At 41.4% G+C, this 72,089-nt stretch overlaps 1 protein-coding gene and 1 long non-coding RNA gene across 2 annotated transcripts; one reads left to right on the forward strand and one right to left on the reverse strand.

Annotated features, from left to right (window-relative positions):
• Positions 1–15,001: 15,001 nt before the first annotated feature.
• Zbtb10 (zinc finger and BTB domain containing 10) lies at positions 15,002–52,087 on the reverse strand. Its single transcript, XM_005066785.4, has 6 exons — positions 51,072–52,087; positions 37,024–37,906; positions 25,419–25,517; positions 20,305–20,481; positions 19,955–20,127; positions 15,002–19,716 (listed from the first exon to the last, which is right to left on the reverse strand). The coding sequence occupies exons 1-6, from the start codon at positions 52,032–52,034 to the stop codon at positions 19,411–19,413; spliced, it is 2,601 nt and encodes an 866-aa protein (XP_005066842.1). The 5' UTR covers positions 52,035–52,087; the 3' UTR covers positions 15,002–19,410.
• A 134-nt stretch (positions 52,088–52,221) lies between these two features.
• LOC121138751 lies at positions 52,222–57,348 on the forward strand. Its single transcript, XR_005875610.1, has 2 exons — positions 52,222–52,626; positions 56,604–57,348. It is a non-coding gene; the product is annotated as an uncharacterized LOC121138751 (long non-coding RNA).
• The last annotated feature ends 14,741 nt before the right edge of the window (positions 57,349–72,089 follow it).

Here is a 72,089-nt window from a genome sequence, read left to right on the forward strand (position 1 = left end):
TAAAAAGGATGTGGATGTGAGCAGTCCTCGGAACACATCTCCCCACCACTTGTGGGTCACCTGTTAGCTTCCTGTCCATCTCCCTAGCTATCTTACAGTAGTACAGAGGACGCAAATGGCTTGGTGATTCTTTTGACTATTTGGCTGTCATTTCATTACTACTTTTTTACTCAGAAATAAAATCACTATACACACAGAAAGCAATGTCCCCTCTCCTAAGTGTCAGGAATGGAGAATAAGTGAATACTACCCGCCCCCATGTTTATTTTGTAATATGAAAGTAATGTATGCTACTGCTAACAATCCTCAAAACCTAAGCTGGAAATTGTCCATGGCCCCACCACACAGGGGTTATTGCTGTCAACATTATCTGCCCAGGGTTTCCCCTTCAATATTTGCTTTGCCTCTTTTTCAAAAAACTCACAACAGCTGGCATTTGAATACGCCTCTTGGCCTCCTTATCGGCCTATAAAACCACGTGAGTCTGCATTTCCCACAGGAAGTGTGGGTGGAATTAAATGTTTTTAACTAGCTACTTAGGAGCGCTTCACCTTGAGCCAAAAGGGAAGGCTGTGGACCAAAGTACCTTTGGATCACACAGGGAAAAACATTTCGAAGACGTGATGAAGCTTTCCTGGCCAACACGCAGCTGTAAAGCAACAGAGCTCATTTGGTGGAGTGCACAAACTATAAATCTCAGTCACACGAGCAGATAACCAACTTAGTGGGCCTTCGGAGACTGAAGTCTCAGCCTGCGGGTCATCCATTAGTGGGTCACAATACAGAAAGGCCATGCAACAGGCCATTTCTGTATTACATTACATCTCTCATGGGGTGTTCATAAGAGATCGGTTAAGACACTGTCTGCAGGGTTAGCTAGTTGTTTAGATAGTGATTTGAGATTAATGTCTAGCAGTGGGAACTCCTTTCCCTGCCCATGGCTTCTCTGCAGTTAATAAACATGAAACAGCTTCCCAGGCAACTGAGTCTGTTGAAAAGCATAATTAAAGTTGAACACAATCAATTCATGTCAAGACTCATAATGGAGAAGAGACTGTCATGACAAAATTGTCATCTAACCTCTTGAATTCACATGAAGGCAGGAGCAAATTAAGCATTGCCTTCAGATAAGCTACCAAAGCATCGCACAACTGCCTCCCAGAGTCATCTAAACGGAAATAATGAAAAGAAAACGATGGCCATTCCAATAATTTTAGATTGAGGAATATACTTTCTGTGAGGCATTGGGAGCATAAGCCCTAAAGAAACAAAATGATTTGATTATATAAAAATATCCATACCTCAAAAGACCATGAAACAATACTAAAAGGTTTTTGTGCATGTTTTATATTCCAGGGAAATACAACCCTATCTATTTGAAGGTTTCATGAGTGTAATTGGTTGGCTGAGTTTCATTCATTCTGAGCCTTTGTTTGTTCTGGATGGGCACGGACATTGCAAGACAAGGCTTTGCAATGACATGAAAATAACCTCTGAGGAGGTCTCCACTGAGTACCAGAAACTGTGTCAGCCAGAAGGCAGATAGGCCACAGGTGTGGAGGGTTCACTGCTTCACAGCAGTGCCCAGGACAACTTCAACCTAGGTCTAAATCCAGGTCCTGCAGCTACTAGCTGAGTGACCTCAGGTTGGCGCCAAGCTCCCGACATAGCTCAGGCGTGCCCGGAACTCCTCCCGATCTTCTTGTCTTTCACTCCTGAGGGCTGGGATTACAGGTGTGCCTCACAGTACCCAGACATTCTCACAAGTTTATTATCATAAAAGGATGTGACTGAGCTAGGCATGGTGATGTGTATATACCTGTAATCCTGGTATTCAGGAGGCAGAGACAGGAGGGTCAGAGTTCAAGGCTATCCCCAGCTACTTATTGGATCAGAGGCAACCTCATGCCACTCACAACCCTTGGTGCCTCCTGTTTCAGGTGAGCTGTCATTCCTCTGGTCTCTCCCTAGGCACCATGTCTATGTGGCACCTAGACATACATGCAGACAAAACACACATACCCATGAAATAAAAAATACTTTCTCTCATAAATAATACTTTGAAGAGTGCTTTCATATAGAATCATCTACCCTGGGAAATCTCTGGCTACACATTTGAAGAACTTGAGCGATATTACCAATTGTTTTCCCGGGCCTCTGCCAACTGTCTCTATTTTCCCTTCACTCCACATTTGCCAGTTTAGAGTATTAGAACCTCATTTCCTAGCTTTGATTTCTGAGAATATTCACCCTGCATTTTTGGTACTTGCATGTAAATCACATTTTGACGGCAAGTGCTATAGTTTCATTTTGCTGATAAATTTTATGAAACATGTGATGGACTCTAGTTAAGTTTAACATTTTAAAACAGGTGTTCAAGGAAGAGCACTATTATTGCTTTCACACACAACCCACCATGGTGTTTTATCAGTCTGTAAGATGGGATCATTTTTTTTCCAGATAGCTATTTGTTTGTAATAGGGACTCAACCTGCTGTCTATCCAGACAGGCCTTGGACTCTCCCTCCTGCTGAAGGCAGCGATGGCATCGTGTATCACCAAGCCCAAGGTCTTTCTCTTCCTTTCATTTTTTATGGTTTCTCCTCCCTCCATCCCTCTCTTCCTTCTTTCTTCCTTTCTGTCTTCCTTCCTTCCTTCCTTCCTTCCTTCCTTCCTTTCTTTCTTTCTTTCTTTCTTTCTTTCTTTCTGTCTTCCTTCCTTCCTTTCTCTCTCTCTCTTTCTTTCTGTCTTCCTTCCTTCCTTTCTTTCTTTCTTTCTTTCTTTCTTTCTTTCTTTCTTTCTTTCTTTCTGTCTTCCTTTCTTCTTCCTTCCTCTCTCTCTCTCTCTCTCTCTCTCTCTCTCTCTCTCTCTCTCTCTCTCTCTCTCTCTCTCTCTCTCTCTCTCTCTCTCTCTCTCTCTCTCTCTCTCTCTCTCTCTCTCTCTCTCTCTCTCTCTCTCTCTCTCTCTCTCTCTCTCTCTCTCTCTCTCTCTCTCTCTCTCTCTCTCTCTCTCTCTCTCTCTCTCTCTCTCTCTCTCTCTCTCTCTCTCTCTCTCTCTCTCTCTCTCTCTCTCTCTCTCTCTCTCTCTCTCTCTCTCTCTCTCTCTCTCTCTCTCTCTCTCTCTCTCTCTCTCTCTCTCTCTCTCTCTCTCTCTCTCTCTCTCTCTCGTAGCATGAATAATAAAAACCCAGAGACAGATATTGGGATTAAAGCTGAAGATCAGAGAAGCAAATCAGCCAGTCACTAGAGAGCTCTCACCTCTACCGATGCTCAGACCGAAGGGGAGATCCACCGAACCTCAGACTGCTCCCGACTGCACTGTTCCTCAGACTCACTCAGCTCCTGTCTTCTCCCTCCTTATATTCCTCTCTAGTGCTGGGGTTAAAGGCATGAGATTCCAAGGGCTGAGACCACCTGTGTGGGAATGCTGTTTCTCTTTTAGACTGGATTAATTTCATGTAGCCCTGGGTGGCCTTGAACTAACAAAGATCCATCTGACTCTGTTTCCTGAGTGCTGGGATTAAAGGTGTGGCCACCACAGCATGACCTCTATGACTAAGAGTTTTGCACTCTGATATTGAGGCTAGCTTTATTTGTTAGATCATAAACAAAATATCATCTCTCTCTCTCTCTCTCTCTCTCTCTCTCTCTCTCTCTCTCTCTCTCTCTCTCTCTCTCTCTGTTTTTTGAGACAGTTTCCCTATGTAGCCCTGGCTGTCCTGGAGCTTACTTTGTAGATCAGGCTGGCCTCAAACTCAGAGATCCTCCTGCCTCTGCACCCCAAGTGCTGGGATTAAAGGCCTGCGTCACCACCCCACTGAAGTTATTAATTTGTTCAGTTTGCCTGGTCTGGTTCTGGAATTTTCATGCACACGTGTCATTCCGCATTGCTCTAAGTCACCTCTCTGTCATCATGTTAGGTTGCCTGGGATGCTCTAAGTCACCTCTCTGTCATCATGTTAGGTTGCCTGGTCCACCCTCCCCCCTTAGACAGTGTTTTGCATCTTTTGCTTTCACACCCATTGTGCCCTGCTACCTTACTTTTGATAGTGGTGTTTTAATCTCAGTTGGAGAACATGGTGTTCATTTTGCTCAAATCAGTACCATACAGTGACTCACTGAGAAAAAAAGAGCTATGTTCTATAAACAGATTCTGATATTTGCCACTGCTATTCAGTTGTAAGTTTATTTTCAAAAGGATATTTTTGTTTCTATGAACTATCTTTTTTACAGTTACTATATGGTAGTACCAGGGAAATACACAGTCCATATTTTCATGTGTTTTTTTTTTAAATTGAGGACTTTTTGGCCAGTGTGCAGTGCATTCTACCCCAGCACTTGGGAGGCTGAGCCAATAGATCTCTGTGAGTTTGAGGCCTGGTCTAGGTGAGTTCTAGGACAGCCTACATAATGAGAACTTGTCTCAAATCAAAACCACTAGCAGAACTTTCAATCTTTAGGTTTGGATGCTTCAAGGAACTGTGACTTAGCAATATCAAGGGTAAAGCCAGTCAGGCAGTGATGGGCACGCCTTTAATCCCAGCACTTGGGAGGCAGAAGCAAGAGGATCTCTGAGTTCAAGATCAACCTGGTCTACAAAGTAAGTTCCAGGATAGCCAGGTCTTCTATAAAAACAATAACAACAAACCAACATTAAAAGACCAAGTCTGGTGGTCCAGGTGGATCTATGTCCTTGTACTCTGAAGGCCAAGTCAGCAGGATCCCAAGTTCAAGGCCTCCCTGGATGGTAGAGTCAGTTTAAAAGCAGACTAGGTAATCTAGCAAGACACCATCTCACAACAAAAACCTGCATGCAGCTCAGTGGCAAAGCATTTGTCTACCATTACAGAGGCCGTGGGTTTAATCAGCAGTACCTCAATAAAGAAAAAAAAAGGCGTGTGATAGTCCATGTCGTTATTAAAAAAGAGAGATGTGTTTATTTTATTTTATGTGTATGAGTGTCTTGTCCATATATGTATATGAACACACGCACACACGAATGTACGTCTGTATATCAGGTGCATCCTGGAACCGCAGTTACAAATGGCTATGAGCTACCATGTGGGTTCTGGGAGTCGAACCCTGGTCTGTTCCAAGAACAAGTGGTCCTAACCACAAAACCATCTCTCCAGCCACTGGAGCATGCCTTTAATTTGAGACCTTGGAATGATGAGACAGGCCTGCTAAGGTAGTTGTGGTGTGAATCTGAGGCCATCTTGGTAACATAGTGAGTTCCAGGCTAGCTAAACCAACATAATGAGACCCTGTCTCAACAGGGAAAAATAAAATAAAATCTAGGTTTATGCTTCTAAAAGAAGCAGATGCAATCATATATTTCTCACCAAACTTTTGCTGCCTCCAGTGACCGCTGTTGTAACCCTGGCCTCATGTTTACTGTTTGTGTCTACATTCATGGAAATCTTACTTTAGGATCTCCCCACTGACCTTTCTATCTCTACTTAACATGAGTCCCAATTACAACTCCATGTGTAATTGAAAGAATGGCTCTCATCATTTTCCACAGTAAGATAAGAACAAGATAGTACTGCTTTCTCTTATGTGACAAAAGTAAAACCAAGTAGAAAAAATGCCTAGGCACTTACCTTACCTAGCAACCACAGGGCTGCCCTTGGTTGGCAGGAGGGGCTCTTAAGAAGGGCACAGCTTGAGAACTGTCCAAGGGTCATTGCGTTCTCACTATGATCCATTCATTCCTGGTAGTGCTGACCAGACATTCCTAATTTTACAAAAAAAAAATTAGAGAGAGAATTCATCAGAAATAGCTTTTAGGAAGAAGCATTTTATTCACAGAGAACATTTTAAGGCACATTTCAACATTTTTATGAACAAGAATTTAAAGGATTCCATGGCAACGGTCACATGAGGTAATGTGTATACCCATGGGTACCTCAGAAGAGAAGGCAGTCATGTATTTAAGGAAACCTAGACTTTAATGCCAATCTTCAACAATTAAAAAACATGACACGGTTTTAAAAAATGGTTTTAAAATGATGAACTTCTTGCTAGCACTCCACATGTATTAGATTGGAAAAACTGGGTGGAGCTGACAGGCGGTTTCATAGCAAGTTCCTAAATACAGCCTTGGGCCTCTTGGAGCGTCTGGAGAGTAGCTGTCATGAGTCATGCAGAGTCTTGCACCTAACAGGAAAAACTTTAGATGGCCCCAGCTTTCCCTGGTAAGAACAAGCAAAGCCCAGGAACTGCTGGCAAGAGCAGCTGAAAATCAGCTGGGGGTTGGGTGTGTTCCTTTTCAAAATATTTGGGCATTTACCCAACCCCAGGGCTATGTCATTCTTGGGCACAGAACCCTGGTAGAGGAAATCATGACAGTTAATTCAACCACCGAAGTCTGGATGGTGGACCTGGCTGGCTTACCCAAGAGGAAGTTCCTTTGCCTCCATGCCCTCACTCCTCCCTGCCATGTCTAAAATATTAGGTCTCAGCATATATATATATATATATATATATATATATTACTGTAGGGTGTTCACCCACAAGGAATAAACAAACACTTGCAAACAACTATTCTCCTGATACTGTATTTACAGCTACCAGCATACAAATGTATATGTTACAAACAGAGAAATATAAAAACTCCTGTACTGAAGGGTTGCCAGAATGAGGATGACACAGGGAGTTTGATTTTGGGGCCAACAAAGAACATCACCATGAAAAACTTCATGGAGTAGTCGAGGGTGGCCGTGGTGGTTTTCTGTAGTCAACACTAAACCCAGCGTGTGGCAACACTGGAATCGATGGCACATCACAGACTGAGCGCCCCACCCCGTTTGGGTATTCAGGCTAAGCCGGTGAGGGGCGGGCATGCTGTGCTGTTTCTGTTCAGTAGCCTGGCCTGCCTCAGATGAGGGGTGCACCTGTCTTTCCTGGCTTCTCTTAGATGCTGATTGGAACTACAGACTCAAATCCCAAACCTCTCATGCAAGTTATCGAGCTGATTTTTAAGTCTAACTTTAATCATTTGTAAAACAGGCATAGAAGAAATATTAATCGTATTGAGTCCTTTAAGAATTTATGTTCAGCCGAACAGTGGTGGTGGACGCCTTCAAACCCAGCTCTTGGGAGTCAGAGACAGGCAGATCTCTGTGAGTTTAAGGCCAGTCTGGTCTACAGAGCAAGTTCCAGGACAGGTTCCAAAGGTACAAAAACAAAGCAAAAAAGAATTAATGTTCAAAAACATGAAAAGTAGAAGCGGGAGCATGGATACCAAAAGACCACTATGATATTACTTCTATTACTAAATGACACATCAGTGCTCTTAAATTAGTTACTTTTGTTTTTTGAGCTACAGAGCTCAGCATAGCCTCGAACTCACGGTAACCTTCCTGCCATGAGCTGGGATTACAGGCATGAGTCATTGTGCCTAGCTTTAAAGAAAGAAAGAAAGAAAGAAAATAAAAACCCAAACTCAAAAAAAAAAAAACAAAAAACAAACCCAAAACAAAACAAAAACAGTAAGCGCTGGAGTCTGAAACCCTAACAAGAGAGATAAAAAGCCCGGCTGTAGCCAAGACGCTTGGCTGAAGGCCAGGCCCCACCTGCTCCGCTCCAGCTAGCCCCACTCCCAGCCAGGCCAGAGGCATCTTCAAAGACCCACTTGGACCCCACAGCAGTATGGAAATCCCTGCGGAAGGCTATTTAGAGTAGAAACACGCTCCTCTTTTTAGGCTTGCTCTGGGTTTGTTAGCCAGTTTCACTTAAACGAGAAGGTCGGGGCAGGGTAAGACAGCCGAGGGAGGGCAAGGCTGAGAAAATGTGCCACAGAGGCTGTTCCTGGAAGAGCTGGCAATTCACGGCAAACACTAGAATAAAACGCAAACTTCCAGCTAAGTTGTGTCCAGTAAGTTTGAATTAAAGTTCACTTGAGAATCTGGGAGATCCTTTGCTATACCTTTACACTCAAGTCTGGTTAGATGGACCAAAAGAATTGGGCTGGGTGGGAGGCAGAGACCACTGGGTCTCTGAGAGTTTCAGGATAGCCTGATTGACAAAGTAATTATGTAAACAAATGAGTAAACAAATAACCACCAACATTTCCAAGAGTTAGTTAGAGAACTAAAGTAGGAATTCTAAAGTGAAGGCAGAAAAGGTGTGGACTATATGCCACGCTCTAAAACGAAGAGGGGACAGGAGATCTGAAACAACCAATAAACTTTACAAATTCAGGTGTGGTGCCACTGGCTTGTAATCTTGGGAGGTGGAAGCAAGAAAGTCAAGAGTTCGAGGTCATCTTTGGCTAGTTTGAGGCCTGTCTAAGATTAAGATTATACGACTCTGTCTTAAAAACAAAAACAAGACCAACAAAACAAACAAAAATCAACCCCTCCCCACAAACTGCCAGACTTGATATCTCTTGCTGGAAAGTCAGTACTACCGAGACAGGAGGGCTGCCCACAGTTCCAGGCCAGCCATGGCTACAGCGTGAGATCCTGTTCAATCAAAAGCCACATTATAAAATCATTTTTGTAGATTATTTACAAAAACTATTTGTATAGACACAACATAAGACAATGTACATACATATAAATTTAGACCAATATTTACCTATGAAAAGTAAAATGTTTCTATAAGGGCTAAAGAAATACAATGGTTAGCAATAGTATTCTCATAATATACCAAGTGGTCTGGACAGTGAAAGAAACATTCTTCAACTAGTCACCAAATTTACCTGCTCAACAGGGTAAAGCTAGCTCATATCTAACTGTGGTTTAATTTTTAAATCTTCCAGATCACATTTTTAAGTAAGAAACTTTGGCTTCCAATCTTCTTTTCATGTGTACCTCAATAGATTTCCACATATTCTTTTCCAGTGAATGAGAGAACAACATTCATGAAACTATTGCTTCTTAGAAATCTTTGCTAGTCTTCAGCCCTGAAATATTAAGGCCTTAAACATATGCTACATCCTAATTATTAATCCCAGGGTGACATATTTTTAAATCACTATGATAAGGCTCAGTTACATGGTAGATTAATTTTTAGTTTCAATTGCTTAAAAATGTTTTAGTTTAAATGTTTCTTTAGTATACAGGTAAGCTTTGCTCCCCGTGAGTGCTTGTGGTTAAAAATAAAACTGATGATCTTGTTAGGATATCTAAAATGCCAGACACTGGTTCTGGAGAGGCGGTTTCGTAAGTAAGAACACTGGTCGCTCTTTCAAAGGACCTGGTTTGGTTTCCAGCACCCATAGGGTGGCTTGCAACTGCTTGTAACTCCAGTTCCAGGGCATCTGACGCCCTCTGCTGGTCTTTGTGAGCACTGAATGCACACATTCAGACAAACCATCATAAAATAAAATAAATAACCCCTAAATGTTTTTAAATGCTAGATACTCCCAAAATGAATTATGTCAATAAATGCAGTAAGAAATATATTTTCTAGAAATAGTGTATCAAGACAGGATAGGATCTAGGTGGGTATTGGTTATTCAATGGGTTATGAATATTTGTCATTGTTTAAGAAGTTGGTTGCAGGCTGTTAATGATCATAGCTCACACAAAAAAAGACTAAACAAGAGTTAAATTCAAAGATCTCTTTCTAAAGGAAAAACGGGGGATGTAGTATAGGAATGATAGGGAAAAAGGATAGATTATTGAAGCTACTTTAATCTAAAAATCAACTATTAATCTAAACATATTTTACATTGGCAGGGATTTTGGTATATTAATTTAAAGTTAATTTTGTTATACTGTATGTATGTTTCTACTCTCATTTGGGGTATTGTGTTTATGCAGTTCATTTAAAATGTAATGTATAATTAAGAAATACAGGTTAATAGCTAGCCATCTATAATACTCAAACTTGTATTCACAATAGTTATGTTTTCAAGGTTAAACAGATATATTTAGATATAGACAGTCAGATATATAGCCATCAAATACTTCAAAGGCCTAAAATATGGCATTAAATATGTTTAATAACCTAAGGCTTTTCATGACAGTGAGACACATCTGTTCCTGGCAGCACCAATCTACTTGAGAGAAGATGATAGGAATCAAAGAAACTCCTTATGGAGTTTACCTTCTTTGTGGAAAAAGTAAGCCACTGGGCAAGAAACTGCCTTTGCCTCAATTACTGACAGTATACTGTCCAAACTGGACTAGCAGGATGCAAACAAAAAAAAAAGTGACTGCCAAACTTTGCCAAGACAAGGTAGGAAAGTCCTTCAAAATCCTCTGCCTCTCAAAAAATGTCTGTCAGATGTAGGCCTGTAGCCAAAGTTACCAAAAAACTTTGGGTGACTGTTCAGGTAGCCAGATATTCCTGTCATTAGGTAACATTACACCATCCTGGGGTCTTTGATGGAGTTAAAGATTAAATAACTTAAAAGTTTTCCTAAACTATGATTAAAAAGGTAAATTAGGTATAAAATTTTAGAGTCACAAAGATGATAATAGAATATTTTCTCTAAATTTGCCAAATACAAATGGACTGTAATTCTTACTTGATAACTTTTTGTTGTATAAAATTTTACTATGTTAAAGTTAAAACCTTTCTTTTTATTTAGGCAAAAAGGGGGAAATGCTGTGGAATAATCCTTCTTTATACTGTGAAAATGTGTTGCTCTCATTGTTAATAAAAAGCTGTTTGGCTGATGGCTAGGCAGGATTTTCAGGGCAGAGAGAATGCTGGGAAGAAAGGCTGATTCTTGGGAGTCCACAAAGAGAAGCAAGATGAAAAAGGAGTGTTGAAAGAAGATATGGACATGTGGCAAAGGGTAGACAAGAAATATGGGTTAACTTATAATGTAAGAGTTAGCTAGTAACCAGCTTGAGCTAGCAGCTGAGCATTTATAACTAGGAATAAGTCTCAGTGTCGTCATTTGGGAAGTAGCTGGCAAAACAGTGCTGATTGAGGTCCTGACAAAAAAACTCTACCTACACAAGCCTGAGCTCTATGACATCCTGTCTAAAACCAAAAACAAACCGGAGGTTAGAGAGATGCCAATTGGGTGAATTCATGCTGCGCAAACACAAGGACCTGATTCGAATCCCCACATAAAAAGCTAGGCATTAGGCTTTGTACATGAACCCTCACACTGTTAGGGAGAGGGAGAGGGAGAGGGAGAGGGAGAGGGAGAGGGAGAGGGAGAGGGAGAGGGAGAGGGAGAGGGAGAGGGAGGGAGAGGGAGAGAGAGAGAGAGAGAGAGAGAGAGAGAGAGAGAGAGAGAGAGAGAGAGAGAGAGAGAGAGAGAGAGAGCAGGACACAGATGCTACATGCAGCAGGCACTTACAGGCATACTGTCAGGCACATGTCACACCGCCCCCAACACACACAGTATAAAAATAGCAAGAGAAACATGATTAGAAATGGCATGAGACCCAGGCATGCATGGTGACTTTTAATACCTGTGTACTTGGAAGGCAGAGGCAGGCAGATCTTTGTGAGTTTGAGGCCAGCTTAGTTGACATAGTGAGTTCCAGGGATAGTTACATAGAGACAACCTGTCTTGAAAAGAAGAGAAGAGAAAAGAGAGGGAGGGAGGGAGGGAGGGAGGGAGGGAGGGAGGGAGGGAGGGAGGGAAGAGAAAAGGCTTGAGACTTTGAGATTCGGTTTCAAAGAATTTAATGAGAAAAATGAAAATATTTCTCATTTCTTTTAGAATATGATCTTAAATTCAATTAAAGGAAAAACCGTCTCATTTGTAATATATATTCTAGAAAGGATTTAATAATCAAATTTGTATTAGAATTACACTACATTAAACCATTTATTAAATTATTAAGGCACATATACATTCTGATTTCAAGGTACATGTTTAACACGAAACTAAGCTTGCTTTTTACAAATGCTAACCTAGTACAGCAAACTAAAATGCTGTTTTATGTGAGATCATTCTAGATGTTTTTCTGTAAACTTTCTTGAGCGTATTAGTTTTGTTTTTCTTCTTCTTCCTCCTCCTCCTCCTCCTTCCCTTCCTCCCTCTCTAACATGGTTTCTCTGTGTAGTCCTGGAACTCACTCAGTAGACCAGGCTGTTCCCGAACTCATAAAGATCCGCCTGCTTCTGCCTCCTGAGTGCTGGGATTAAAGGCGAGCGCCACCATCCAGTCTAGTTTTTCAAATTAACTATTCAATTCTCAGGCTCAAAGTGAAGCCTGGACAAGGACAGACAAGCATGGGTTTCCTACACAGAGCAGGATCGTTTCCCAGGTGCTATGAACTAAGGCCCCCAGCATGCCTCAAATTGTACCTTCTTCCTCCTTTCTGATCCTCTTACACACGTGACAACCTGCTTCTGGAAAGGGAGGAAGGGATACTGTGTGGGTTCTAAGAAGGCAGATATCTGCTTGACTGGGTTTGAGGAAGAATTACTGAAGACTTCAGCTAAAATGACGATGCATGAGGCAGTCATGGAGAGGCAAGCACTTGAGTTTCAGCAGAGGCTGGCTACTGGTTTACAGGAGCTGTCCAGTGTCTTCTCCATGATAGCTACAGAGACACATGTGATGAATTCAGCTAGGCACATCAGAGTAGCTTTGAATCTGCTGCACTGCCCCTTGGATGTTATGGCCTCCTGCTTCCAGTTTTAATGCTGGGATTACATCTATGCACAGCCACGCCTGGCTTTACATGGTGTTAGAAATCAAACCCAGAGCTGGGCAGTGGTGGGGCACGCCCTTAATCCCAGCACTCGGGAGGCAGAGGCAGGCGGATCTCTGTGAGTTCGAGGCTGGGCTGGACTGACAGCCCCCAAAACAATACAGAGAAACCCTGTGTTGTAAAAACGAAAACAAAACCAAAAAAAGCAGAAAGAACTGACTCCACTAAGTTGTCTCTAACTTTCATATGAACCACAGGGATTGTGCCCACACATCCAATTAGAAACAACACTGGAGTAGACAGGGATACTAAGATGCACCTTAACTTACACACATGGTCGTTCATATGACAAAATATGAATGACAAGATCCAATATTCCTCTTTACAATAGATAACACTAGCAACTAGAGTACTGTGGCTAACCATTTTAAATGCTCTAAATGTAGAAGATAGTGTATCACGAAGGTTAGGCTTGCCCTTTTCATCTTGAAGTATGGTCACCCACAACCTATACTTGTTAGGAAAAGGCTCAAGTGGTCACCATATTTCACAACTGGCAACACATCCAAATGGAACAAGTTTGACACAAATACTGAAGAAATGAGGTTTTAGGAGTCATGGGCCCTAAACGCTCTTTGGTACCTTTCTATTCAATCTTCCCATGGTTTTGAAACTTTCATATTGTTCTCTCAGTAATCTGCTGCTGTGATGTGTGCCAAGACAGTCTCCTGTCCCTCACTGAGACTTAACAAATACCTAATTATATTTGAAAGGTTAGGCATTTTATTGCCACAGTTAAGACTGACCAGACTGTGAAGAAACTGAACTATATCTGGTTGATAGGAAAAATGTATACAATAAGGAAGACACCATGCTGTTAGGAGGCAGTGCTACAGAGACAGGTTTTGCCATGTAGTCTAACATGTCTCCTCTGAGTGCTAGGGTTAGAGTTGTGTTCTACCACATCCACCTTGGAGTTGATTTTTTGTTTTGCTTTAGATGTCTTCCAGTTCATTTTAGCACCTCTACAATTTACTAACTTTAGAACGATAATTATGTCAAAAACCAAACTCTAAAACTAGAGACTTTTGTTTTTTTGAGACAGGGTCTCTGTCTTGGGTGTCCTGAAACCTGGTATTTAGATCAGGCTGGCTTCAACCACAGAGATCTTCCTGTTTCTACCTCCAGGGACACTGGAATTAAAGTTGTGAACCACCAAGCTAGGCTCAGTTCTAAAATCAACTAGTCATAAATTCTGTAACTTTCTTTGCCAGCTCTCAAACCCTGGCCCATCACAACAATTTATAGTGAAAAGCTTGACACAGCATTTTCATAAGGCTAAATGGGACTCCCAAATTGTTAGTGTCAAAACAAGCTTCTTTAAATATTTGCACACAAATAACACAATTTTTTAAATCAATTTTACTTCATGTACTAGGCAAGGAGATAAATTGTTGGCAACTATGATGGTCCCAACTCTGTAAAAAGTAATAAGACTCACTGTGAAACAAAAATGTTTGGTTAATAGTGCTTTAGCCAAGATGACTGTTAACTCATCTTTTATACATCTAGAACATGTACAACCCCAAGCAGCCTCATTTCATCTTTGGAAAATTCAAAACTGCTCTTTAATCTTGAGTAAAGTGTTTGTAATCATTCCCTCTTGGAACCACATAGGACATATTTTAATTCTGTATCTGAAAGTTCACTGTGACATGTTACACGCCTCCCCACTTCCCTTGCCCATCACCAACCCCAAAAAGTCATTTCTCTAGTAAACAGGAAGTATTGGCTATTGTGAGTTCCTGTGTTCTACTACGGACTCAGAAGTTGGGTGTAGTGGACAACAGCAGTAATACTGGCTGGCATTCAGAGGCTGGGGCACAAGGACCTTGAGAGTTTGTTAGCCTACTCTACAGTGAGGTCCACCAAGTGAGGGAAGGAAGCAACTTAAACTGCTGTATGCATTCTCTATATAAAGTTCAAAGACTTGAAACTTGTAATCTTATATATTTACCTGTAATCAACTTATCTAATATACAGTATATATGGGATAGTGTTTCACCTTTGATTTTCAACCCATTTCCAAGAGAATACACAAATGTGAATCACAGGGAACTTTTACATGTTTTTTGAATCCTACAAAAATTCTAAAAGGTTAAGTATAACAAATACAAATCATTCTATTAATGAAAGAAACCTTGCAAGAGGATTGGAGTAGTCTTATTTATGCACTTCCATACTAAAAAAGACAAACAGAAAGACTTCATCAGATTCCACATTTCAAACTTGTAAAGTCCAAGTATGAAGGTATTTGAATGTACCAAGTTTACAAAGGTGTTCCCATTGCCCAATGAGTATAAACTAGTACACCTGCAAATAAATAAGAATTAAATATTAATAAAATTCACAAAGCCAGAAGTAGTTTAGTGCTCACAAGTTTATATTTTAAGTTTGATAAAGATTCTTGTGTATTTTCTAAATACACAGACAAACAGGTTTTGGAGGTTTACATACATGTCTCAGGACACTTATATTAGGTAGGTAAATTACATTTAAAAAAAATTGGTCTTTGTAAAAGATCTTCCCAGAGAGCTTTTACAAACAGCAGGCAGAAGAAAGTATTCTGTTTACAGTGTTTAAGATGCTGATTCTCCCACATCATAATGGCCTCAATCATCCCTTTCCTAAACCCCAATTTTCCAAACCCCAAATTTTGTTAATAGCTTGTGTATTCCAAATTTAGTACCCAAATATCCTAAAATTTAGGGCTAGAAAACATCTTTGAAAGTGTGCTTATCCCTAACATGTTTTAAACTACCTTGTTCAACTTCACTTGAAGGCTGGGATACAGCAGGAAGGAACAAAATAAATAACCCTATTTTAAATCCTAAATTGACCAAGAAAACATCTGTTAGTTCTAACTGTGGAGATTAGGTACCATAGTTAAGCTTAAGGATCCGGGTGACTGAACGGCACAAAAACTGAGGCTTACACTAGTTCTTCAGATTAAAAAAAAACCATACTTTTAAAAAGTGAAAATGTCACAACCCACTATTAACATCGCCTACAATGAGGTGTGTTTTAAGTCAGTGACAAAAAAACAAGTCTATCAGAAAAAAGTGTGGTAAGGATGCTTACTGGGTGCAGAAAGAATACAAAATTCCTAATGTAGCCATTTTACAGGGAAAATATAAATTTACAAAAAAAAGTTGTTTTACGAGGCACCAATAGAGCCTCCTAAAAGAACCGGGCTTCAGAATGAGACCTGGTCACACCCAGATCTGGTAAGCTGTGGTAGTTAGGCAAGTGCCTGAATTTCTCTGAGCCTCATCTGTAAAATAGAATAGCACCTAGAGACTAGAAAAAATAAGGCAGACAACACAAAGGTGTAGGCATACCAAGAAAGTGTGGGAGCTTGAGTCATGAATCAGGGGAATGACTCTAAACCTCATATGTTCAGAGAATGCTCAAACTACACACAAACTGTTATGTTCTCAGAGCCTGTCGTTACTTTCCCACATTATATATATATATAACTTAGTCATCGCCTTTTCAAGTCCTAGTCCTTTAACTCCCTTCCTACTAGCTTTTACTTTTTCCTCTTGGCTCATATCTACTATTTATTAAACTACTAGTATGTACTGTATATTTGGTGTGATCGAAGATTTGTTGAACTGCAATGAATTAACTCACTCTTCATTAGGATGGTTCAACTTAAGCCAGGTAGTTTTTTTGTCCCCAAATTCAAAACTACTGGTCACTGTCCAGTTTCCTGCACACCTCCAATCTCCTGATCACTAGGGTGCTAAAATTTAGCAACTTGTCTAGTAAATAAGAAAAAAATGAGAGTTAAGAACCATGACAAATGAGGGACCATATGGAAGTATGTCTGGGAGAAATAACGTGTGATCTGAATTTATGACATGGTATTATCACTGTGGAATATGAAAGTGTATGTTCTTCCCCTTCATTAAAATTAAAAACTCTAAAAATATTTTATTTAAAATATAAATTACAAGAAAAACTTCACCAAATGTACAACATAACTCTGCCAGACTCCAGACAAAATTATGAGTATCCAATCCATTACCTTTCTGAGACCAATCAAAAGTTCTTAAGCAATTTATCAACTTCCTGAAGTTGTATTGTCAGAAAACGAATATACTTAAAAAAATAGAAACGTCCAGTAGTATACCTTAGTACTAAAACTATTTTTAAAAAAGATCTAGAAGGGAAAAAGGCAATCCCTTCAAGACCATGAAACAAAATAACTTAGGCAGTCAGCAAGTAGAAAAATCTGTCAATTCTGTTTCTGGTAAAGTGTTTACTTCAAAGAGACTTTTATATAGGCTGAGGCAAATATATATTCAAGAGTATAAACATTTTTTCCTTTGGATTACCTAAAAACAAACTTTTAAAGTATATTTCAGACGACTAAAAATATAGCCAAATCTGTCACAACACGACATAAAAGGCAACGGACAATTATAGAATATTTTAAATTAACAGTAATAAGTCATCTACATCAAACCTATTTCCAACTAAAACCAAAACAAAAGCACAACAATCCCGTAGTGTACCAAATGTGTATTTCAATTTACTGTATGCAATCTAACAAAAATTTGGTCATAATTTACCAGATATACATAAATGATTTAAGTCATAAAAGAAATTCTGTTTCAAGATAAGGTCATTTCTCGAGTAAAATAAAGTACATTAAGAATGTAAAGCCAAGTCCAGTTTCTATGCAATAAGTGAACTACTGTCTAATAAAGCAGATTTAGGTGATTTTTAAATATATATATATTTGCTCTTTAATATATATTTATATATAGACAGATCTACCCATTGTAAACTATGTTTATTTTAAAGGAAGGGGATAAATGGGATGAAAGAAATCTTTATACTATACTTACATATTCACAAAGCAGAACATTTACCTTTAAAATACTTTTTCATTCATAATATTTCTGCCCAACTATGTCTACTTTGGACTTTACTAGAGTTACATTTTACTCATTTGTTTCAAACACTGAGAATAAGGTGTACTCTTCAATTCAAACAAAAATCAAACTCCAACTACTCTTCTGCCAGGCTCCCAGGTATGCAGAGACTGCCATACAGCTTAGAGGGCAATGGGTGTATCTCACAACGAAACACTAACATTTCCTCTCTGATCTATCCACAAAGAAAGTCACTGTCCAATATCAAACCATTATTCTACTGAAATCAGAGGCAATGATCAGGTTTGTCTCTTTAAAAAGAAAATCAACTTCTCAACTTTGACCAGATGGAGCACCAAAAAGATTGTATCTGTCAAAGCAGCTCTGTGGTTTCTCCCACACAACTGGTGTAATTTAGTTACCTGATATAAAATAGGAAAATATACTCAATTTGTATTTAAAAGAAAGTTGAAAATATGCTGTCTCTCAATATTATATAATATACAATATGCTCCTGATACATGTCGTGTTAGCAGGTAAAAAAAAGCTGCTCAGAGTTCCACTATCAGCTAATTCACCTGTCACCAGGCAAAATAAATCTAACAATTTCAACTGAATGAATCACTCTTTGACTCCTGAAGAATTTAGATAATGGAAGAATAAAGGCTCTGAACACTTTATTTGTAATATTCTTGCAGATTGTTGAATCACGGTGACTATAAAGATCTCATCAAGATGTGGTGACTTTAAGGAATGGAAAAATAAATTATCAGTCACAATTTAAAAACACCCAATATCCCGGTAAGTATGAAACAAAAGAGAATGCACATTTTGTGTTAATTTTAATGATAAAAAAGGGCACAGGAGAAAAACCTGATATTTCACTTATATTGCATAACAAGCTAACCAAACTGGACATGGAGGATAAATTATAAAACAAATCACTTTACGTATTTTCTATGACTTTTCTTCAATTAGACTTCTGTATTTCATAAGGCTGAGGTATAGTACACTGGCAAAAATAAAAGGCAAACAATAGTGCCAAAGTAACAGATACCCAAAACCAAAAACCATGTCAGAAAACATCATATAGTAACCATTTATCAGATTAGAGCAGCAGGAGAAAGTCACTTCTAAGTCATAATCATTTTAGTGGTATATGTCAGCTTCACCATGGCAACTTCTCAACATCATTCTTCATTTGTGAAGTAGTAAAATTCATGTCAAAAAAGGAAGGGAGGACAGGGGAGTCACTTAGTTCATTCCAATAAATTACCTCTCCAGTTCTTATAAACACGCCTATCAGCACAAATTAAGAATAATATCTAAGACAGAAGACACTTGGTTTAAGTTATGAAGCAAATAAAATGAAAAAAAAAATAGAACCAATGGGGTTGAAAAAGCCCCTCACTGAAAATCTGTATTAAAAAAAATAAAATTAATAAAATAAAAATAGAAACAAAACTCTACTAGTACAAACTAGCCTGAGTGGTTTGATTGACAGAGTGATTGGGTCAACTGTCACTGTACTTCCATGAATGGATTTCATTCATGTTAAAGTAGCACATGAATGTAGGCTCTATAAAGGACAAGTACTATATTTTATAGAACCCAAATAGTTAACTGTATATCCTATAAATAAAAATATTTTACTTTGATAACTGAATATGCGGGGACTCCATGTATCCAACCACATGGCTGTTTGCTGTACAGTCCTGTGCAAATATAAAAATTTTTGCTATAAGGCTTTAACCCTACAGTTTTCACAGCAACAAAACTACCATCCAGCATGTACCATATTTTGCAAGCCTTCAAGTTCAACAATCCAAATTGTCGATTCATAGTATGTCCAAATGCAGCATTCTTGAGGAATATAGTAGGTCAGTTAATCATCCAGAGACATACAAACATCTCCTGATTCATCCCATCGAGACGGCTCATTCTGATCTTCTCCATTCTCAGCCAGCTCATCCTCAGGCTCTCCTCCTTCATTCTCCTCATATTCTTCATCCCGAGGGAACTCTGCATCCTGTCCCTGATCTACACCTTCTTGCCCTGCTGGCTGTGATTTATCTGCACAGTCCATACACACGCCGTAGCGTCGAGATCCATGTCTTATTCCAACACTGGCTGCTAACATGAAGATCTTCTTACACACCATGCATTTGTATTTTTTATCCTTTTTATGCACCTAATTGAAAGGTGAAGAATAGCACAGATAAACAACACATTTGAGCCATTCAAATTAAGTCATACATTTACTAATGTATGGATAGTTAATTAATATTTTCTGGATGAAGTAAAGTATCAGCTCAAAAATAATCCCGTTAAAAGCAACTTAAACCATCCTTCTTTAAATTTGCAAACAAATGAAACGTCACCGGCATAACAACACTCATCTCTATGAGGGTTTAAGGCAGGTCACTTACCAGGGAATGTCTTTTTACATGTTCTCTTCTAGTAAACAGCTTTCCACAAATGTCACAGCTAAACGATCTTACTCCAGTATGAATAAGCAAGTGCCTTTTTAGTGTTCGTCTGTATTTGGCTACATAGCTACAATGAGGGCATTTTAACTTGTTCATGATTAGAGATGAGTCACCTAAAAGTGAAAAAAGTACTGTTTAGTATAAATATATTATTATGTAGAAACATTCTATCAATACTTCTATGTCAATTGTTAACACATCTACTACTTATTTTTTTAAACTCAGAATATGGAAGCTTTTAATTATTAACATTTTAGAATTTTATATTTATATTTATAGATAATACTTGCCATTTTCCCATGTTTCTTGTTTGGGCCAAGATTCTGGCAATAATCCGAACTTGAAATCATTTGAAGCGCCTGGTAGCAATCCATATTTGAAGTCATTTGAAGTACTTGGTAGTAACCCAAACTTGAAATCACTTGAAGTGCCAGACATCAACCCAAACTTGAAATCATGTGATGATCCTAGTACAATGAAAATTGATGTTAGGGGAAAAGTTTGTTATCTCTTAATTACAGCCTGGGAAAATAAAATACTTATCAGAACAATGATAAACTACTTAACATCTAAATAAAGTTCCATGTATTTGCTCATGCCGGTGCTCCTAGCACTTGAGAGGTTCAGACAGGGCAGAGGTGGTCAGGGCCAACCTTGGATACATACACTATGAATCTGGAGTCAGATGTGGCTACATAGAAGATCCTGTCTCAAAAAAGTACCCTGTTCCCTCCCCACTTGTCTTCACTCCAAAACCTAAATAAAAACACCAGGTCTTGTATTCAATTCCCACACTGCAACAATATAAATAAAATTCTTGAACCTCCAAAAGTGTGAGCTTAACAACAAAAGCCTAGTCTATAGTTAAAAAATAAATAAACAGGCAAATACATAGCCAGGAATTTCCTCTTTCTGCACACACACACACACACACACATTGGTTTAGAGAATTTTCTACATGTAAGTATATAGGATCATCTGTTTTTGCCATTCTGTCCAAGCAACACCCAATTCTGACATGGGTTCTTTTTCAGTGGCTGCCAACTTGCTAAACTTGCTACCCAGTTCTCACTCGGTCACAGCAATTCCATTTTCCCCAGTTTGAGACACGGTTTTATGCAATTCAGGCTGGCCTTGAACTTGCTTTGTAGTTTAGAATGACCTTCAACTAACTCAGTACCCTCATGCTGCTTCTCAAAGGCAGCACCATAGCTGCTACAGTTTCTTTTTCAAGACTGGGAACTGATGATATAAAGTCAGACTAGGACAACCCCCAAATTCATTCAGAGCTGGTCAGGCTGCAAGAATCAAGGGCTACCCACCTAACTCAGAGTGGAAATCTACCCTTTGAATAACAGATCAGACTAAACTGATGTAGTCCTTCCTTCCACTGTCCCTTTAGACTGCTCAGTCCAACATAAGCCCTCTGGGAGGTTTCTCCATGTATGGTAAATAGGCTCCCTCCAAAGCACTTGTAACTGACTTCTTTGAAACATCCCTTTTCAATATAGACACGTGCAGCACTCACTCATGTAGTAACACAGGCAGAAATCTCTACTCTAGCCGGGCAATGATTGTACAGTAGCCTTTAATCCCCCTACACAAAAAAAAATCTCCCATCTAAAACCCCACAACCTCCAATGCTCACAAATCTAGAATATTTTTAGAATATCATGTTGTGTTCAAAAACCTTACAGATTTTACAGCATTTTCAAGTTTTTAGATTAGAGATGTCAACTTCTAATACTGCTTCTATCAATAAATATTTCAAATTCTGAAAGACTCCAACTTTGATGGGGCTTCTTTGTGTGGCTTTGGAGTCTGTCCTGGCACTCGTTCTATAGACTAGGCTGGCTTTGAACTCATATAGATCCACCTGCCTCTGCCTCCCAAGAGCTGTGATTAAAGGCATGTATCACCACAGCCCAGCAACACTCCAACATTTTAAACACATCTGGTCCCAAGCACTTCTGATAATCTAAATTTCCATTTACCACAAAAATTGTCCCCTTAAAAGATTAAGAGTGAATTTATTTTCTTTGGTAAAAGAATATACAAAGTTAAAAAAAAGATCTCTGTGGGATTTTTTTTAAATGTACTGCATTGCCATTATATGGAGTGTCTTGAATTTGGAATTTATTGATTGATTGACTATTGGTTTACTTACTTATTTTCTGGTTTTTTTGAAGCAGGGTTTTTAGACAAGAGTGGCCTCAAACTCAGAGATCCACCTGTCTCTGCCTCCCAAGTGCTGGGATTAAAGGCTTGTGCCACCACTGCCAGCTTCAGTCTTTTTTTTTTTTTAATTCAAGAAAGTGCTTGGAGCTACAATTGATAAAAAAGTTTGCAAACCGTGAAGTGAGAGCATTTCCAAACATGTAGGACATAGAGGGGAGCCAGGGTGGCAGCTTGGGGCAGTCTACCTTTCAGTTTCTCCTTTTGCATTTCTAAATTGAGTTGGGGCTTTATTATTCCTATTTCTTTCTTTTTAAAAGATTTGTTTGTTTATTTATTTGTTTGTTTATTATGTGTGCGGTATTTTGTCTGCCCACAGGCCAGGAGAGGGCACCAAATCCCATTAAGGATGGTTGTGAGCCACACTATGTGGTTGCTAGGAATTGAACTCAGGACCTCTGGAAGAGCAAAGTTAATGGTTGAGCCATCTCTCCCAGCCCATTCCTATTTCTTAAGTAACTATGCACAAAACAAATATAAGTTACTCTCTAGGACAGCAAAACCTGTCTTACCTTTGTGCTTTTAATGTCCAAAACATATATGACCTTTACTTACTTGCTGAATAAATGTATTGAGGAAAGCTAACATGTTCCTGATATTTTGACTTTTCAAAATACTTAAACTGACATCACAAATCACTAGATCTGCTAATATATTTAAATAAATAGTACTACATATAGACAGAAAATATTTAGAATAAACCAACAATGCAAGTTTTAGATTTAGATTAAAAAGAAGAAAAACAAAACAAAACAACAAATCCCTTGCTTTTGTATATACCCGATTCACAATATAACAGGTAGGAAATACACCATTAGCCAGTTTGATGGCTCAGTGTATCAAAGCACTTGCTGCCAAGCCTCCTCTGACTGATTCCCTGAGACCCACATGGTAGAAGAGAAGTACAACTCCAGCTCTCTTCTGATCTCAGTGCCACATGTACAAACAAATAAATCAAAGTGTGTTTTAAAACTTTAAAAATCATTCTCATTCATATTAAGAAACCCTCACCAACTTTCATAGGAGTCTTCCAATTCTTAGTATTAGCAAAAATTACTTGTAAAAATTATGAGCTGAGTAAAAGTAATTCAACATACCTAAGAGGCATTAGGTTCTATTTCAAAAGTGTACTTAATGTTCAGTATCTTTGCTATACCATTCCATAGATTAAAGAGAAAGCAGTTTTGAGATCAAACTCATAAAACAAGGGCTGATCTACAGTATGAAACAACTAATGGATCAGTATAAGAGCCAGCACTTGATTAGCATGCGCCAAATCTTGAGGGGTGGAAGGGAAACTAAGAATCAAACTGTCCCTTTAAGGGAAAAGACTAAATCAAAGACACTCTTGAAAATTAAACAAATCAAATGGCTCGTTTTCCACAGAAAGCTGTCTGTGTATATTGTTCTACTGCTTTACATTCTTGAACTCAATTTCTAAACCAAACAATTTGGTTCTATTAAATACTCTTAAGACAGTAGTAATTCTCTCTGTACAAGCAATAAATAATTTATAAAATCTCCCAAAATTCTACCTTGCTCAAAAAAACCCAAAGGCATTCTGGGCATGGTAGTATGCACCTTTAATTTATGAGACAGGGACAGGAGATCTCCAAGTTCTAGGTCAGCCAGGGCTACAAAGCATGGCCCTGTCTTGAAGCAAAACACAACTAAAAGGTGTATCTTAGAAGTGCAGGCGTGGCTGGTACATTCAAGGTCCTATGTCTGATTTCCAGCACCTAAAAGGGAGTGGAAGGAGCCAGTAACAACTTTTTACAAGCAGTGCCACCTGCTCTCCCACCAGTAACTCTACAAAAGTTCAAATATTAAGTTGAATTTACAGCTACACTTTACCTTTAAATGCTAATTGCCTCATTTTTCCTTTGTGTATAACATTTTATGTACTACTGTAACATATATTTTTTGCTTTATGCTTAAATTAACATTCTCCTACAAAACCATTATGCAGACAAGTTTAAGACTGGATATTGTTAACAAACAATACATATCCATATTTCTAACTGTTCCCAAAATGCTCCTACCCTTGATTCAAGATCCATAGTACCTTGAATTTAGTCTCCTTTTGCCTAGTGGTACCTCTGTATGTCTTTGTCTTTCCAGTCATTAGGGCTTGGACTGCCTGCTGTGTTTTAAAATTTTTTCCTCACAGATAAGATTTAGGCTAAATATTGCTTAAAATACTACCTAGATAATGAATGTCCTTTGTTAAAAAATGTATCATATCAACTGGCTCATGTCATTTCATTAAGTTGTTTTTAATAACAGTAATTCTAAACGGTTATAATTAATGCTCCTCAGATGATCTCTTTAGTGTATACATACCTCTTCCTTATTGGTAAGGCAGGCATGAACACACAAAAATAAAATACAGTAATTAAAAAAAAACTTTACAGAGAAATTATTTTATGAGGATCACAAAACAGATTTCTGTTCAATTCTATTAACCTATTTTTTGACACTTTAGTAGATGAATCCTTTTCTCTTTTTAATTCCATTTTATTTATAATAAATTCATATAATTTTTGCCTTTATATACATCAATTCCCCAAAGTATAACTGATTTAAATATTACTATTTAAAATTAATCATTTCACTTAAATCTGTGATTTTTTATTGGGTCTGTCTGCATGTATATGTGACATGAATACTGGTGCTTCTAAAGCCAAGTGTCAGATCTCCAAATGAATTACAGATGTTGGTGAGCCACAGGATGTGGGTGCTGGGAATCACAGTGCTCCTGACTACTGAGCTATCTCTACAGTGCCTTTCCAACATTTCTATAGCCATCAATGATCACAATTATTTTACTAAATTAATAAAATGCACTAGTCAACCATTGTGATAATTATCCTTTCAGTTCCATCAATTATCTGGCAGGAAGCTATAAGGTTCACTAAACCACCTAATATTTAAAAGTTTAAAATACCGATTAGGTCCCCTCAGACAAAACCAAAAATTTCAATTTGTATTTGCCAAATTCCTATAGTCATCACAACCTTCACTAACCCCAAAACTGGTCTCTAACTGGAAGCATTTACACCCAAGTAGCAAAGAACCCACACCAGACTCAAGTAAACATGTACAGGAGCACTCCACAATCTTCAGATCCTCTCAGACAAGTTCTTGCTAAAAATCTTACTGTACTTACCAGCATCTCCTGCATCTTGACCACTGCAGGCTTCAGCCAATAAATTTGTGTTCACAGTCCTATCACCATCAGGCCCTGAGATCAGTGCACCATCCAAATCTGAAAATGACACAGTAGGTTTATTTGCAAACCATACCATAACCATCCACACACGAACACCATTTTCTTCCTAATCTCTTAGAAGCCCTCTAGTATTCGGTATTTACCACACACTCAACAGGATAGGCCACAGAGGCATAGCTACATCAGTACAAACAAATGAAACTCCAAGTGAAGCAATGACTAATTTTTCCTACCGTCTAAAATGAATGTCCTCCAACTACTTGTTAAATAAGTGTAATACTCTATTTACCAGACATGTGTCATGAGTATGAACTTGCAGAGTCAGTTCTATCCTTTTACTATGGTTCCAGGACTTGAATTCAGGATGTTAGATCTGTGCAGTAAGTCATCTCACCAGCCCTGATACTTCTGACTTGACAATTCTGAATTGTAAAAACTATACTAATATGTGAAAATACCACTAATTAAATGTTTCTATTTTGAAAATGTGTGATGCTGAGGACTCAACCAGGGCTCTTTAAAATATCATCATGTAAGATGATGTAGAATATACCAAAAGCAAGATTTACTTATTTTACTTTGTGGATAAATATGCCTGAATGCATGTATGTACATCATGTGTGTGCCTGTTTGAGCTCCTGGGATTGGTTGTAAGCCATATGATGTAGGTGCTTGGAATTGAACCTGTGTCCTCTACAAGAGCAGCCAGAGCTCTTAATTGCTGAGCATCTTTTCAGCATAATTTATGAATTTCTAATCCATGATGAAACCGTTTTCAACCATAAGAACATGTGCAGCTGGTTAGGAACGGGCTTTAAAGAATCAAGGTGTACCAAGTCTTTTTCACTGGCTATGTGACCACATGTGTGTTTCCTCATTTATAGTCATCACATCCAAGAGTTAGTTAATACAGAAATTTTAGTTGAATAATGCAAGTCAAATATTATAATCATGTGCCTAACTGACACTCAACTGTTGCTGCTTGTAGTATTAACTACAAACGCTAAAACCAGATTGGAGTTGTTCTCTTACTGGTTCAGAAGTAGATTTCATAAAAGCAGTTGTTATCATTGTTGTTGGCTAAGAGTTGATTTCATCTACTGGAAAGATAAAAAGGCAGCATTTTCTTAAAGCCATGATGAAGAGGTATACTTTTCACTGTAATCTGTAATTTGCTATACATCTGTTGAATCCTAATAACTTCATTCACTCCTCTCACAGTAACAAAATTAGTTCTTATCTCCTGGCTTGCCAAATATAGATCTTTCTGGAACATAAATCTCCAATGGTTCATTATATAGCTTTTAAGATGATTTTCAAGTTTTTTAGTTTAACATGATCTGCTTCTAACCCTAGGATGATGCCCACTGTATTAAAGCCCCCTCTACTACTAAGTTAGTATCTGAAAACATTTAAAGTTCTTCTTTTTTATATGCCTGCCTCAAAAATTTCTTGGCATGATCATCCTTGATTGCTCTGGATCCCCCAAAGTAAACAAACAAACAAACCTTTGTAAAGAAGGACATATTTAACTGAAAAGTTTTGACAGAATGTAAGCTGCTACCTATCCATTCATACAATGGAAAGCTCAATTCTAATGTACAATTATATACACCCAATAACTTAAACACTAAGAAGTTAGTAGTGGCACATGACTGAACTAGTGGTATAAAATAATGGTTGAGTATAAGTCATGGAAAGGATTTTGTGCTTTATTTTTAAAAGGCGTAGAAGTAATTTAATAGGAAATAGCTCTTTTATCTGCGTTCTAAAATAATTTCATGTTGCTATGAATGAATAAAGAGTGAGAGGCAATACAGAGACCAATTAAAGCAATCCTAGGCTGCAGGTTGTATGTACACTTGTTGCCCAGTACCTGTCCTTTGCAGGGGGTGAGGCACAGAAAAGGGAGAGAGGAAAAGGCAGGCAGAGAACAGTTCTTTGTAATCCAAGCTGAGGGCTGAGTGTGATAAAAGCAAGGGAGAAGGAAGAGAAAACATTTGACATAAGGCTTGGTAGCAGAATTGATACTGTAGGAAGAAGTTAGGGTTAGTTTCTAACAGCAGCAACGGAAACCCACGAGGTGGAACAGGGTGGGTACAAAGTGACATTCAGTCATTCATGAGCACTAAGCAAAGTATAATGGTTGGTTAAAAGGGGTAGGCTTGCTGCTACCTAATATTAAATCCCAACTCTTCCACTTCCCTTAATAGGTCATTTTGCTTTCTAAATGTACTGGTTCTTAAGAGACCATATAAAAGCATCAATAGGGACCATCACCACAATAAATAAATAAATAATAAATATTACAGATTCTCAGGTAGTTATGGCAGTAATCTGTATTGTAACACGCCATCTAAGTAACTCTAAATGTTAAGAATTGATATTCCATGAGAACTTTGTAAAAATGAGAGTTTAAGGTTCAAATGACAAAAATGTCACTTGATACTAACTATTATTCCATTTGTGTCCAAGTACAGAAATTAAGCAATAAAAGTATAGATCTGATGCTTAGGCTAGAAACAAAATGGTCTGAGTTGTCAGATAATGAGAAACAGTATCAGCAAGGACTAAGACCAGGAGAAAAGGCCCTGAAAGCACTTTTATGAAAGGACCCCAGGATTAATTTTACCCCATTCACAGAGTATCTATAACACTCACAGGATAATACTTAGAAGGTTAACAGGGTAAGTGGAAAGAGGAAAGCCTATGCTGGGAATAAAAGGATGGAGGAATATTTTAAGAAATTTGACTGTAAGAAGAATGAGAAACAGAGTAAGAATTATTTTAAGGAGGTAAAAGTAAATAACTTTAAATGCTCCCAGAAGTCACTAGAAGATGTTAAGGATACTGAACATATATAAAAAATTAAGTTTTTTTTTTTTTGGTTTTTCGAGACAGGGTTTCCCTGTATTGTTTGAGGCCGTCGGTCCAGCCTGGCCTCGAACTCACAGAGATCCGCCTGCCTCTGCCTCCCGAGTGCTGGAATTAAAGGCGTGCGCCACCACCGCCCAGCAAAAAAAAAATTAAGTATTTTTTAAGGTTCCAGAACTTGGGCTGGAGAGATGGCTCAGCAGTTAAGAGTACTTACTGGCTGCTCTTCCAGAGGTCCTGACTGAATTCAATTCCTAGCAAACACATGGTTGCTCACAACCACCTATAATGGGATCTGATACCCTTTTCTGTCATGCAAGCATACATTCAGATAGAGTACTCATACATAAAATACATAAAACTTTGACTGTGCCAGGCTCATGCCAGTAATTCCACACTTGGGAAATGAAGACAGGAGGACTGATCTGAGTTTGTGAAAACTGAGGTCACCAGTTTGAAATTCCAGTACCTACAGGAAATGTAGAGGATGTCAATGATCCTGGCTCAGCACTGTTCAGGCACTGAGAGAAGATCATTGCTAGGTTGAACGATAAATCCTGTTATCTCAAAGGAGTAACGTGCAGGACACACAGCATCTTCCTCAGGGATGTGGGAGGGAGGGAGGGAGGAGAGGGACAGGGGGAGGGGGAGGGGGAGGGGGAGAGAGAGAGAGAGAGAGAGAGAGAGAGAGAGAGAGAGAGAGAGAGAGAGAGAGAGAGAGAGAGAGAGAGAGAGAGAGAGAATCTAAAGCCAGAGCCAGAGTTTAGACACATTCCAAGAATTTAGCATCTGTTTTCTCTGCAGGATGCACATGAGATTATTAGCTAGAGTAACAGGGAAATATAAGCAGTTCACTTGAAATGCTCTAGATGAAATCCTTGAGAGCAAGGTCTATAATGTTCTGCCAGCATTCATTATACAGTGCATGACAACATCCTTAAATATCAGCTAAAATAGTCTGATCTTTGCAACCTAATGGTAGCATTTCTAGTAATTACATGAAAATATCCTCAAACTGAAAATATCTACCCAGAATTTAGTGGCTTTTGTTTTCCTAAGAAGTATGTTTAATTCATCAAAAAAAAAAAAAAAAAGACTTAAACATTATCCAAGCTACTACTTTTCTCAATGTCTAAGGAAGGTCATTTTTGTTTTTGAGACAGGGCCTCACTCACACCAAACTCATAGAGCTTTCTGCCTCTCAATTGCTAGGATTAAAGGCTGTGCCAATATGCCGGACTGGACAACCACTTATTGCAGTTCTGTCAATGTGGTTTCTAATACAGGGCTGTTCTATCCCCAAATTATTCCACTGTAAGTGATTTGCTCCCGGCATGCTCAACCAGCTGGTCTCATTCATCTCAGGTATGAACCAGTTCTTTAAATGAGGTACTTCCTATCTCTTACCCTCAAGTATTAAATTTAATTTGTGTGTAGTCTAGTAGAGAGCACCTGCCTAGCATGCATGAGTCCTTGGGTTAAAAAAAAAAAAAAGAATATGCACACATATATATTCATGTTGTGATCTTAACCCTACATAGATACTAAGTACAGAATTCCTCATCCAAAAATCAGTACATTGTTTCTATTCAAAATCAAAAGCACACTATGGTATAGTTATTAAGCTATATCTCTTGAAGGGACCAACTACTTGGTTCTTGATATCAAAATCAAATCAATAGGTGAGTTGGTTTTTTGTTTTGTTTTTAATTTTATTTTGTTTTTTCAAGACAGGGTTTCTATGTATTGTTTTGGAGGCTGTCCTGGAACTCGCTCTGTAGACCAGGCTGGCCTGGAACTCACAGAGATCCACCTGCCTCTACCTCCCAGGTACTGGGATTAAAGGCATGTGCTCAGCTCAATAGGTGAGTGAGTTTTCCCAGCTGACAATATCTTTCACAATAGGGTACTTAGGAATTAGTCTTCTTCGTTAGGGGGCGTGTAACAGTAACTCTTGGGCTAGAGAGCTGGCTAAACATTTATGAGCACTGGCTACTCTTCCAAATGACCTAAGTTTGATTCCCAGCACCCACATGGCAGCTCACAATTGTCTGTTTAGCTCCAGTTAAGGATCTGACATCCTCCCTTCTGCCAGCACCAACCAAGCAAGTGGTGCACAGATACATATGCAGGCAAAAATCTGCATCCATATACATTTAAAAAAACAAAAACAAAGCTAACTCTAGGTCATCGTCTTTTTCTCTAAAATTAAGAATACAAAATAAACTCTTGGGTGGTGATAGTGCACACCTTTAATCCCAGCATTTAGGAAATAGAGGGCAGGTGGATCTCTGAGTTTGAGGCCAGCCTGGTCTAAAAAGAGGCAGCTCCAGCACAGTTAGAGCTACATGGAGAAACCCTGTCATTAAAAAACAAAAGAAAAAAAAAAAAACAAAAAAGAAAACTCTTAGCATGTTTATTTTTAGGATAGTCAACATTCTCCTACAAATCCCCCATCCCTGAGGTAAAACTTCCACTTCATATCAACTTAGCCAAAAACAACAACAAAAAAGATAAGCAAGACTTTTCTTTTTGTTTTTCGAGGCAGGGTTTCTCTGTGGCTCTGGAGGCTGTCCTGGAACTAGTTTTTGTAGACCAGGGTGGTCTCAAACTCACAGTGCCACCACTGCCTGGCAAGCAAGACTTTTCTAAAGACCTATTAGCATTTTTTTCCCCCAGCAGGAATGGTGGCACATATCTGCAAGTGGTTTGAGGGCTGGGCATAAGAATCAAGTCAAAGCAACTAAGTTACATAAGCAAGTGTCTGTCTTCCCTGTTCATTGCTCTCCCAACCCCCCACGAGGACACGGTATCTTATGAGATAGCTCAGCAAGTTAGGGTGCCTCTTCCCAAACCTGAGGACCCAAGATCTTGATCTAAGGAGGTAACTAGCTCTAATAAGTTATTCCCCTATCTCCAAATGAGGGCCCACACATGCACAAATACCCAATAAACATGACACACTTCTAAGTCCAGCTAATTAGGAAACTTAGGTGGGAGGATGACCAAGTCGAAGGCCAGTCTAAACAATTTAGTAAGACTGTCTTGAAATGTATTCACCACAAAATGCAATGTGAAACCATATTAAGTGAAATGATATAATTAAACAAAATACTAACAAGTACTACCAGCAAATCAGATTAATACTCTTAGTACCTACAGTCACAGCCTTGGGCAGGTTAGTCATTCTAAACCGGGGGGGGGGCTGCCTGTGCAAGCTACACTATGTCTCAGTAAGGAAGGTCTCTCTACATTTGGTTGTAGTTCTCAGCATTCAGTATTCTGAGTGCAGGTGAATCCAGCTTTTTTTTTTTTTTTAGGATATCAATACTCTTGAAAAGGATGAGGTATGCATTGATAGCAGAGAAGTTAAAAATAGCTAAAACTCCATTACACAAAAACTCTACTTATAAGGTTTCACTTTCATATAAACATATCATTCATAATTTACTGTCATGGTATATAAAATATCTGCATATAGTTTCTTAAAAACAATCCTTTTTTTTCATAAACAGGCACAGGTATTTTTTCTCTTTACTCCTATTCAGTAATTTCACTTACAACATTTGTGTTGTAAGTGATGCTAGTTCCTGTAGCATCCTAGAAACTTGTTTTCCTTCACTCAAATTCACTGATTCAAGTGGCTGCCCTGCTTGCTTATACTGGGTTTCACACAGTTTCTTCTTCTCACTATTCAAAGAATATATTTCTGCCAACAAGTCATCCTTAACTAGTTTCCTCAGTGTACTCTGCAACTCAATTCTAACTAAACAGATCAAATCTCCACTGTTGCCCAAGTCACAATTTATAATCTAACCCTAAGCATTTCAGTTCTCTTCCATTCATTGTTGACTCTATTTTCTTGTCCATTCACTCCAGTTTTTGCCACCTTGCCATGAATGTCTTCCTCTTCCAAATTCCCACATCCAACCACTCCAACTCTCACTGCTCTGTTTGTCTCCCAAGCTTTTTCTTCTGAATCATCAGCCCACCTCCCACACTGAAACCTTTCCCATAAGTTCTATGCACCTGATATATCATGAATTACTACTTACTTAGTTTCAGCTAAGGTATTTTAATCTTGACATCTAAGATGTGCTTGATATCTTGAGATTTAAAATTTGTTTCCAGATTTCTTATGATATGGAAAGGAATTTCCCAAGGAAAGTATCATTTGTTATGTATATTGTAACTTTGTTCAAAGAGTAGAGCTTTGAGAATAAAAATTTCAAACTACTGTGGCTGGAAAGCAACAGCTCAATTAGCAAAGCATTTGCCTTGCAAACACAAGGACATGATTTTGATCCCCAGAAGAAAAATTTTAAATAAAAAAAAATTTCAGGCATGGGTGAATAAGCCAGTGCTTGGAAAATGGAGATAGGCAGATGCTTCCTGGCTAGTCAGTCTAGCCCACTTGGCAAAGCAGGCCCCAGGCAAGCAAACACCCATCTTTAAAACAAAAAGAAAGAAAAAAAAGGGTGGATGTGCACACCCATCTACATGCATAGACATAGATATTCAAAACAGGACAGCCAGGTGTTGGTGCACACCTTAATCTCAGAGCTCAAGAGGCAGGCCTGGTCTAGAGTGAGTTCCCCAATGACCATGGTTGCTACTCAGATGAAGTCCTGTCTCAAAAAGAAAAAGCAAACAAAAACAGGAAAGATGGTTCAGCGGTTAACAACACCGGCTGCTCTTCTGCAGGACCTGGATTCAATTCCCAGCACCCACATGGAGGCTCATAACCTTCATCCTTGTCTGTCTTTGGGCACCAACCATGCACATAAGGAACAGACATACAGCAAAACACTCAATGCAAAAGATTTAACCGTCAAAATTCAGAGATGGCTACCGTCCTCCTTTCTCATTAGAGAGGTTTTTGAGGTACACTAGGGCATTCTTAGGGAACAGAACCACACCTAAAACCCACATCTCAAAAGCAAACTCCTTGGTCCTACACTCTACTTTGAGCAGTTCTTGTATGAAATTATATAACAGGATCAAAACAGTGGTAGATATGCAAAAATGTCTAAAAATATCATTTTAATGGTAGGTCAACTATCTCACTGGGTAAAGGCATGATGGGAGTTCAGCCCCTGTGAGCTACATGAGAATAGACTGTCCTTTGACTTCCACACACAAATGTGTTAATTTTTAAGAATATTTATGATTTAGAAATCATTTCATATTTTTGTGATGCCCAAAGTAATAATGAACAACCATTATCACCACATAGAGGAAGACAGAAATGCTGGCTAGCATTAACTCTAATTAAAAGTTTCCTGTAATTAGAATTACTAATTATTTCAGACACATGCTTTATTAGGATTCCCTAAAGCTATGTACTTTGAGCCCTGTTTCCTCAAAACTGTTTTCTAAATACCAAATTATATTTTACTAATAGGCAATTATGCAAATTACAAATGTGAGGCAAGGGTCAGTGAGATGGCCCAGTGGGTAAAGATGCTTATTGCCTAGTCTGTTGCCCTGAGCTGGTTCCCTAGGACCCATGGGGTGGAAAGTGAGAACCAGCTCCTGCAAACAGTCCTCTGATTTCCAAATGCACACTATGGTAACCTCGCATATATAACATGCAAAACAAAGAAATGTAATAATAAAAAACAAAGGCACAGGATGTGGTGGCACATGCCAGTTACCAAAAAGCTTCAGAAGCTGAGGAAGGAGGACCAGAAGTTCAAGGACTTCCTGGACTAAACATAAAGTTCAATGAAAGCCAGGGCATCTATGGGCCTGTGTTCAGTTTAATAAATAAAAATTTAGCAGCTAAATGTATCTTTCATTAGTAAAGCTCTTGTCTAGCATTTACATGGTCCTATGTTTAAAGCACAATATTGAAAAAATAAACTAGTAAGTAAATTTTAAATCTTAGATTTTACCTAATTTGGTTAAAATCGAATTTCCCAGTAACAAATCACTTAAGAAAAGGATTAAAAAAATCATTAGACCTTTTTATCCTTATTTGACTGGCAAGTTTTCAGTTTTTATTCTATAAATCCAATTATGACAAAAAAATTAAAATCTCCCAGGTTTCCTCTTCATGTATTCCTGTGTGTAGATACATCACACAGATATGATCAAGTCAAACAAGATACAATAGCTTAAAGAATCAAAATGCACCCCCTCAATAAAACTTCCAGAAAGTGTTATGAAATGCAACACCAGCTTCAACATTATGACAGAACAAGAGGACACATTTTCAGAGCTGCAGCTACACACTACAGACTTATGGCCTGGAGGAAGTTACATTTCCTTCAAGGTTCTCACAAAGTCCAAATGTGCCAAGCACTGATTGCACATTTCAAAACATCCACTAGTACTTTACAGATGCTTGTAATACAACTTAAATTCATGCAAAAACATTTCTCTATTTTCTCATTTTTCCTAATAAATTTAAACATATTTTCAGGTTCAGAACAAAATTTTTAAGGTTTTAGCATGAGACATGGGAATTTTACTAGGGAATAGTCTTGGGAAAGGCCTTCACCTTAATAAACACACATATTTGTTATTATATTGGTAAGAACTTCCCTGCAAAGTTTAGTTCTTTATATTCAACAGAGCAGAAGGAATGGCATTCAAACTAGAAAAACATAGATTCAGAGTTATTATTTAAATTTCTGATTCAACTAAAGGGATTAAAATTTTGTTCAAATGATACTAAAAATGGCAGTGTAAGGGCATTACAGAAATTAATTTTGGTTCAATATAAAGGCAACTTCTAATAACACTTATCACATATACGAGCTACTTAAGAAGGCCATGTCTATCAGTATTCAAAAACAAGCCAAGCTACGTAAGACCATTTATCTAGCATTTGGCAGAAAGTACATAGCACTGGAAATCTGTTATAAATAACTTCAAAAGTCTTTTCCAACTTTAATAAAGGCACTAGACATGCTATGTATGTGCTTTTATGCTTGTCATTTAATTTTCATATGCCCCTGTAAAACCAACTATTTTAAAGGATAAAGATACTCACAACCTTAACTTAGTCAATCATGTCATAGTCATAAAGAGGGGAGTTGGTTTTCAATGTCTAATTGAATCTGGGCTCTTACTCCATCAGTTGATCAACCCTGAAATAGAACCACCTGTAGAACTTCAACTGGAATCCCTAAAAGGCTCCAGCTATCCTGATCCAAGGTTTCCAATCTGTAGCTAAAAATAAGAGACTTTTTTTGACAAGGACTATCGACAAATCTTCAATGGAAACAGTTCCTTCTGTTTACATATGGCCTGTGAGCCTTTCAATTTTACAAACCACAAATTACAGCTTTTTGGTCAAAGCTACGCTATGTTCATAGTTTAGCTCTTTACATTAAAAATTCAGCACAGGCATGGTAATGCACACCTTTAATCCCAGCACTGGGAAAGTGAAGGATCTTTGTGAGTCTGAAGCCAGACTGATCTACATATGTCCAAACTACATAGCAAGACCACATCTCAAAAAAAAAAAAAAAAAGTAAACCTCATGCTTCAACTCACACTATTATTTCCTTATCATAAAGTTAATAAGGTCTTAAGGTCTATTCTCCTTCCTGCTTAAAGCCATTGATTATTTTCACCTGCATCCATATGCACCACTTTTCATTTTTGTGCCTGTGCCATCAGAGGGAGTCAGGTTCCAAGGAGCTAGAATTACAGTCCGTTGTGAGCCACTTATGTGGGTGCTGAGAATTTAACTCAGGTCCTCTGAACTGCCCCCCTTCTGAGAGTTTATTTTGATTTTTATTACATAAAAGGCATAGGCACTACCAAAGATTAATATGATTATACTCTTAAAAGTTGTAAGAGAGGTGTCTTATGCCTTTAATTCCACACTTGAGAGGCAGAAGCAAGTAATAGGAGTTCAAGGCCAGCCTAGTCTACAGAGTGAGTTCCAGACAGCCACTACAAAGAGAAAACAGTTTGAAAAAACAAAAACCAAACAAAGAGAAATAAATTCCAGAGAAATCGATTTCTGCCTCTTTTTAAAAATATATCGGGAGGCTTGGGCTTAGGCTCCGGCAACATGGCTAAAAGCACCAGGGAGATCAGGATCCTAGGGGAATACAGGACCCACTATGGTGCCTCCCTCCAGAAAATGGTGAAGAAAACTGAAATCGGCCAGTATGCCAAGCACACTTGCTCCTTCTGTGGCAAGTCCAAGATGAAGAGACAAGCGCTGTTGGCATCTGGCACTGTGGTTCCTGCATGAAAACAGTGGCTGCTCTGGCCTGGACTACAACACTACTTCTGGTTACAGAAGTCTGCCATCAGAAGACAGAAGGAACTGAGAGACCAGGAGAAGTGCTACTGCCCGAGACCGGCCTAGCCACTTAAAAGGTAGAGCTCTTGTTGGATGCTTTGCAAAACTGATATTCAACTGGCTGTTATTAAATGCATTTCTGACTTAAAGACAGTGTTTATAGAGATATAACCTATAGAGATATAACCTAATCCTAAGTAAAAAAGCATCTGTATATACAATGCTTAGTTATTAATAACAAGGCTTTTGAGCAGACAATACTAGTTACCACTCAATCTAAAAACTTTTAAACTTACACACACATAAAAAAAAAAACCACCGAAATTATAGTACACCTGTTCTATTACTTTACATAACTAAAAATGAAAACTGAGATACCTTTGCACACATGATAGTTACCTGGTTCTTCCTTGATGAGTAGGGCCATATTTTCTTCTGGATAGGCAACAGGTGGCTGCATCACTGAGCAATCTTCTAAATTTGTTTCACTATTTGGTGGTGCATTATAAACAAATCTTTTTGTAGTTTGGTTTTTCCTCCTTGCTTTGCCAGTCTCTTGAGAGCCCACATTATTCCAAATAAACACTTTTGTTTTACCTTGAGATTCATTTTCAACCAATTCAGGAGAAGGATGCTGGGCCCAGTCACTGTCATTCATCTGGTAGCTTTCTATTTGGCCCTCGTCCACAGTACAACCATCATTTTCAATTTTTACATTACTTGCCAAATTGGTAAGATTCCGTGTCGCCCAAAAGCTGGCAATTTTTTGATCCCGAGATGAAGTCAGGCCATCTCTACTAACTGGTTTTCTATTGTTATAGTCCACAACCACCGACTCTGGAGCTTCTGACTTAATGCTTATATTTAAGGCATCTTTAATGAAATTTCGGCAAGTTTGAACAACTTCACTCATTTGAAGGTAGCTGGCCACTGTCATCACTTCAATGGCGTTTTGGCTTGTGAGCACCAGGTTCCCAGAATACAGGAAGTCCAAGATGACTGAAAAACCTTGAACTGCAGCAATATCTAGGTGGGTAGTATTGTTTTGGTTAGGGCTTTCTTTGTTTGAAACACAATATAAAGTCTTAAAGAAACGGCTGCCTGCAACCAGGATGTTCTTGTGAGCTTTAAAGATTTTCCCGCTCACCACAATGCTGACATCACAAAGAATATCTTTCTTTCTCTGTTCATCTAGTTGCCGAAGAAGCTGATAGCAATAAGAGTTCTCATTTGGCCTACTATTAAAGTCACAGTACCCCTCCTCTGATGGTATTTCTGACTCCTGTAATTGGAGGGAAAACATTCACATTAACTTTTATTCACATTTTAAAGCTCCCAATCCAAGGAAAACAAATGTCAAAACAAAGTTTAAAAAGTACTCAAATTATCAATTCATGAATAATTATACATTTTGAGATAGAAACGTTCACCATACTAAACACTGAAAGGAATGAACAGAGCGCAACTCACAATTGCAAAAAGAAAGAAAACACCTCTTATTGAGGATCAGCAGGATTTCATTGGCACCTCTTTGCAAATATAAGCTAAGGATATGAATTAAGTAAATTTAAAATGAAGAACAATTATTTTCTTAAGATACTTTCATTTATGAGAGTCAAATTCATCTGCTTTATCTCTGATAGGAAAGCAGAAGCCTTCCTCATCTCATTAAACTTCAAATACCCAAGTCATAACACAGTAGGCATATCGCCTTACCTAACAGCATTAGAAAGGTAAATTTTAAGTCTAAGCAAACATTGAAATAAAACAGTTTAGGTCAATGAAGCTAATTAAGTCTAAACTAATGGTAATGTTAAGACTGTCAGAAGAAAAGTAGCTTCCACTATGCACATATCCAGTTATAATGCTTCTAGTCAACTTTCAAAATGCTTTCTCTTTAGGGTCACAGATATTATCTCATCTATAAGGTAATTTAAAATTCCTATTTCAAGAGGCTTTATAATACAAATTTTACTTCCCAATGAGGCATACAGGTGTTCATTAAAGTTCTACTTATCATGATTCCTATATAGCAATTAGCTAAGCTAGCCATTGTGGCTTGAACCTATAATCCTACCATTGGTGAAGCTGAGGCAGGAGGATCAGGAGTTCAAGGCCATCTGACTACACTGTTGTTTGAGGCCAGCCTAAGGTGGGGGGGGCACTAAATAAGGAGGTGGGAAGTGCTGGATTCAATCCCCAGCACTGCAAGTTAAACAAAACATTATATGATATATAGATAAGAATGTAGAGACATCTCAGTGGTTAAGAGCACTAGCTGCTCTTGCAGAGGACTCGGTTCAATTCCGGGCATGTTCAGGTGGGCTCACAAACACCTGTTAACTCCAGTTCCAGGGGATATGGTACCATCTTCTGGGTACAGAGCAACTGTATCCCCCGCAAAACACACATGCACATACTAAAATCAATCTTTAAAAAGTTACATGATATATTAGAGTATGATCTAATTTTAGGATGTGTGTCCTTTGGCAACTCAGTATTCCTGAGGCCTTAAATGACAGTGATACTATTAACATTAGTCCTAATTAATAACTGTGGCTTCATTAAGTGAATAGAAATGCTCCAGGCTGAACTCTATATCCCCACCACCTTCAATACTGCTTTGCATTATTTATGCACTCACAATAAGCAATAAGCAAACAAATACAAAAAATATGAAAACCCCAACAAAGTATTATTATGGAACAGTGTGGACCACCTGTAACCCTGTGGTATAAATAAATGCTACAGAATCAAGAATATGAAGTACAGTAGAAATTGGATTGTAGTATACCTTTACTACTCATCTACCATCCTTAGTGCTTTAGTTTCGCGAGGCCATTCTACTATAGCAAACTTTCCAAGCCCATCCTTTCACGCTGTACATTAGCTATTTCTCCTCTACTTAAACTCTAACAGTCAAGAATAATAGGCGAAACTAATCCATTAGAGTAAGTCCAACTTTTTGCTTTGAAAGAGAGTGAGGCTTGAAAATTAAGGGATAGCTCAAGCACACATGGCACAATGAATCTTTAATCAAAGTACTAAGGCAGAAAAAGGCAGGTGGATCCATGAATTCCAGGCCAGTGATACAACACAGTGAGACGCTTAGGGGTGGGTACTTCACCCTGTCTGCCTCTCCCTCCCCTCATCCTGCATAGGAGTAAAAATATTTGACTTATGTGAATGCATTAGACAATTCTAAAAATGCCTATACTAAACACTGCTATAAAGTAACTTTCTATGAAAGAACCAACCACACTGACCTGATAAAACCTGGGTCCTTTTAAAAACAGACTACCTGAATAAAACTCATTAACTTGCCAAAAGTCTCCACAGGCAGTAGGAAACAAAGAGGAAGAAGGTTTGTTTTCCTTTTTTTTTTTTTTTTTTTTTTTTTTGGTACAGACCTAGCTTTAAACTATGCATGCTGTACACCTGGCTAACAGGCAGGCTCATTTGTTTGGTTCCCAAATTTTACCTAACAGATATGGTAGTAAAAGCATGAATCCTTGGAAGAAGCAAAACTGTTAAACATTTGCCAAAATGTAGCAACACTTCTAATGGTCTGTGGAAGCAGTGAATCAGCATTTAAAAGTGCAAGCAATATAATGTACAGACCTGTAACCCAAGCCAATGAAAGTTTGAAGCCAGTCTGAAATATATAGCTCAAACAATGTATGGGGTGCTGGGAAGGTGAACCCAGGTTCCTCTGCAAGAGCAACAGATGCTCCTAACCACTAAACCATCTCTCCAGTACCTTGAAGGGCTTTCTTAATAGTTATTAAACATAGGACAGTCCTTCAATAAGTATTGAGAAAGGAATTACTGGTATTTATAAAAGCAGATAGTAGTGTTATTCTATAGTTATAATGAGAAACAATGGTGGTTACAAAGTGTTTGATTTGTATAGTAGAGAGGTTTTTGACTTTTTTTTAAATAAAGGCATTTGTGTGACAAATGCAACAGATCTTACATAAATTGGTAGGACCTAGTGTTGTAGCTTAGGATGGCTGCAACAATTAAGTATAACCACCTCCCTGTATCTAAGGCCTTCTGCTTCCCGCCCGCCTTTCTCTTCAAAAGCGGCATATAAGTAACCGAATGCTAACTCCACCTTTGCAGGTTTGCGGCACGTGGCTGCACACGGAAGGATGGCAGTGTACTCTCTTTGCTATACGGTTAATCTCAAAGGAGTTCACAGTTTGGAGCCAGGCTAGATCAAGCTGGTAGTCCAGCATCCTGTAACATTCTCTGGAATTCAAACTCTTCCGGGATGAATTGAGTCCAGGTTGTCCTGATGGCTTGTCTAAAGGAGGAGTTCGTTGCTGCATTCCACCAGTCTACAACATTCAGAGGTCCTACTAACAATGGAATGCTTGTTGGTTCAGTGATCTGGTGTCTGGCCTAGAGAGCGCCAAGGAACCCTCCTAGGTCTATCTTGCGGGGAAATTAAGCATGTCTTCACTCCAGGCCATGCTGACATGAGGTCTGAGGCAAAAGTGAAGTAACCAGTGTGGAAGGAATCATGGTCTGCAAGGACAAAGAATTTGACTACTTGGAATGTGTCATTTTCATTTTATTAATAAAATTGTTCAGGGGCTGGAGAGGTTAAGAGCACTGACTGCTCTTCCAGAGGTCTTGAGTTCAATTCCCAGCAACCACATGGTGGCTCACAACCATCTACAATTCAATCTGGTATATATAATAAATAAATCTTTAAAAATAAAATAAAAAATAAAAAAAGTATAACCACCTCCAATTATAGTTTTTACTTTCTCCTTTTGGATGGGATATCTCACTATACATTCCTTTAATTCTAGTTCCATTGTATTCAACTCAGGGGTTAAGTGCACTGGCTGCTTGTCCAGAGGACCCAGGTTCAATTCCCAGCACCCACATGACCACTCTCAACTGTCTATAACTCCAGTTACCCAACACCCTCACACAGACATGCATGCAAGCAAAATACCAATGCACAGGAAAATAAATCTTTATTAAAAAATTGGGTAGGAGGATGAATAATCTCAACACATATGAGATATCCTTTTAAAAAGGTAACCAAGATGGTCTATAGCATTCTTAAAATTCTAGAGCCATACAAGAATTGCAAAGTGTTCTCCAGTGTCCATAAAGCACAAATAAGCAAGCACTTAACACATTTTCCAAAGTAGATGCTCCTCACTTCTATCAGACTTATAAACAAGCAACACTTGCAGGCTTAGTGGCACATGCCTATAATCCTAACACTTAGGACACAAGCAGGAGAATTACAAGGTCAAGGCCACCCCGGACCATAGAATGACTGTAATAAGTTAAGTAAATAGAGCTAAGCCTGGTGTCCAAGGCCTATAATGATGGCAGTGACTGGGATAGCTAAGGCAGGAGACTCTCAAGTTCAAGGCATGCGTGGGTTTGGGGTTGAGACAGGGTTTCTCTGTGTAGATCTGGCTGTCCTGGAACTTGCTTTGTAGATCATGCAAACCTCCCAACTCACCACAAAGATACACCTGCTTCTGCCTCCCAAGTACTGGGACCCTGTCTTAAAAGTATTTAAGAAAACTGTAATACTTTCCTTCCACAGCCCTAGGCTCAATCCCTAACACCACAGAAATAAATAAAAGTAAATCTTTCAAAAGGGCAAGAGCTACTGTTATGGATGCATCACAGACTTTTTGGTGTTTAGACAGGGTTTCTTAGTGCAGCCCTGGTTATCCTGGAACTCACCATGGAGGCCAGGCTGGCATCGAACTCAGAGAGATACATCTACATGCCTTTACCTCACCAAAAAACGAGGGGCGTGTGTGTGTGTGTGTGTGTGTGTGTGTGTGTGTGTGTGTGTGTGTGTGTGTGTGTGTGTGTGTGTGTGTGTGTGTGTGTGTGTGTGTGTGTTGTGTGATAGGACCCAGAAGATACAGGCTTTAAAAATTAGGTATAGTATTGGATTGGCAGACAGAATAAAGAAAGATCTCTATGGCAGCAATGTGAAGAGGGATCAATGCTAGAAAATTAAAACACGAATTACTGTGACCAGTGGGAACCTTCTGTTAATAGTGTTAACACAGTAGCTCAATTGGTAGACTGCTTGTCTGGTATGCATAAAGTCCTGTATTTGAACCACAGCATTGCATAAAACTAGGCACAGTGGTATGCAACCCCATCACTGGAATGGTGGAACAGGAAGATCGTTAGTTCAAAATCATCCTTAGTGACAAAGAATTTGAGTTCAGGGGCTAGAAAGATAGGTCAGCAGTTAAGAGCATCTGCTGCTCTTGCAGAAGAATTGGGATCAGTTCCCAGCACCCAAACCATGTCTCACAATGGTCTATAACTCCAGTTCCAGAGGATCTTAGACCCTCAGCATACATACTAGGTATGCATGTAGTACACATACATACATGCAGGCAAATACTCATACACATAAAATAAAACCTTTTAAATCTTAAGAAAAAAGAGGCCAGTCTTTCCTACATGAGACCTTATCTACAAAAGGGAGGGGGATGTGATGTAAAGTCTTTAGAGGAAACAAAGACCTAGAAACTGCAGAAGATAGATGTTAAAAGAAAATGAGACAATCTGTTAAATATCTAAGAAGTTGTATCAGCATAACTTAAGTGATTACCTTGGGGAATTACTCTTCAACTTGTAGACACTAAACAAGTCACCTTTTGAGGTGAAGGAGATTACTTATTGTATGTAACACAAACTTGACCATAGCTTATCAACTCATTAACAATGTAAAAATTAGCAAGTATCTCCTTCCTCATTCAGAATTTAGTCCTTTTATGATAATCAGCAGAAAAGGCATTTTCAACAACTATCAATCTGTAAACTTAATAAAAACATGAAATCCAGTACTGCTTTTGTTTCAAGAACTGGCAAGGAACAGTATATATTTATAGAAAATTTTCTGCTTCTAAGTTTTAAAATCAAATTCAATTTCTAGAATGTGAGGACAAACAAGGTCATAGCAAATACAATCACACTCTTCTAGTGGTACTAACAAATTTAACAGCTGATGGAGAAAGACACAGCTCTCCTCTGTGGTCTATCATCTCTATGGTGCCCTTGTGTGATGATGGTATTCTCTTTCGTGGCTTAAACACCATCCCTAGAAATTGTACTTCTGTTTGGTTTATTATTAAGGTAGGGTCTCACCACATAGCCCTGGCTGGCCTGGAATTCACCATGTAGACCATCTCAAAGATCTGCCCAAGACTGATGGGATAAAAGTCGTGTAACACCACACCCACTATAAATTCTAATTCTGCTTGAGGAATAAGAAGGTGAATGTCAGGTGATTATAGTATCCTGGCATCTTTGGTAATCAAATATATATGCTTTATTACCAGCTTCCTCCTCAAATTCTACATCCACAAGTGCATTATGCTGCTGTCTCTAAATAGCAACACACACACATTTGATTCTTCTCTACTGAAAATGGTATTGTTGACTATTTGCTTTAGTTGAGATAGGGTCTCATTCTGAACTCCCAAAATCTTCCTGCTTGAAGCAATGCGTAGGATTGTAGGCATGTTCTACTGCACCTTACCCTGCTGGGGAATGAAACACTCCACCTCTCAGGCACATCAGCAGGGGCTTCCACACGCAAAGGCAGACACCCTTTCCTCCTTGAGGAAAACCCCAAGTTAGTATTAATTACCACCCAGAGCCAGTTTTGCAAGTCTCTCAACCTCTGCAGGCAGGACTCATGAGCCTGAACTGGACAGTGTCTTCATTGCTTTCAACACTCACACCTATATGATCTCTATACCATTTCATTGTGACTGCTCCTTGAGGGCAGGGAAGTCTTTCAGGTTTATCGTGTGTCTTATACCTACCCAATATTGGAAAGTTTAAGAAAAAAGAAAGAAGCCCCTCCCTACTAGATATACAATTAATGTATACTTCCAAAAATTTGAAGCACAAAGGAAACAAACCAACTTTTATGAATGAATTACAAAATTACGCAATGGTGAATTTGATGGATCATAGTCTCATCTTTCATATTAACTTTTCCTCTCAGAAGACTTTGAAGGACTGAGGATGTATAGATCATTTGCTTAGCATATATCAGGCCTAGGGCTCAATTTCCAATGCAGAATACACCAGTTGTGCTGTTCTAAGTCTCTAATCTCAGTGTTTAGGACTAGACACAGGAGTTCACCCTCAGCTACACAGAATACAAGGTCAGCATGGGATACAGGAGACCCTGTCCTTTCTTTAGTGTTTTCTTTTTTTAATTTTATGTGCATTGGTATTTTGCCTACATGCATATCTGTGTGAGGGTGTCAGATCCCCTGGAAATAGAGTTATTTATAGACAGTTGTGAGCTGTCATATGGGTGCTGGGAATTGAACTCTGGTCCTCTGGAAGAACAACCACTGCTCTTAACCTCTGAGCCATTTCTCCAGCCCGAGACCCTGTCTTAACGACTCTCAGGACTCACAAGATGTCTCAGCAGCTAAGAGCACAAGCTTGACACTAGGTCCCTCTGTAGAAGGAGAACCCACTCCTGAAAGCTATCTCGTCCACACACAATTTATACAGCACACATGCACCTACACTCCCCCCCACACACCACATATGTTCACACAGAACACAATAAAAAAGACTTCCAGAATTTTTCCCAAGTTGTTAAAAACTAGCCAACCAAGTAAGAGCAAACACAACCAACCTTTAGGACTTCCGTTTCCCAAGCAAAGGCTGGCAGCCCCACCTCACCTTTCTCTTCTCCACCTGACAGCAATGCACTCCAACCAGTAATTTCAATCACAGCACCAGGCTGGATCCACTGTTTAATCTCTGGAAAGGCTAACTGAACTTACAACAATAATAATTTGGGTGCATGTTGTAGGCTTAGCAGACTGCAGAGAATTGACAGAACCGAGTGATTTGGGCTCTGAGAATTTCACAATTGGCTAGAAAGTGCTCTGAACCAAGCTACAGTGGTAATCACTGTAATTAAAGCAATTTAAATCTTTCTGGGCCAAATGGTCAAATTCTGAATGAGATAGTTCTTGAAATTGACTCTGAAGATACTCAAAACTATACAGATTGCCAGCACAAAACCAGTAAGTTCAAACCTGTAAGTTTGTCTTACGGATACTTTCAAATGGAGGGTCCTTCCCAGGGACTGTGGATGGAGGTCAGCAGCATTTGACTAGCCAGCACACATGACGCCCTAAGGTCAAAAAGAGCCTCCCCAAAATAAGAAATCTCCCCCAAGTGAGGCATGGTGATCACATCTGCAGTCCCAGCAACAGTGTGAGAGAGGCAGCAGTATAAGAGTTTGAAGCTGGGGCCCAGAGACTGCCTAGCTTATCACACAAACCAGGACAACTAGTAATGCAATCCTTAAAAGACCACAGCTGAGAGACTACCATCTACAAAGCTATCCTCCAACCTCCACACATATACAAATGTTCTTGTTTATTTTTCAAGACAGGTTTTTCTGTAGCTTTGGAGCCTGTCTCAGAACTCACTCTGTAAACCAGTCTGGCCTTGAACTCACAGAGATCCACCTGCCTGTGCCTTCTGATTGCTGGGTTTAAAAAACGTGTGCCACCACTGTGCGGCCACAAATGTTTTTAAAATAAAAAATAAAGAGCTTGAGGCCAGCCGAGAAACCCTGACTTAAAACCAATAAACTACTGCCACCACATTTCTTCTTAGAAGTCCTTAAGATCCAATTAAATAGACAAATATGGAATCCACATGCAATGATCACTTAGTGATACTCTCCTAGAGGCAGAGGCAGGAGATCACTGGAGGCTTGGAGTTCAACCAGCCTGAACAACAACCAAAAGAGCATTTTTTATTTATAGAAAGCATGAGAAAAAGGTCCTGGCAAGGAGCATGTCTGTAATTTCAACTACTCAGGAGGCCGAAGCAGGAAGATCACAAGTGCAAGGCCTGCCTGGGCTTACAAGTTAAAGAGTTCTAGGCCAGCCTAGGTTATACCTGGTGAGATCCTGTCTTTAAAATTAAAGGGGAACGGGGGGGGGGGCAGTTACAGATACAGTTCAGTGGCAGAGCTCTTATCTAGCTTTTACAAGAGGCCCTAGCTTCAATTCCAGTACCCAACCTCCAAAAAATGAGAAGTAAAAGTAATACCTGCCCAAATCCTGGTATTGGGGTGATGGCACATGCCTTTAATCCTAGCAACTCATGAGGCAGAGGCATGTGGATATATATCTGGGAATTTGAAGTCAGTCTAGTCTACCAAGTGAGTTTCAGGCCAGCAATGGCTACAAGTTGATAACGTCTCAAAACACTAACAAAAAACTCCAGCATGGTATAAGCTGGGAATCTGGACACAAACTGGAGTACTGGGATGTTCTGTAGGATACTAGCCTGGGCTACCAAGTAGAACAAAACCCTGTCTTTTAAAAAAGTACAAGAGCCGGGCGTTGGTGGCACTCACCTTTAATCCCAGCACTCGGGGAGGCAGAGGCAAGCTCTGTGAGCTTGAGGCCAGCCTGGTCTACAGAGTGAGTTCCAGGACAGCCACCAAAACAATACAGAGAAACCCTGTCTCGAAAAGCCAGAAAAAACAAACAAACAAACAAACAAACAGGGACTGGAGCTGTCTCAGCACTTGCTGCTCTTTTCCAACAGGCTGGAATTTCATTCTGACCACCCACATCAGGTGAGTCACATGCCTCTGGCTTCTTCAAGCACCTACACTAATGTGTACACACACAATTAAAAACTTGTAACATGACAAAGGGTCTTTTACTAGAAAAAGGAGGCTTTCTGGTGCAGGTCAGTGGTACAGTGCTTGCCTAGCATAAACGAGGCCTTGGATTCAATCCTTAGCTGTGAAAGAAATAAAACGAGAGCTGGGTGTGTTGACACACGCCTTTAATCCCAGCACTCAGGTGGCAGTTAGGCAGAGCTGATTTAGAGGCCAGCCTGATGTACAGAGTTCCAGGACAGCTGGGGCTACACAGTGAAACCCTGGGGGGTAGGGAGGAGGAAGGGAGAGGGAGAGGGAGAATGAATGAGGACACAGGGTGGTGTGGTTCTTCACATCCATAATCCTAGAACTCTAATGGGGCAGGGTGATCATCTCAAAAAGAAAAGAAAAAGCTCCAGAAGGAGGAAGTAAATCTCCAGCCTATACTGTCTCACTATGCAGTTCTAGCTGGCATGGAATTGGCGTGTGCTAAATCTGAGCTTCTGCTGCCTTTAGCTCTGGAAGGCACTGGCATTACAGGAGTATGACACCATGCCCAAGTCAAACTCAAACTCAATTTTTACCTGAATTTTAGAATTCTCACACACTGTTTTTTATTTTAAGATTGTGTCTCCAGTAGCCCAGCCTATTATACATATGCTGAACTACTGATTCTCATGTTTCTACTTCCCAAGTGCTGGGATTACAAACAGAAGGTAAAATGTATTTGTAAAGATTTTTGCTCGCATATGGGTCACACTCGTGCCTGCTGGATCCCTGGATTAGGCTTACAGATAGTTCTGAAGGTACTACTTGGTAGAGTGGGTGATGGCAATCAAACCCCATTCTCTGAAGAGCAACAAGTGAGCAATAAGCTAATAAGACACTGTGAAGTTGAAATTACAGCAATAAAGAGAAAACTCAAGAAAGTAGAAACAGTTGGTTCTCTAGAATCAAGAGCAATACCATGAAAAAGTGGCTTCAAAATGGATGACAATGAGACCCTGCTGCAATAAAATAAAAAAATGTAAAAGATGACCCTGCTGAGCAAGGGACCAGGAAATAAGTATCAGGCCTGGGGAGTGAAGCATGCAGTAAAAGCACTGGCCTAGCAAGCATAAGATCCCAGATTAGATAGACACTAAGCACTGCTTAAGTAAATTTAAACCTTCATCCAGCTGGATGTGGTGGGCATGCCTATAATCAATCCTATTATCTGAGAAACAGGTAAGAGGACCAAAGAGTATTTGAGGCCCCCCAGGCCAGCCAGGAATATAAGACACTATTTTTAGTTTTTTCTTAAGAGTAATCTATAATAAAAATAAGCATGACATTAATAGTTAGTATTTACTAATTGTGTGTAGGTGCCTAAGAATTTTTTAGAGAAACTGGACGATTAGGACCCAAGACCAATCGAATCTGGGCCCAAGAACTTTCTTACAGACTGTGCTACACTGCCTCCTAAAGGTAATCAAAGGCTACAGGGCAACAATCACAACAACAACAAAATGATCAAACTTTTCTCAGCACTGTCACTAGTATTAACATGGGAAAGAGATTTCCAGGTGTTTCTTGGAAGAGCAAGCTCCTCTTCAAACTAAGGTTAGCTACAAACTAAGAGAAATGACGAGTATTCAAAGTGGAAACACCTAAAATTCAATCAAGGAGACCCTAAGGGTTTAACAGAAGGTCCTAAATCAAAGTGCATGTCTCCCAGACCACATTAAAAGGCAATGACATCAAGGGACGGGAAGTCGAAGTTCAGAGATCAAGTTTAGAAATGTCTTTATCTAGGAATGAATGCTGCTGAGATCCAGGTACAAGCCTGCAGTATACACCCATACTAGTTCTACCATAAGGTTATCTAATTCTCTCTTTCTGAGTTACAGATCACTGAGCAGCTAATTGTAATTTTCAGTCCCATTCACATTTGCCCACAGAACAGAATATTCTGTTAACAGTTCTTGGTCCACTGTAGGTAGTTTTTTTAAGGATATTTCTAAATACTAACCTACCAATATTTGGAAAATTCAGCTTTCCATTTTCACAAGCCATAGCATCTATCAGCTTACTAAATACTTTCAGTATCTATCACTTAACCCTTTAATGTCTGAAATGCATCTTCTGTAAAACAGAAACAAAATAATGAAAATGAGTGTGGCACACCTAAAACAAGACAAATGTTAGGCCTATCAAACTCATTCCAAGGGTAGTAATGCCAAAAGCAGAGAGCTGAACCCAGATTTGCTCAAAACTCATACCTTTTCCATTACAATATCCTTGTAGGCACTAGTCTCAGCTGTCATCCAGGATTTAAGGCAATTTACTAAAAACTTCTGGGCTCCATCTTTAAAAATAAGTGACTTGTTATAAGTGGCGGCACACACTTTTAATCCCAATACTCCGGAGGCTCTGAGTTTGAGGCCAGCCTGGTCTACAGATTGAGTTCCAAGACAGTCAAATCAGAGCTACATAGTGAAACCCTATCTGAAAAAAAAACCAAAAAAACAGCGACCTTCCTTGTGAGATTTAGGGAAAGTAATTTGTACAAATAACAAACTCAATCTAAACAAACCCTGTTTCCCTGCCTTCTGGGGGGGGAACCCCCCACAAAATAACTCCATGCTTTTAAAACTAAAGCCTCCGATATCTGATAGATAAGCTGGGTTACTTTTGTGCCTAACAAACTACAGTGTCCGTGTGCTGAGCAGCAGGCTCCTCCATAAACACCACAGTGAGGTACTAATACCTGAATGTTGACTTTCTAAAATCAATGACTGGCTAGCAATACAAAAGAATGAATTCCACCCACCACCACAGGTTGTCCGAGTCATAAAAAGGACTAACCAACATCTGTTTGACTTGAAAAGGGCTATCAAAATGATTAGGCTAGTTACTATCTTAAAGTAAGACTGTTTTAGGAAAGAGAATTGAAAGTCCTAGGCTTGTTTTGTAACTAAGGACTGATGGTTTTCCAGTGAGTAAATGAAGTCCAAACCACCTGACATTGAACATTTCCAAAGCTACATTTACCCTTCATCTAAGCTATTCGCAACAAAGTTTTTCCAAGGATAATAGAGATTCTCAGAAGAGCAATACGAACAAAAATAACTAAAACGTACAATTATTTTATCAAAAGCGAGCCTTGGTAAGAAGGTTCAAGTTTAACAGAGATGGGCATCGTAAAATTATTCTCGTTATTCAACTAACTTCCTCCACATTTACATATGCCTCTCATATTTCACACTAGCCCGACCTAGCATAAGAGTGAACTTCCAGGAGCACCAAAGCTTAAGGAAACTGTCCAATCCATCCTTCAGACTACTAACACTTAAGTGTGTAGGAACACAAGGCAGTAGACTGTTTAAAATCTCCGCTGATAAAAATGTTTTGGATCGAAAGTCAATCCTAAGGCTAACCTCTAACCTCCCTTTCGGATTCAATCTCCTAGACAAACCCTTGGTCGTTTAAAAAAAAAAAAGAGTAAGATAAATTCAGCGCTATCATTAGGAAACTGTCGTTCTACCCCTCCCCCAATACATCCACAACTTTGGAAAACTTTGTTCCCAGGCTTTCTAAACCCCTACGCAGAAGCTTCCCCGAACCTCTCCCGATGGGAAAGACGCCTTCACCCGGAGGGTCTCTTTTTTTTTCTTTCTTTCTTTCTTTGCTTTAATTTTAGCCTTGTTCACTGATAAACCCTTCCCAAAAGACCTTTAAAAAAAAAGAAAATAGAGAAAAAAGGCAAGAGCAGGATCTACTGTACCTGGGCGTTGGCTTCGTAGAGTTTGTGCTCGGTGGAGACGTGGTGCCTCAGGAGCAGGGTTTTCTTGTAGTTGCGGGTCCCTCGCGAAAGCTCATCGTGCCCCAGCTGGGGAAGGTCCACGCTGCCCCCGTCCTTGGGGGTCTTTTGGCACCAGCCGCAAAACATAAGGCCAGTATCCTTGGAGTACCGCAGCCAAGGGAAGTCCTTGAGCCAAGAGGGCTGGAAGGAGCACTGGAGCTTCTGCATGAGGGACTTGGGCCTCGCGAGCGGGAAGTGCTGGACAGTCTCTCCGTCGCCAGCTCCCACTCCGCTGCCCTCCGCTTCGTCCCCGCCATCGCCTCCCGACCGCCTGCTGCTGCTGCAGCTGCCGCCTTCCGCCCCACTGCCGTCGCCCGGGCTCGCCCCCTCCTCCTCTTCCTCGGTGCTGTCGCTCAGGGACGCGCCGTCCTGCATCAACTCCTTCCCCTCCAGCGCGTCCAGCTCCAGATCCACGGCGGCCGGCCCTCGCCCATTGAAATGCCTGAGGGGCCACGCCGAGGTCTCCGGGCGGCCGCGGCTGCTGCCATTGTTGCCGAGACCCCCGGCGCCTCCCCCGCGGAAGGCCAGAGTCCGACGGTTCCTTTCCGCTAGCAGGGGGCCCCCCGCGCCGCCGCCCAGCGAGGCGGGGCCGCCAGCGTCCTGAGGGAGCAGCAACTCCTTGGCGTCCTCGGCGGCCGCCCCGGCGGAGGCCTCCGAGTCTTGGGGCTCCAGGCCCTCCGATTCCATTTCCTCGTCGGCCCCGCGCCCATTGGGCTGCAGCGGCGCGGGCGGCGCGGGCTGTCGCGGCTGCGGCTGCGGAGGCCAAGCAGAGGCCTCCCCGCCAGCGTTATTGTTCGTGGGGCCGCCACCGCCACCGCCGCCGCCGGTGACCAACCCGCCTCCTCGGAACGCCAGCGTCCTGCGGTTCATTTCACTGAACGACATGGCGCGCGCCGCCGCCGCCGCCCGGTGCCTCGGCTCGCACCCGGCCTCGGGCCGCGTCCCGCGCGCTCGCCGCGGCTCCCCCAACGTCTCACCCCCGCCCCCGCCCCCGGCGCTGCTGCGCTGCGCTGCGCTCCCGCCGGCCCGGCCTCACCCTCCCGCCGGCTCTGCTCGCGCTCGCTCCCGGGGCCGCCGCACGCGTCCGCCGCCGCCGCCGCTGTCCCGGCCGCGTCCTCTCCACCCCCGCCCCGCCGCGCTCCGGGCAGCGTCCCGCGCGGGAGAGGTGGGCGGGCGGCGGAGCGGCGAGCCGGGGCGCGTGCGGCCTTCGAAGTTGAGGAGGAGTGCGGGCGCCCCTCCGCTGCCCCGCTTCAGCGCCGCGCGCACACACCGGCCCGCCAACAGCTCTCCGTCCTCGGGGGGAGCCGCGCCGCCGCCGCCGGCTTCCGAGGCGCAGACGCGAGAGGCGCGCTAAGCCTCTGGGCTCCGCCACATAGCGAGCCGACAATAAAGCCGGCGGAGCGTTTCCGTCCGACCAGGCCCTGGCGGAGGTCGAATGGCAAATGAACAACGGACCGTGCGCCCACAATGCACCGGGGTAGCAGTAACCGCTGGAGGGGGAGAGGGTGGGGGCCGGCCGGGGGAGGGGGCGGGCTGGGCCGGGCTGGGCTGGGCTGGGCCGGGGGCGCCCGGGGACCGGGAAAGGGGCCGGCCGCTCGGGCCTGCGGGCGGGGGTGCGGCCGCGGGAAGGAAGCGGGCGGCGAGCGGCCGCGGGCGGGGCGCGGGGCCGGGGTCTCGGGGCGGGGCCGGCTCGGCCAGGACAAACAGCTGGCGGGTGTCAGGGACCGCCTCGCCGCCGCGCGCCCCTGCGCTCGGTGCCCTGCTGTCGCCACGACTTCACCTGGGACTCCCGGAGTAACTGCGGTGGCAGCGCGCCCCGGCCTTGTCATCTACTGGGGGGGTGGGTGGCCGTGCCCGAGGAAGTGAACTTATTTTGTTCCTTCACAAAAGACTGGACCAGGCGGTGCCGTCCTCGCGAGGACACCTCCTTGGGCGCATTGTGTGCGCCGGGCAGCACCTCTGGCCCCGGGCAATGATCGTTTCACAGAAAATGCACCGCCCCGAGTGTCTTATTGCTGTGATGAAATGGAAATTTAAATAAAAAGGTCGAACACGTGCGTTCACTGGGAAGTATTGACATGGGTGTTACATCACCAGCAGCCAATCAGATAACTCCGGTAGTGTTTATACTTCTACAACCACCTTGTGAGTATTACAGTATGTCATAGCGTTATAAATATTAGGCAGGGTTTTCCCCACGAGCGAGCGGGAGGAGTCAGCTGCTGCGGGCGCTGCGTGCGGCTGCGAGGAGAGTGCAGCTCCAAAGACAGCCGGAGCAGATGAGAATTAATGTTTAGGACTTTGAGAAGGAGCTGTTGGCATCGCGTGTGGAATTTAGAGCGGTTAGAACGGTCTAAGCTGGAAATGAACCTCCCGTAGTTGTATTAGTCGAGTTTTTTCAGGGAGAGGCTTGCCAATTAAGAACCCTTAAACGTACCCTCCCCCTTAATTATGCTGTCTTTGGAAAACATTAACGCCTTTAGGCTTTTACTGATTTACAAAGTGATACTTGATTTTGTTGGTTGGTTGGTTAGTTGGTTTTTCGAGACAGGGTTTCTCTGTTGCTTTGGAGGCTGCCCTGGAAGTAGCCTCTTGTAGACCAGGCTGGTCTTGAACTCACAGAGATCCGCCTGCCTCTGCCTCCCGAGTACTTTGCTGGGATTAAAGGTGTGGGCCACCACCACCCCACCCGGCCCTGGAATTCTTTCATTGTTGGGGTTTTTTATTGTAGTTGTTTGTTTGTTTGTTTGTTTGTTTTTGTATGACAGGGTTTCTCAATGTAAGCCTTGGAACTCACTCTGTAGACCAGGCTGGTCTTGCTGGAGTTCAGAGATCGTTTCCTGAGTGCTGGGATTAAAGGCTTGCGCCATCACCGACTGGTGTGATATTTGTTTTTATTTACTTATTTATTTTTTATTTGGGATTTTTTTTTTTTGAAACGGATCTTCCAAGACGCGGGCGGATCTCTGACTTCCAGACCAGCCTGGTCTACATGGTTCATTTCCAAGTTAGCCATGGATACACACCGAGATCTCGTCTCACAATAAAAGAAACAGGGCCCTGCTGTCTATCTAACTCAGGCTGATCTCCTGCTACAGGGGATTTGACAGCTCTTCGGTCCCTAGACACCAGGAAGCACATGGTGTAAAGACATACATGCAGGCAGTACACATATGCACATATTTTTAAAGCCATGTGTTACAATTCTCCGAAGTGTTATAAATTAGTTTGCTAATACGTTGGGAGGGACTAGGGGAGTGAGTTTGAGACAGGGTTTCTCTGTAGCTTTGGAACCTACCCTGGAAATTGCTAGGTAGACCAGAATGGTCTTGAACTCACAGAGATCTGCCTGCCTCCCCAGTGTTGGGACTAAAGATGCATACCACCACCACCTGGTTGAGGTAGCTTTCTGTGTCACCCCACTGGCTTTGAATTCATTCTGCCTCAGCTTCCATAGTTTTGTCAGATGGAGTTTTTGGTTTGCTTGTTTAGTGGAGGTCTCACTTCATACCTCTGGCTGTCCTAGAACTCAGTGTGTAGATCAGACTGCCTTCTGACTCATGCAATCCTGCCTCACTTGAGTGCTGGAAGTCAAGGTGAGAGCCCACTATACCCAGTTGTCTTAGCGTTTTTAATTGAACTAGTGTGTTGATTTTAATTTGTCAAAGCCACTGTGACTTCTCACCTTTATCTCAGTACCTGGTGTATTGCAGTTTTGTATATGAAATAAAGTTGGTTAATTCTAATGTGAGCTTTTGTTTATTTCCATAAGTGTGTCTATCACCTCTAACTGACAACATACTTCCAATGTGAAGACTGACAGGACTGCAATTCCACAAAAAGCCATGGAGCTTGAGTTATCTTCCCAGCAATAACAACATCTACTTATGTTGTCACTGGTCATCAGATGCTATAGGCCACTTATTCTGATAAGGGTCCTCGGGCTGATACTGTTGGTGAATTCTGGTTGTTGATTTTAAGACAGAACTGTTGTCTGTCTCTAAAACCTAAAGGAGATGAGAAACCTTAAAGGAATCAGAAACAGATCTGTACCTCCAAATACCCTGTGCCAAGGGAACTTTGAATCACAAGGGGATCTCCTCTGAAAATGGAGTTTTTAGGAATTTCCCCACCCCTTCCAGTCTCCCACTAACAGGCAGGGACCTGTTCTCCCCTGTAGCCCCCATACTGTTAGGGTTCTGCCATATTCAAGGGAATTCCCCCCGATGCTTACCAGGGGAACCCCTGAAGAATGGGGCAATCCCAAGTGCTTTGTCCCCTAACTTCATCTAAGCTATGTAAAACTTGTGGAGCTGATGTTAGTGCTGTCCCCGTGGGTCTGATAGGGATGAACCACCAACCTGCCTTAGCTGATGCTTGGCCAGGCTGTCCATCAGTGCCTCGGTACAGGGCTTTTGACCTCAGCACTTGCCTATTGAGACTTCAGAAACAGTGGCCCAGTAAGATGAACATCACTTAATTGTACAAGCCAATAGTGTAACACCTTGAGAAATGACTTACCTCATCTTTCCTCAACCTACTTCAGTGAACTTTTCTTGTGTATACTCTGTTTTGTTTTGGTATTTATTTATTTTTGAGACAGGGTTTCTCTGTGTTGCAGCATTTTTTGTTGTTTTTGGTGGTGGTGGTTTTTTGAGACAGGGTTTCCCTGTGTAGCTTTGAAGTCTGTCCTGGAACTAGCTCTTTTTTGTTTTTTTGTTTTGTTTTTTTTTTGTTTTGTCTTGTTTTTTGGAGACAGGGTTTCTCTGTATTTTTTTTTGAGCCTATCCTGGAACTCGCTCTGTAGACCAGGCTGGTCTTGAACTCACAGAGATCCGACTGCCTCTGCCTCCCAAGTGCTGGGATTAAAGATGTGTATAACCAGTGCCCGGCCAGGACATTGTTTTATTGTGGGGTTTTTGTTTGTTTGTTTGTTTGTTTTGCCACTTTAAGCAACTCATTGAATTTTTTTCCCATTATAAACAATTCTTTATCTTTTTCTTGTCTCTTTATTGTTTTTATTTTTGAGGTAGGGCCTCAAATACCCAGGATGCCTCTACCTTCCAAGTACTAGCCCCATCATGCCCAGTTAGCCTCTAAACAACTCCTTAATAAACACCCTTGAAAGAAAAACCCTGCGTGTAATGTTTTATTTATTTACTTATTTATATTTGTGGTGCTAGGGATGGAGCCCAGGGCCTCCAACGTGCTAGCACTCTGCCAAATGAGCTAAATTCCCAAGCCCCTGTTCTGTCTCCTTAAGATGAGTGCTGAAGACACACACACACACACACAGTTTTCTGCGTGTATGTGAGAGTGTGTTTACGTGCATTTCCTATCTTTATCTAATGCGCATGTGTGTATCACAGAGTGTGTAGAGGTCAAAAGATAGCTTGCTGGGATTGCCAAGTAATGCAACTTCTTTTGTTATTTATTTTTGTTTGTTTTTTACAGGGTCTTTTATTGGCCAGGAATTTACGAAGTAGGGTGGACTGGCTGGCCAGTAAGCCCCAGGCTTTGCCTGCCTCTGCACAGGAATTACAAGCATACCCTAACAGGGCCTCGCCACCACACCTGTCTTTCTTGATGTGAGCTCCGGGGATCCACCTCACCTGGGAGGCTAAGACACGAGGTGCTGGAAGTTCAAGGCCAGCCTAGGCTACAGAGACTGTCTCAGAGACACTCCCACCCGGGAAAACCAACCAAGCATCACTTACTAAGAGCCCTAAAGGGAAGTATACATATATCTCAAAAGCTGGTTCACTGATTTACAAAGGACCACTGCAATATTTAAAACACAGGCTGCTTTTCCAAAGGAACAGACTTCGGTCCCCAGCTCCCACTGTGGGTGCCCCACAGCTGCCTGTAACCCCAGCTCCAGGGGATCTGATGGACCGCCTGCACTCAGGTGAGACCCATTTATGTGTAAAAAAAAGTTAAATCTTAACAAAATATCTTCTTACAAAAACGGTGGTGTGATTAGGTCCTACAGAAAGAAAGAGCCCTGACCGTACTGTGCCAAATTTGTAATCCCAGTGCTGGCAAGGGGAGGCTTCGAGGATGATCAGCAGTTCGGGGTCCGTCTCAACTATGTGAACCATGGCTACATGAAACCCTGTTTAAATAATAAGTAAATGTGGCTGTGGTGTCACTGGCTGGCTCTGGGAGGTTGGCTTTTCAAATAAAATTGTTTTCTGTAGTCTAGTGTCTGGATGGATGGATAGATAAGCAGAAAGATCGACAGACAGAAGACAGACATTTTGATGTAATTGCAGGTTAGCCAGAGTGCTTCTTATACATTAAAAATAAAAATAATGGGCCGGGCGTTGGTGGCGCACGCCTTTAATCCCAGCACTTGGGAGGCAGAGGCAGGTGGATCTCTGTGAGTTCGAGGCCAGCCTGGTCTACAAAGTGAGTTCCAGGACAGCCTCCAAAACAATACAGAGAAACCCTGTCTGGAAAAACCAAAAAAAAACAAAAAAAAAAACAAAATAAAATAAAATAAAAATAATGATAAAACTGCCTTCATTTTGGAAGAAGATTAACAGTTAACCTCAGTCATCATTGATTTTCCCAAGGACCTTTTTGTGAAAAGGTCCTGTTCCTTCCTTTTCTCCACTAGTTAGGAACCAGTTGTATCCTGTTGACCCCCACAAAAGAACATGTAAAAGAGGCAAAACTAAAAACAATAGTTCTCTCTTCTGGGAGAACTCTTAATTCCCTTAAAGCATTACTTATCTTGCAAAGCTTAAGTTTACATGCATATTTTCAGGGGAACATCACAAAGTACTCTTCTAGCCCGCGCCTTTTAATCCATTCTCTACAGAAGCTAGTAATCTTTTCAAAATGCAAATGTGATCTTGTCACCCACCCATGCACGATCCTGATCCCTTCATTCCTTAAACCCTACAAGGTTTCCATTATCTTTCCATGGCCAGCATATCAAAAATGCTTTAAAGAGCTAACATGGCATCGCATGTCTGTAATTCCAGCCTTTGGGAATCTGAGGCAGGAGGATGGCCAGCTGTGGCTAAACAGGAAGACCCTGTTTCAAGACAACAGACAACCCCCATGTCTCCATACACAAATAAACAGCACCTTATCGTTGAATTCATGTTTTCAGTTTCAATGTGGAATTAAAAGGGGTCGGTGAGACAGCTCAGTAAATAAAAGCCTCACATTGCTAATATGATGACCCAAGGACTGAGTTAATCCTCAGAACCCATTCCATGGTGGGAAAGAGCCAGCTCCCTCCCTAATGCTGTCCTCTTATGTCTTACACATGCAGTGGGACACAAGTATGCCTCCTCACATAGAACAATAACTTTTCATTAAAAAATTAAAAGTCTAAATTAAAAACTTAACATTAAAATTTTAAAGCTGGACCTGGAGAGATAGCTCAGTGATTATGAGCACTGACTACTCTTCCGGAGGACCAGGGTTCAATTCCCAACACCCATATGTTGGTGGATACAGTTCCTCCAGTTTACTATGATAATTCCAGTGTGGTCATAATATCTCTTCCCAGACAGATTAGATAATTTTTTAGTGAAAATAATTATCATAATAATCATTGTTTCTCTCTCTCTCTCTCATTTCTCTTGGTAGCTTTGGAGCCTGTCCTGGAACTCACTCTATTGGTTTTTTGTTGTTGTTGTTGTTGTTTTTTGAGACAGGGTTTCTTTGTAGCTTTGGAGGCTGTCCTGGAACTCTCTCTGTAGACCAGGCTGCCCTTGAACTCACAGGAATCCACCTGCCTCTGCCTCCTGAGTGTTGGGATTAAAGTCGTGCACCACCAACACCCAGCTTGGAACTCACTCTATAGATCAGGCTGGCTTTGAACTCACAGAGACCTGCCTGCCTCTGCCTCCCAAGTGCAGCATGTGGCCACTCATCATGTATCTTTAACTGCCTCAAACTCAGGCTCCTCTTGCCACACCTCCCAACTGGGAGGATTACAGGGATAATCTCACCATGTTTAGCCACATTATTGATTTCTATTAATCAGGAGACTGAACATTAAGATTTCTTCACAGCTGGGCGGTGGTGGCGCACGCCTTTAATCCCAGCACTCGGGAGGCAGAGGCAGGCGGATCTCCTCCAAAACAATACAGAGAAACCCTGTCTCGTAAAACCAAAAAAAAAAAAAAAAAGATTTCTTCACAGAAATTAAAAAAAAAGAATCTTCACAGATACTGTTTGGCTCATAGACTGGCTGCCTGGGGAGTTAACTTGGTTCTTTCCAGTAGCCACAGATGCCACGGTAGTTCTTTCTCATGAATTCCTAAGTGCAAACCAGTTACCTTTGTAAAGCTCAGGTAAGAAACCATGGAAGAGAAGAAGAGCGTGCAGTGGATGACAAAGTCTACACTTTCTACACAAGTTCATGCAGCACTTAATGGAGTCTTTCATCCTAAACAGGGTGGCTCCTGTCTCCCTGAATTTGCAGATAATGTTACAATTTAAAAAAAAATAGAGACAAAGAAAATACTACACTTCAAGGTTTGGTGGTACAAGTTTATAATCCCATCACTCCAGAGGCTGAAGCACAAAGCTATGCAGCACAACCCCACCCTCCAAAGCAACAAAAACCAATACTAAGCAGAAAGAGAATCATAGTGTTTGCTCTCCACCTATCTTACATGTAGACCCATAGAAAGCAAAACAAAGCAAAAAACCAACAAAACAAAAACAACCAGCATGGAAACAGCACAAAAACAGCCATGGAGACAAACAGAATAGAATAAAAGGACCCAGAAATAAACCCATAGTAGCTATCACCATCTGATCTTACTTATTAGTTTACTATTTTAGACAAGGTCTCATGTAGTCCAGGCTAGCCTTGAACACATTATGTAGCCAAGGGTGACTTTCAGTTTCTGATTTTCCTGTCTCCACCTCTCAAAAGCTAGAATATAGGTGTGGACACACCACTGTCCCTTGCTTAATTTTTTTATTCTTTTTGTAAACTCACAAATTCCAAACTCTGACAGAACAGTGGCCTAGGAGCAAGGTTTGTTGTTGTTTTGCTTTGTTTGTTTTGTTTTCTTGCTATGTGGACCAATCTGACCTCAAATTTGTAAGATCTATCTGCCTGTGCTGCCTACATGTTGGCATATGCCACCACGTCCAGCTAAAGAAAATGTTTTATACAATAAAATGTTCTGGGCCCAATGAGGAGTAGAAACAGCCAGCTTACCACAGTTTACTGCACATAGTCATCAAGTCACTTAAAGCCTTTTCTGAGCTCTACTGTGTATCAGAAGTCAGGACTTAGGGCTGTTGAGACAACTCAGCCTGTAAAGACACTTGCTGCACCGGCTGGTGACCTGAACTCCATCCCCAGGACCCACAGGGAGGAAGGAGAGATCCCACTCCTACAAGCTGTCCCCTCTACGTGCATGCTTGTGTATGCTCCATCCCACAATAGATGCAACCTGTTGTTTTCTAAAGGATGTCATAAATACGACTGTCCCAACTCCCTAGAAGCTTGAACTTCACTAAAGATGGGAAACATCCAAATCAGTAATGACAGAGAGCTAGCTCGCTGATAAGAGTACTTTCCTGTACTTGAGACTCTGGGTTCCATCGCCAACAGCAAAAATAATCATGGAGGTTAAATGTTAATAGACTTATATATAAGTTGCTATGGAAACATGGACTGCTGCTAAGCTAGTAGCTTGAAAAATGAAATACTCCCTTTTCTTCTTTTTGGAGACAGAGTCTCCCTCTGTAACTCGAGCCAGCCTGAACTTTACTATGTGGCACACCTGAATTCAGAGCAGCGCTCCTGCCTCAGCCTCCTAGATGCTGGGATTACAGGCGTGAGTTACTGTACCCAGATCAGAAAGAAAGCCTTGAAGCCGAGTTTTTAGATACGAGTGGAATTTGTTAAGTTACAAGCTATTTCAAACATAAGCAAATGTTACGGCGGCCAGTGTATTTGGAGTGTAGGAGAAACACTTGAGGTGATCAAGTACAAGAGACTAACAAGGGACTTGGGATTGGAGTCCAGTGACAGAAAGTTTGCCTCGAATGCAGGAAGCCCTGGGTTCAGTCCAAAATAAAACAATAAAGGCTTTGATTTTACCCTGGTAAGATAAAGTGAGGAAACTGAAGGGTTTTTAAACACAGGACTGACGGCATCAGCCGCCCTTACGGATATCTCTTTCATTCATACTAATTATATGGTCATCAATCAATTCCATTTCCAACTTGACCTTGATGTAGATTCACTTGCCAACAAGAAACTTCCATTGGAAACGAGGTATGTTGCCATGCTACGTTTGTTGATTTGAAAAGGAATTTAGCAACTGTGTCTTCTAACTTAGTTTAAGATGTTGTACATGAATCTCATATGTTTCAGAGTTGATCATCAGGCACAGTTTAGAGGGCTGGGCCTGACCTGTAGATCTGAGAAACATAACACTGACCCCCACTGCTTCTAGTCCTGCCTAAGAAGCTAGAGACTCAGTGGATACCTCCTCATGGTATCTGAGAATTCTCTAGTCTCTTGTCTTCTTTCTCCTGTCTCTTCTTAATTGTGCGTGTGGTACTAACCTAGTGACTCTCACACACTAGGCAGGACCCTTACAGCTCAACAATCAGAACAGCAATAATTTCATAAGATGGCAGTCATACTTTAAAAGTCGTTAATGTGGCACATTTAGGAGGCAGAGTCAGGAAGATAGGGTGTTCAAGGTCATTTTCAGCTACCTGGAGAGTTCAGGTCCAGCCTGTGATCCTGACTTAAGGGGGAGGAGGGCCTATATGCAAAAGACATATGAAAATCTGCAATTTTGTAAGCTACTTAAGCATAATTCAACAATTTAATGCATAATGATAAATGAACAGCAATAACACCTAAAGTCATTAACCCAACTTCCGATTAGTGAAGGTGGACCTCTTCATGACCCACCCACATAAGGCTCCCCACAAACACTTGACCTCCTCTCCCAGCAGGACTCACAGACCTGCTATGCACTGCCTAGCACAGTGTGCACACTTACAGTACCAGCACTCTGGAGACTGAGGCAGGAGAATCTCAAGTTTGACAGTAGCCTGGCCTACGTAGTGAAACCCTGTCCACAAAGGAAATCAACACCCAAACTATACAGCTGTGCACCTGGCTGGGCCAGATAGTGGGAGGAGAAGAAAACACAATTGCAAGGTATCTGCCTTCAAATTTGTTTTGAGAGGCTGTATTTTTAAAAGCTTACAAAATAGCAGGTTTCTATATGGCATTTTCATACATTCTTCATGTCGTTAGCCCTGCCTTCTACCCATTCATCTTCCTTAGCTCCCAGCACTATCTTCACTTTAACAATATAATTTTTTTGAGACAGGGTCTCTGTATAGTCCTAGCTATCCTGCAACTCTCTGTGTAGATCAGGCTGGCCCCAAAACTCACAGAAATACTGCTGTCTCTGCTGGAATTAAAGGTGTGCTCCACCATACCTAGCCTGGTACTACACCAAAACAAAGTACAATATTCCTTGAGAAGTTTTTATGTAAACTCACAAGCATTTACTGAGGGTCGTTGCTCCAGCTTGGTAAGGTCAGAGGATACATAGACATTAACCACAGAAGGAAATGGTATGTTCTATAAACAGGTGTTTGAAACAGGCAAGAAGCATAAGGTCATGAGGGTGACCAAAGAGTGATTGTCTTGGAATCAGCCACATTTGCAGTGAAAGGAGCCAGCACTGGATAATCCAGAAGCTCAATATGGAAGAGAAATAAGTATTGGGACATGGGGAGAGACTTTTTATGACAATTTCTTATTTAACTTTTTACACATGTTACTCCCAGCTCCCTCTCCCATCCCTCTCCCTTCCCCCCAACCCACCCCCCCCCCCCAGCACCCCACTCCATCCCCTCTCTGCTACCCAGGGAGGGTAAGGCCTTCCTCCATGGGGGATTTTCTTTCTTTCTTTTTTTTTTGAAACACAAGTTTGCTTCCCATGTCAGTCCCAACTCCCTCTCCCCTCCACGCCTGCTCCCCCCCACCAGCCCCTCCAGCCCCCCCCACCCAATCCCCACTCCATCCCCCAGGGAGGGTAAGGCCCTCCATGGGGGATCTCTAGAATCTGTCATTTTGTTCCATGGAGGGCCCAGGCCCTCCCCCAAGTGTCCAGATTTAGAGACCATTCCTCATTGTGGGATAGGTACCCAAAGACCATTTGTGTTCCAGGGATAAATACTGATCTACTACCCAAAGCCCCATAGATTGCCTAGGTCTCCTCACTGACACCCACATTCAGGGGGTCTGGATCAGTCCCATGCTGGCCTCTCAGCCATCAGTCTGGGGTCCAAGATCTCTCCCTTGTTCAGGTCAACTGTTTCTCTGGGTTTCACCAGCCCAGTCTTGACCCCTTTGCTCATCACTCCTCATCACTGGGTTCCAGGAGTTCACTTCAGTGTTTAGCTGTGGGTGTCTGCCTCTGCTTCTGTCACTGGATGGAGGTTCTAGGATGGTATATAAGATAGTCATCAAAATCATTATCAGGGAGGGACATTTAAGGTAGCCTCTCCACTATTGCTTTGTTTGCCAGTTGGTGTCATCCTTGTAGATCTCTGGAAATCTCACTAGTGCCAGATCTCCCCTCAAACCTATAATGAATCCCTCTATTAAGGTATCTCTCATCCTGCTCTCCTCAATTCTTCCCCCAACTCAAACTTCCTGCTCCCCCATGTCCTCCTCTCCCCTCCTCTTCTCCTATTCTCTTTTTCCTGGCTCCCTCTCCCCTTATCCCCATGCTCTCAATCTGTTCAGGAGATCTTGCCTCATTCCACCTTTTCTGGGTGGGGTACCATGTATATCTCTCTTAGGGTCTTTCCTGTTTCCCAGACCCTCTGGCAGTGGGACTGTAGGCTGGCACTCCCCTGATCCATGTCTAAAATCCATATATGAGTGAGTACATACCATGTTTGTCTTTTTGTGACTGGGTTACCTCACTCAGGATGGTTTCTTCTAGTGCCATCCATTTGCCTGCAAATTTCAAGATTCTGTTGGTTTTTTTCCCCCTGAGTAGTACTCCATTGTGTAAATGTACCACATTTTCTCTATCAACTCTTCAGTTGAGGGGCATCTAGGTTGCTTCCAGGTTCTGACTATTACAAATAGTGCTGCTATAAATATAGTGGAACAGACATCCTTGTTGTATGAATGTGCATCTTTTGGGTATATGCCTAAGAGTGGAATTGCTGGGTCTTGTGGTTGCCTCCACTGCTGGTGGGAATGCCAACTCGTACAGTCACTATGGAAATCAGTAGGGAGATTCCTCAGGAAAATGGGAATCAGTTTACCACAAGACTGAGCAATTCCATGAGACAGGGTTTCTCTGTATTGTTTTGGAGGCTGTCGGTCCAGCCTGGCCTGGAACTCACAGAGATCCGCCTGCCTCTGCCTCCCCAGTGCTGGGATTAAAGGCGTGCACCACCACCACCACCACCACCACCACCACCACCACCACCACCACCACCACCACCACCACCACCACCACCCGGCTCCATGGGGGATTTTCAAAGTCTGTTATATCATCCCAGGCAGGGCCTAGGCCCTCCCCAAGGTATCCAGGCTGAGAGAGCCTCCCTCCATGTGGAGTAGGCTCCTAAAGTCCATTTGTGTGTCAGGGATAAATACTGATCTACTATCTGAGGCCCCATAGATTGTTTAGGCCTCCTCTCTGAAACCTAGGTTCAGGGGAGGGATTTTTTTGTTTTGTTTTGTTTTGTTTGCTTTGGTTTTTACGAGACAGGGTTTCTCTGTATTGTTTTGGAGGCTGTTGGTCCAGCCCGGCCTGGAACTCACAGAGATCCGCCTGTCTCTGCCTCCCGAGTGCTGGGATTAAAGGCGTGTGGGATTTTTTAAAAGAAGGAATTGGCGTAACAGCCTTGCTTTTAGATGGGAAACTCCAGGCCATCTTGTAAAACAAGGGATGGTACTGAACACTGAAAGAGTGTTTCCTGTGATGTCGTCACAGTAGAACAGGGTCACCTGTGATGATGTCACAGTAGAACAGGGTCACCTGTGATGGCATCACAGTAGAACAGGGTCACCTGTGATGGCATCACAGTAGAACAGGGTCACCTGTGATGATGTCACAGTAGAACAGGGTCACCTGTGATGGCATCACAGTAGAACAGGGTCACTTGTGGTGTCACAGTAGAACAGGGTCACCTATGATGACGTCACAGTAGAACAGGGTCACCTGTGGTGGTGTCACAGTAGAACAGGGTCACTTGTGATGGCATCACAGTAGAACAGGTAAGAAACAGAAACCATATGTCCAGCAGGCATTTAGAAGATGGTCTGCACTTGGGAAATAACTAATTTATAGCAAGTCATGAAAATAGATGAAAGAAACAAAGGAAAACACCAAGTAGTAAGAGACAGAGAACTTAATTCTTTTTTTGCAGTAGTAGAGCTTAACACCGGGCTTTGTGCATGTTAGGCAAGCACTGTACAGTTGAACCACCACCTGACTCCGTAGGTAGAGAACCCAGACATGTGAGACCGTTACATAAGGAAAAGGTGAGACAGGAGACCTTGAGGTAACTCCAAATCTGATAATCATTTTTGAAAGTCCCTTTTTGTGTCTGAGTTGGGCCTTCCATGCTTCCAAGCCTGTTTCTTCCATTCTGTCTTGAAGAAAAAGCAGCCGTTCTTCATGTTGCGTGTAACAGCCCTCCCTATGCTCAAATACTGTTATTAAGAAACCTAGCAGTCTTCTAACTTGGGCTGAATAATCTCTAGCTCCTATTTTTCTAGCCCTCTAATCATCTCTGTGACTCCCTGTTGAATCTCTTCCACTGTCTCCAAATCCCTCTTTAAGTCCTGGAGTCTGCAAGGTTCACTTTGAGGAGCATTAGAGTCTCCTTAAATCAGGCCTTCCCTCTCTTGCTCCCTCCCTCTCTCCTTTCTTTCCTTCCTGTTTTGTGTTTTTGTTGTTGTTGTTGTTGTCTTGTTTGTTTTTGTTGTTTTTGTTTTTTAAAGACAGAATCTCGAGCCTGGCAGTGGTGGCGTAAGCCTTTAATCCAGCACTTGGGAGTCAGAGGCAGGCCAACCTGGTCTACAGAGTGAGTTCCAGGACAGTCAGGGACACACAGAGAAACCCTGTCTGCAAATCCAAGAACAAACAAACAAAGAAACAACAGGTCTCACTTGAGTTCTTATAATGCCAATCTCAGCGGAGTGGTGGTGGTCCACACTTTTAATCCCAGCAATCAGAAGCAGAGGCAGAAGGATCTCTGTGAGTTCGAGGCCAACTTTATAAAGCGAGTTCCAGGACAGGCTCCAAAGCTACACAGAGAAACCCTGTTTTGAAAACAAAACAAAAAAAATAGAATACCAATCTTCTAGACAAGATATGCTCATATTTGCAATAATGGCATGACTGTTCTAGGGTTAACCAACCACTTCCTGATTAGATCTGACATCTGGTACCAAACACCTGGTCAAAAGCCGATGGCTATGGAGATTGTAGGCCATATGGGGAATCTGCTTCTTTATTGTTGTTGTTAAACAGACATGCAGTTAAATTACTTGTGTTTATGCTCTCAGCCTTAGTCTGAGATGCTTCATTTGACAGTGGGTCACACTCGAAACACATAGACTCATGACCTGACAGGGTTCTGAGAATAAGGGACAGCTAAGCACACAGCTATAAATAGAGCATCTGTATCACCTCCTCTGGAGCCCAGAAGACATCATGGAAGATGGGGTGGAAAGACTGAAGGATTCGGAAGAGTACTATAAAATGCCTCTTCTGGGTAGGACACGGCGTTGTGATTATGAACATACAGCAGCCATGACCACCTGCATAAGGCCTACATAAAGAAGAGGGGCCAATAATAAGGAAGAAGGAGGCCACTGGACTAGGAGGGGATAAAAGAAGGTAAGGGGTGGGGATCGGGTCACAGGTAAGAAACTATCAAAACTGTAAAATTTACTAATACAACAACTAATAATAAAAAAGGAGTAGAAAGATGGCTCAGTGGTTAGTTAATAAAGTGTGCCTTACTCTTCCAGAAGGACCTGAGTTCAATTCCCAGTACCTATATCAGGCAATTCACAGCTATAACTCCAGCTCCACAGAAGATAGCACTTCTGTTCTCCAAAGATACCCACACATGTGGCATGTACATATGAGTGAAAGTAAAATACATCTTCAATAATAATAATAATAATAGAAAAATAGGGTCTTGCTGGGCTTTGCCTAGGCTGCCCTGGAACTTGCTATGTAGACTAGGTTAGCCTTGAACTCACAGAGATCCTCCTGCCTCTGCTTCCCAAGTGCTGAGATTAAAGATGTGCTACCACCTCCTGGCCCTGCATTTTTCATATAATTAATCTTTATTTCTGTAGTAGGATTTGTTCTAAGTTAAATGTCAATTTTTTTGGTAAAACAGTTTATCTAATTGACTAAAGTAAATTTTTTCAAGTATTATTGATCTTAAATCCCTATTGTGACTCTCCAAATAATGATGATTTAATATTGTTTTCAAAGATTTACTTATTTTTATGCACAGGTTTTGCCTCTATGTATGTATGTGCACCATATATGTGCCTTGTGCCCGAGGAGGTCAGAAGAGGGTATCAGAGTCTCTGGAACTGGAGTTACAGCTGGCTGTGAGCCTGCATATAGGCAATGGGAACTGAACTAAGCCTGTGCTTTTAACTGTCCTGGAACTCGCTCGGTAGAACAGGCTGGCCTCGAATCACAGAGATTCACTTGTCTCTGCCTCCAGAGTGCTAGGATTAAAGACGTGCGCCACCAAAGCCCGGCCTTTCTTCGGGATTCTGGCGTACACTGGAGGTGAGCTGAGACCATCAGCCTTGTGAACTAAACAACTAGAAATCAAACTGCCAAATAATCCAATAAAAAATGGGGTACAGATCTAAACAGAATTCTCAACAGAACAGTCTCAAATGGTGGAAAGACACTTAAGGAAATGCTCAACATCCTTAGTCATCAGTTAAATGCAAACCAAAACCACTCTGAGATTCCATCTTACACCTATCAGAATGGTTAAGATCAAAAACACCAAAGACGAGTGGGGATTGGGTGGGAGTTGGGGGGGGTTGGCGGGAGGGGGGAGGGGGAGGGAGAGGGAGCTGGGATTGACATGTGAAGCAAGTTTGCTTCTAATTTAAATTTAAAAAAGATTTTAAAAAAAAACCACCAATGACAGCTTATGTTGAAGAGGATGTGGAGAAAGGAGAATACTCTTCCATTGCTGGTGGGAGTGCAAACCTGTATAGCCCCTGTGGAAATCAGTATGGCAATTTCTCAGAAAATTAGGCATCAACCTACCTCTGTTGGGCATATACCCAAAGGAGGCACATTCACACCACAAGGACATTTGCTCAACTATGTTCATAGCAACATTATTTGTAATAGCCAGATCTTGGAAGCAACCTAGATGCCCCTCAACCGAAGATTGGATAAAGAAAATGTGGTATATTTACACAATGGAGTACTACTCAGCTGTAAGAAACAATGGCATCCTAAAATTTGCAGGCAAGACCATGATGGGAAACCCACAGAATCAACTGACCAGAGCTAGTGAGAGATCACTGAGTCAGGTCTGACAAATGGGGAATCTGCATAAGACCAAACTAAATTCCCTTAATATAGGTGACAATGGTGTAGCTGGGACAATATATGAGGCCACTGGTAGTGGGTCGGAGATCTAACACTAACTCACAAACTGACTTAGTGGAGCCCATTCTGTATGGAGAGATGCCTTGCTCAGCCTAGACACAGGGATGTGGGGGTGGAGGCGTGCCTTGGTCCTGCCCCAACCAGATGATGGGACAGGCTTAGGAGACTTCCTAGGAGAGGTCTAACCCTCTCCATGGAGGAGATAGAAGGGGGGGGGGCAGGAGGAGAGGAGGGAGGAAACTGGAATTGGAATGTAAAAATAATCTTTTAAAAAAGCTCTTCGTTGTTCTCCCCTGCACTAGTTCAGCCAAGAGCTTCTGGACTTTCTCCTGTCTCCACCCAGCATCAAGGGGCACTGGGACTACAGAAGCCCACAATCATGTCTGGCTTTCTGTGAGCCCTGGGGACTGCAATACGGGTGTTCATAGGTGTGGTCAGCGCTTTGCCCACTCTAACTGCTATCCACATATATTAACTATATACATATGGGTTTCATTGCATACTTCCGTCCATGCAGATAATGTGTTTTGGTCACATTCACTTTCCATTACCCTTTTGTGTCCTCGGTCACCCCTGCTTATGACTCAGCTTTTATCGCAAGAGTCCTAAGCCAGGTGTGAGTTAACTGACAGCTAGTGCTGGCCAATGGGATGGCAAGATTTCTAGCTCATCAAAAAGGGCTGTGGCGGATAGAAATTGTCTGACTCGTGAATTGTCACGGCAGATGGTTTGCTGTGAGGCTGGGACACAGGAGGAAGCACAAGAGGCCTACGTTTACCGCTAAAAAAACCCAGAGCAACCAAGAGAGGCGACACACACCTAGAACCCCAGCATTTGGAAGACGGAGGCAGGAGGCTCAGGAGTTGGCCTAGCAAGTTTGAAGCTAGCCCATGAGACCGTCGAAAAATCAATTTTGAAAAAAATTAAAGCAGGAATAAAGGACAAAGAATTAAAATCAGGCATTGCATCTTAGTTCCTGTGAGATGCTTTTTGGTTCCACTCTAGTAAGTGACAACTCTTATGAGAAAGAAGAGAGCCTAAGTCACTTTGTAGGTCACAAGAAGGACACCAGAAAGTCTTAGAGGTCATGGCCCTGTTTATCTATCTACTCGCCCACTCATTTGGCCATACTCTATTTTTAGTGGCTCCTGGCAATTAGGCGATTGTCAATCTGCACAATTGCAACACTGTCCCAAAATGTCACTGCAAGAGTTGTTATCTGTTGTTCTTTCTTTGGTATGCCTCAGAAGACACTAGATTCGGCTTAGAAGTCAACAACAAAAATAACAGTGTTTGGAGACTAATTAAAGAACTGGACAGCGTTTTAGAAGTTCCAGGAGAGAGCTAGGAGCATACCTCAGGGGTCCCTAGCCTTCACGAAGCCCTGAGTTCCAGCCTCAGCACCTGTAAATTGGGCTTGGTTGTGTGCGCCTGCCAGCCCCGCACACAGGAGGATCAGTAGTTCAAGGCCGTCCTGATATACACAGACCGCCTCAAAAAACAAACGGAACAAGCTTCGGAAGAGACTTCTGGTTCCAGTGCTAAGTGTTACCCAGCAGCACATTGTTCAGTAGTATATTAATGGAGGTGGTTTTGAACCCTAGAATGTAAGAAATAGTCGGCTGGATTATTTGACCTTCCCTTCGACTGATGCAGAGATGACTTCTAGGCACTTTCCCCCACCTAACTGTGTATTTCTTTTTTGGCTTTTGTTTTGTTTTGTTTTCAAGGCAGGGTTTCTCTGTATAACAGCTTTAGCTGTCCTGGAACTCACGGATATTCAACTCCCTCTGTTTCCCAAGTGCTGGAATTAAAGGCGTTCGCTATCACCATCCGTCCCTAACTGTGTGTTTCATTTGTGGGTTTGTTAGTTTTGTTTTATGAGATAGGATTTTACAGGGGCCAAGCTGGCCTGGAACTTTCACTCTTCTTGCCTCCAGGAGTGTGACCATGCCTGGCTAAACCATCAGTGTTAGTTTAGTTTAGCTTTGGCTTCTTTTGGGTGTTTTTGTTTTTCCCAGACAGGATCTCATGTAGACCAAGCTGGCCTGGAAACTCACTGTAACCAAGGCTGACCTTGAGTCTCTGATCTTCCTGCTTCTGTCACTCAACTGCTGGTTACAGGCATCACCATGGCTGATTTATATAGTTCTGGAGATGGAACCCAGGACTTGTGTGACAGTTGACCACTGTACCAACTGAGCCAGGTCCCCAGCCTGACCATAGGCTGTTTTAAAAATTCTCTCTCCATTTGATTAAGAAAAGAAAAATCATTAAGAATTTCAGACAAGCTGGGCATACCTTTAATCCCAGCACTCGGGAGGCAGAGGCAGGTGGATCTTTGAACTAGTTGCAGGACACCTCGGGTTGTTGCACAGAGAAACCCTGTCTCAAACAAACAAACAAACAAACAAGGAAAGAAAAACCCAATATAAATGAATAGGTCAGTGAGATGGCTCAGTTGACAAAGGTGCTCGCTGCCAAGCCTGAGGACCTGAGTTCAAAACCTGGACTCACGGGATAGAAGGAGTGAATGGACTTGTGCAGGTTGTTTTGTAACTTCTACATGCGGATACCTGTGCCCCAGACACACAAAATAAATGTAATAAAAATGTTTTAACGTGGAATATATAAATAAATAAACAATAAATATGTGAAATTTAACAGTCATTTATAGTGATCATAGTAACTGTTGTACAGGTGGAACACACCTATAATCACTCTATGAGGCCAAGCTGGGAGGATCAGGAGTTCAAGGCCAGCCTGGGCTACATAGCAAGATCCAGGCTAGCTTTGGCTATAGTGTATGACAGTGTCTCAGTAAATAAGTGAATGCGTTTTGGAGTTGCACATCTGAAATGACAATACTTTATCAAAATGCTTTGGACCCATCATCTCTGAAGTATGGACTGATTGGGAACCATGAAGAAATTGGTGCTACTCCTGACTGTTTTGCCTTTATAACATATAAATTACTAATACTTAATACAGACACATTTTATGACTGCTTAATAAATGCAGTTTAGGGAACTATATCATCCCAGGTGCTCAGCACCTGATGTAGAGGTATGGCGTTTTGTTGTGTTAATGGACAAATACCTTTAACCAAGGCACTTGGTTCTTTAACCTGTCTATTTCCTCCAGTGATTATTTTAGTATGAATTATTCTAATTCATTCTACATTTTTTTCTAGCTATGACTGTTTATTTAGTTATGAGACAGAATCTCACTCCGTAGGTAGCCCAGGCTGGCCCTAATCTCTCGGTGGTTC

Source organism: Mesocricetus auratus, unplaced genomic scaffold, assembly GCF_017639785.1.
Source record: "Mesocricetus auratus isolate SY011 unplaced genomic scaffold, BCM_Maur_2.0 Super-Scaffold_6730, whole genome shotgun sequence".
Taxonomy (NCBI): domain Eukaryota; kingdom Metazoa; phylum Chordata; class Mammalia; order Rodentia; family Cricetidae; genus Mesocricetus; species Mesocricetus auratus.

Coding starts and splice junctions, on each gene's coding strand:
- Zbtb10 (XM_005066785.4), bottom strand. CDS start 52,034: ATGTCGTTCAGTGAAATGAACCGCAGGACGCTGGCGTTCCGAGGAGGC. Junction 37,907..51,071: donor TCTACGAAGCCAACGCCCAG/GTACAGTAGATC, acceptor CTCCAATTACAG/GAGTCAGAAATACCATCAGA. Junction 20,128..20,304: donor ACAAGAAACATGGGAAAATG/GCAAGTATTATC, acceptor TTTCACTTTTAG/GTGACTCATCTCTAATCATG.